Source organism: Mya arenaria, chromosome 9 (genome assembly GCF_026914265.1).
Source record: "Mya arenaria isolate MELC-2E11 chromosome 9, ASM2691426v1".
Lineage (NCBI taxonomy): Eukaryota > Metazoa > Mollusca > Bivalvia > Myida > Myidae > Mya > Mya arenaria.
Window position 1 is genome coordinate 11599114 of NC_069130.1, and position 72089 is coordinate 11671202.

Consider the following 72089-nt stretch of genomic DNA (forward strand, 5'->3'; position numbering starts at 1 on the left):
CAAATCGTATCATTAAAATTTATTAACTGAGTAAGTAGGACAGTCACACATGTATTTAACACCTTACTCGAGATATATATAATGTAAAAACAATAGTCATGGAATTATGCGTACAATTCTTACAACGGTTTTTGCAATTGATGATGTAAAAAGAACTTCTTGCAGCAGGCTTTAAACGCTTTTTCGTGTTCGATTTACGTATTCATTCTGGTAAAGAGTTCCAAACTGTCCCGCTGTAGCATGCAAACGAGTGTAATGAATGAAAACATATGCACATTACCGGCGATATCAGTTATGTTGTATCCCACTTCCGGAATGCAGTCTGCATAATCGGAAGTGTCGCCCACCACGCAGGTTTCGCCGGAAGTTTGCACAACTGCGTTTGAAATGATCACGTTCCCCTCGGGAGATATCCTGCAAGCAGCGGCTGCCTTGCCATTGACGTCCGTGTAAAATGTAAGATCCTTAAACATTGAAAGGGATTCATTCACAATTTTCTGTTGGTATTATTTATTTGATCATTATAATACAAAAAATAAGAATAATTTAATTTATTAAGTATTGGTAAATGTGGGGCTGAAGAAATGATCACAAAACTGAGACTGCCCATTTCTTTTCACAACACAACTTAAAATGATCATTGATGGAATCATTACATTTATAGCTTTTTGCTGGGATTAAAATATCGAAAGTAAACAAACTGCATGAGGCTGGCGTCGGGGGCGACTTTAGAAGACTGCTATCCATAATCCAATGATCCTTAAAGCTGACCATTGTAATTTTGCAAGCAGAATATGACACCTAAATACTGATGGTAATATTCTACCGTTACATACCTCGTGTAATAAGTGTTGTAGTGATAACGTTCCATCCTCGTGCTGAATATATGCGGGTGGGATCGACTGTTTTCTATTCTTTACCAAGTGCACGTGGGTTTGCTTTGAGCCATCTATGTTGATAACGTAATCAAGTTCACTTGGAACTGTGACGTCACCACTAACCGATCTTTTATGGCGGTCGGTTGGTTTGATGGAGAACGATCTTGGTGTGCCTAAAATGTTTGGTTAACAATAAGATTAAAAGTATTTGTTAATGATATTTTGCATCTTTGTCATATCTATTTGTATGCAAACATCGAAGATGTATTTTATGATGCGTTGACATCAATCAATGAGAGTTGATCCAAATGTCTTCATTGCAATTAAAAGTATATTTAAAAGAACCTTTTATTTTCAAAATCACAAATCCCCTGAGCGAAGTAATAGACATGAACTTCTCTTTTGTTTACGTCTTATAGACAGTCATGTAAAACGTAAAGAAGGATAGGATAGAAAGTCCACGCCTCGTATACGTGATTCCCACCTTCAGTACTTGCAGTGCTTTGATTTTTGAACACAAAGTTACCAGTTTTTTTATTCAGATCGAGGATAAAATATCTTATATTATAATAATAGTAATTTAAATAAAGTCAAGGATATGGTGTCCATTAAATCTTTAATTACGGGCCAATTGATCGAGTTTATGACGTTAACAGTATTGTTGTTAAATTTTAAAAGGGTAATATATTATTACTAAGTGCTGATAAATTTTAACAAAATAGCATAGCCGAAACAATCGTCGAAAAGGTGTACAAAATACCGCAAACGCAAGTGTGTCCAAAAAAAGTGTAGTACTGATGTGAAAGTTAACAGCAATGGCGTTAATATTGAACGTTGTTAGCCTTGATTTAAATTGATGAAGGCCAAAATGCCCGAAAAGATTAAATGTTTTAATGTTGAAGTCGGACTTCTGTAATAATTATTTATATACAGTTAAGGTATTCATAGGTACACATTCATATACAAACTCCCAAAAACATGGGTAGTTTAAGTGTTTTACTACAAATTACATCATGTATAAAACGTTCGGTATTCCTTAACTAAATTATTTCAGATTAAAACAAACTTACCAAAGAATCCATCGTTTGAACTACAGTTATCACAGATTGACAGAAAAAATAAAATAAACAAACGCGAAAAGCTACATCGAAAATTCATCGTGCATTTCTGAAGGTAGAATGTCCAGTTTTTTTTAGACAAATGGATATCTGTCAAGCCGAGTGGTCGTTTATGAAAGTAATGACAAATTGTGGACATTGTAAACTGACCTTGTCTGTTGTTTGTTATTTTGATATCATTTTTAACTAATTATGACAGTTCAACTATATACGTAGTACGTACATCGATTTAGAAATGCTGTTTTGGCTATATTAACAGTGACTTATCAATGACGTATCAAGGAATTGACGTCAGAGGGGGGCGTAACTTAGGGACACAACTTTTTGGCATTCGCCCCTTCCTCAGAATCGAAATTTAAATGGTTTATAGTGTTGGTAGTGGGGTTTGAGGATACTCCTCCAAAAATATTTTAACAATTATTAGTCCTAAATGGTGTATTTTGAGCGTTTTTTACCTCTTTTTGACATATTTTTTTTTGACGATTTAAAGGGGCACCCGCGCCCGCCCCTGAATCCGCTGGTAATTACTGATAAACGGGATAGATGACAACGTGCATATTTTAATAGAGACTATTTTTGCAACTTCGATGTGAACGGTCCGTATAAATAACAAACTTTGTAGTTTACCGACACTCTTCACAATCGTTGTTAAATAAATAACGTTTAAACTAAACTGAATTGTGAATAGGAGTATTTTTTATTTTCAAATTAAATCAGGTCCACGTGCATGAACCACTGAGGGCAGGATTGGACAAAAAGTGAGACCTTTGGGAGCGCAGCCCTGAACACCATAGGCTCCGTTATTAGCAAAACCCACAGTCTTTAACATTTTGGTTTTAATTCATTTTATAAGTTGTTTAATTCGTATGTCAGTCAAGTGACAGACTGTGGTTCTTCAGCCCAGGGCTTTAAAGCTGCACTCTCACAGATTTACCATTTTTACAACTTTTTTATTTTGTCTTGAAAAGGGCAAATTTTGAGCGAAAGACAACCTTCCGTTAGATCAAGAATTGGAGTTAAATATGAAGGGTCTTACAACAAGCAGATAAACTTTTGAGGGCACTGTTTAAGTCTCTGGCTAAACCACACATGGTCAATTTGGTCACATTTTAATAACTAAAAGGCCATAACAAATAACTGATCAGGCTGGTTATTAGAATGCCCTTGTATGTCCACATACACATACATTGTGACTAGGTTTGATTATCATTGGATAAAAAAGTGTAAAGAAAGAGACAGTACCAGGTCACTTTTGACAATGAAATGGACTCAACTGAATCTGAAGCCAACTTGTCCAATATATTTACCAATAATGATTTTGAGACCAAGTTTTATGCAGTTTGGATAAAAAATTATCAAGCTAGAAAGCGGGAAACTGGTCGATTCCCCAAGCCATGTGAAGATCCAATAATGTGTCCCGTTTTTCAAATGGATGGATAAATACCTTTTTTTAATGTAAAAATACAAATAACATCATGTTGGTAAATATTTATTTCATTCAAATCATCAACAAGCAGCAAATAACAAATCAATGCAAACACATATTTAAAGTCACTTTTTCAACAAAAAGCATCAAAGTTATATATAATTATCATTCTAATAAAAAAAAAATGTAATTTCAAGCTCCAGTATCACACAGCGATGCCAATGCTTGACTTGGCCTTTAACAGGTGGTAAAGAGACATTTCTTGACTATCATTTAAGTCAGAGTTGTGGGTCTTGATTTTGTTTTTATTTTGTCACTGGTAACTTGAGTACAAAGTTTAAAATGAATAAATTAGATAGTTTCTTAAATTATGGCAAGGCTATATTTTTTGCAAATGACTGCAAACGCTAATGACGACATCAAGGTTATGACACAACTTTATTTTTTTCTTAAAAATAAAACAAGTTAACAGCTGATAAGCCAACACAATGTTCTTTTATTTGTGTAAAAAAATAACTTAATGTGAAAGAGCTGTACAAAAAGTGTTTATCTAATTTTCGTTAGCATGTAACTAATAATACTAAATACACGTTGTCTGATTCTACAGACAGTGGATTGCAAATGTTAAGATTTTGTAAACATTTCTACAATTGGCATAGTTATGCCAATTTCACATTTCCCATATCATCACGATTGTTTTTGTGTGTGCAAATACTCAGTCTGCCTGTACCTTTTGAAAGAGAAAATAATGGAAATAAGTCCAACAGCTGGAACAAATAACATCATAATTTTTATGTGAATAAAAGATTTAACACATGTACATCTTTTATCCCATTTATCAACAATCTGTACATCACATGAATGTTGGGATTATAATATTACAAAATAATCATTTGAACAGTTACAGATAAAGCCTTCTTCATGTTGCTGCATCCTTGTCCTTTCATTTTTATGGGGGAAAATATTACCAATATCATAAATATTTAGAAAAAAATGGAGGCTTTTTTTCTTTGGGGAAGCAGCCTGGAAAAAGCAGTCTTTAATGCATATAATAGCTGTGTCCGTATATCCAACATTTCATAATTCATATTTTCAGTACTTGTCTAAATAGCCATAAACTCTCCTCAATTTTTCTTTCTTCCCACGATTGTTGTGTTTCTTCCATGGTTTCCCCTCTAGTGAACCCTGACTGCCCGTGGGAGTGGAACCGGTACTACCATCCCAGCGGGAGGACTTGTTATGGACTGTGGAAAAACCCTGAAATTTGAAATAACATGTTCATGTTTCCTGGCTTGCGGCCTCAAAATAACCTTGAAAGGGAAATAAAAATCTATTATAACTCTTTGCCAAGGCAGCTATTACAGGTGCAAATGTGGTTGAAATTGCTGTATCTGTTACAAATCATCTGTTCTACAAACATCCTTTGTCAAAATCAGTCATGTTATAGATATTTTGAAATGATTTCTGAGCCTGAATCTCAATCTCAGACTCCAGACGTAAGTGAATGCAGCCCCTCTACTTTTTCTCTTCAAAAAACAACAGACAAGTAAACTATGGACAGTTTTTCAAAGTTTTATATAAATGGCTGCAGTGATCATTTTAGTGGTGATGTGTAAGCTTATTTATACTCACACTCGGGCCTTGCTTGCTGTGCTCAAATAAGGTTGTTATTTTCATTTTAGGTTTTTGGAGCATAGTGCACAGACAGAATGTAACCTTTGTAAGAGCTACCTTGGTTCTTTAACTTGCACCAGTGCATATCACAGGACCTCCCACTAGACGTTAAGTATTTTTTAGTTGTGCTGCGGGGAATTAAACCTGCGACACATCCATCGAGGCAGAACTGACAGCTGAGTGTGTTTCCACTAGACCACGGATCTATAATTTTTCCCCATCTCTTACCTTCTTAAAGAACTCGGAGTCGATCTTGCTGGTTTGTACTGGCTTTTCAGTTTGGTTCCCATCTTCTCCTTCCTGGCAACTTGGCTTTAAGTGTTTTGGTGCCCTGCTTTCAAAGTCATTGAACTCTACAGGGTCCATGTCTGGTGGTGGGTGGCAGTAGAGTAACTTCCCCTGATTAAAAAGAGAATAAAATAAATATTCATATCTTTCGCGAGCTGCATATGGAGACTTCTGCTAAAGTGGACCGCAGAAGAACCCTAATAACTTAAATAACAATACTCTTCTCATAAGTGCTGCATATTTACTAGACCAATAAATAAAAAGAATCAGGATAAACAACACCTCCAGAAAGTCCTTGTGATTGGAACATTAGAGTACTTCATTTTAGATGAAGATTTTCTATAACTTATAATGTTTCTGAAAAGCACTCCCCGCTAGACAATGAAATATTAGCCACTGATTAGGGAAACTATGAAAAGCTGCCTGATATCATTCTTTGCATAGGTGTAATCTATATAGTGGTTGAGAGCATACAACTAAAGCAACCTGTTACACCAACATTTTGTATGGAAACATACCTTTGAATATTTCAGATTTAATGATCAATTGTGTGAGTCCATTTAGAAGTACCATTACTTCTAATGGATTAACTTATATGTGAAGTTCTTATAATGTAAGTAATGGAAGTTCTTACATTGACAAAGTCCTTCAGCAGGTATCTTGATGACCTGGGTGTGTCTGGGACCCCGTTTGATGTCATAAACCCTCGCATCGCTGAAAACAAGTCATCATATAAAAATGATATTTTTTTAATTTAATGATAATGGCATAATGCCAAAACGTAATGTTTAAACAAGAGGGTCATGATGGCCCTAAATCGCTCACCTGAGTAAAAGAGTTTAACCTTTGTTATTAATATAGCTTGTTTCTCAAAGAATATTGAACAAGAGCTGTCAAAGTATGTGACAAATGCCCCCCAATGTGACATTGATCTATGAACAAGTACATAAAAAGTTGATCTTGCCTTTATGTGTCAAATACATATTGCAAGTTATATTAAATTGCCTCTGAGCATAGAAAAAAACCCCAATCATACTAAATGACAGCCAACACTCTTTATGTCCTCATATTCAGCATTCCATTGTGAATAAACACTTAGTGTATCTTTCACCTTAGAGGTAGGGACATGGGTCTTGCACACGACACGTTGTCTTGGTATGTCGAAAACATATGGCAAGTCATTTTAAAATCTGTCCATATAAGAGTAAGTCACAGCGCGGACACGACAGCCTATATTTTCCTTCAGGTTGCCATGGCAACCAGAGTTCTGCATGGAATTAATTTTTTTGAACAATTTTGAAAAAGCACTAACCAAGGATCATTCCTATAAAGTTTCATCAAAATTGTCCAAGCGGTTTAGGAGAAGAAGATGATTGTAACCAATTGTTGACACTTTTCCTTTAGGTTGCCATGTCAACCAGAGTTCTACATGGAATTAATTTCTTTGAACAATTTTGAAAAAACACCAACCAAGGATCATTCCTATGATGTTTCATCAAAATTGTCAAAGCGGTTTAGGAGAAGAAGATGATTATAACCAATTGTTGACATTTTCCTTTAGGTTGCCATGGCAACCGGGCCAAACAAAATTATGTGAACAAATTTAAGAGAGGTCCATGTAAGGACACTTCAAACCAAATTTGCTGAAGATCTATCAAGGGGTTCATGCGAAGAAAATGTTAAGTTTTTTTCACTAATTTTAGCTCTGGTGGCCCTTAAAAGGGGCCAAACAAAATTATTTGAAAAGACCTGACAGAGGCCCATGCTAGGATGCTTCAGACTTGAAGATCCATCAAGCAGTTAATAAGATCAAGTTGTTTAAAGGTTTTTCTATTTTTTTGCTCTGGTGACCCCTAAAAGGGGCCAAACAAAACCATTTGTAAAAGTTGAGAGAGGACCATGTAAGGATGCTACATATCAAGTATGGAGTCATTCTGACCTTTACTTTCAGAGGAAAAGATGTTTAAGTGACAAGACAATGTAAAAACAAATGACCCCTGAGCAAGGCCAATTTGACCCCGGGACAATAATTTGAATACCTTTGGTGTAGGTCCACTAGGTAACACTATATACCAAATATGAAAGCTCTAGGTCTTATATTTTGGAGAAGAGGATTTTTAAAGTTTTATTATATAAGACTATATAAAAATATTGAAAACCTAAGCCTAGGGGCGTGGCCAATTTTGACCCCAGGGCTAAAGTTTGAACAATCTTAATAGTGGTCCGATAAACAATGCTTCATACCAAATATCTAAGACCTTCGCCTTTTGGTTTCGGAGAAGAAGATTTTATAAGTTTTCAACATATACATATATAAGGAAACCCATGACCGCCCGGGTTGGGCCATTTTTTGACCCCAGGGCCAAAGATTGAACAATATTGGTACAAGTCAACTAGATGATATATCATGCCAAATATCTAAGCTCTTGTCACTATTTGATTTTACGTGTGTATCTATATATGTATATTTGTTATTAATTGTTGTATGTGGCCCATATTGAAAATTGGTATGTGTACTAAATATGTTATCCAGTTTAAATTAAGACTTTACTTGTCTTTGTGAGTTCAGAGAAGATTTTTTAAGTTTTCACTATAACACATATAGAGAAAACCCAACAGCCCCAGGGTGTGGCCAATTTTGACCCCAGGGCCATAATTTGAACAAACTTTGTAGAGGTCCACTAGACGATGAATCATGCCAAATATCTAAGCTCTAAGCCACGTAAGTTCAGAGGAGATGATTTTTGAAGTTTTCATTATAAACATAAAGAGAAAACCCATGACACCCGAAGGGGGTGGAACCAATTTTGACCCCAAGGCCATAATTTGAACAATCTTTGTAGAGGTCCACTAGACGATGAATCATGCCAAATATCTAAGCTCTAGTCCAAGTAAGTTCAGAGGAGAAGATTTTTGAAGTTTTAACTATAAACCTATCTAGAGAATACCCTAACCCCCCTGGGCGGGGCCAATTTTGACCCCAAGGCCATAATTTGAACAATCTTTGTAGAGGTCCACTAGACGATGAATCAAGCCAAATATCTAAGCTCTAAGCAACGTAAGTTCAGAGGAGATTTTTGATTTTTTTTAATATAAACATATAGAGAAAACCCATGACCACCCAGGGGCGGGGCCAATTTTGACCACAGGGCCATAATTTGAACAATCTTTGTAGAGGTCCACCAGACGATGAATCATGCCAAATATCTAAGCTCTAATCCAAGTAAGTTAAGAGAAGATTTTTGAAGTTTTCACTATAAACATATAGAGAATACCCTAACCCCCCGGGGCTGGGCCAATTTTGACCCCAAGGCCATAATTTGAACATTCTTTGTAGAGGTCCACTAGACGATGAATCATGCCAAATATCTAAGCTCTAGTCCAAGTAAGTTAAGAGGAGAAGATTTTTGAAGTTTTAACTATAAACATATCAAGTATACCCATGACCCCCCGGGGCGGGGCCAATTTTGACCCCAAGGCCATAATTTGAACAATCTTTGTAGAGGTCCACTAGACGATGAATCATGCCAAATATCTAAGCTCTAGTCCAAGTAAGTTCAGAGGAGAAGATTTTTGAAGTTTTCACTACAAACATATAGAGAAAACCCATGACCCCCCGGGGCGGGGCCAATTTTGACCCCAAGGCCATAATTTGAACAATCTTTGTAAAGGCCCACTAGACGATGAATCATGCCAAATATCTAAGCTCTAGTCCAAGTAAGTTCAGAGGAGAAGATTTTTGAAGTTTTAACTATAAACATATAGAGCATACCCATAACCCCCCGGGGCGGGGCCAATTTTGACCACAGGGCCATTATTTGAACAAACTTTGTAGAGGTCCACTAGACGATGAATCATGACAAATATCTAAGCTCTAGGCCAAGTAAGTTCAGAGGAGAAGATTTTTGAAGTTTTCACTATAAACATATAGAGAAAACCCATGACCCCCCGGGGCGGGGCCAATTTTGACCCAAGGGCCATAATTTGAACAATCTTGGTAGAGGACCATTTGGTGATCCTACCTACCATATATCAACAGCCTAAGCCTTGTGGTTTGGGAGAAGAAGATTTTTAAAGTTTTTCCATTGCCATGGCAATCATGAGTTCTGCATGGAATTCAATTCTTTGAACAATTTTCAAAGGGGACCACCCAAGGAACATTCCTGTGAAGTTTGGATGAAATTGGCTAAGCGGTTTATGAGGAGATGTCGTTTAAAGTAAAAGTTTACGGACGGACGGACGGACGCCGGACAAATTGTGATCACAAAAGCTCACCTTGTCACTATGTGACAGGTGAGCTAAAAAAGTTTTGTTTGTACACTTTAACATATTTTTGATTTCTTGTAAAATACTGTTTTCTGTAAAAAGCTCAAATTACCAATTTTGTGTTGTTTTATTTCATATTTTGATATTTTGTTTTTACTTTTGTCATATTCGCATACTATTGCAGGACCAAAATTAAAAATAGCTTTCAATTGTCAACTTTCTTTAATATTAAAATTAGTTAATTGATTTAACATCATTTTTTCTGAAGATAAATATTTCATTTATTTTCCTTACATCCGTACACATTGAGCACTTCATACGCTGTTGGAGGCCTGTCTGGGTCATCTCCTTCAGGCGGTGTTGGCAAGATAATCCCGTACGTTGACGCAAACATCCATCGAGGCAGTCTCTCGCACAACTAGGAGAAGAAAGGTAAATACAAAAACCTCAATGAAATGCATGGCTGGAAATTTCTCTCTTGGGTGGGATTTGTAAAGATGGCGCGATGATCAAATAAACTTAGGTAGGCTGGCCTTAAACATCAGCAATAATCAATTTGCATCAAACTTTAATCATTGACTTCAAACCATAAAATACAAATGGAAAATATCATAGTTGCATCCAAATATCTTATATCAAATTTTGCGCTAGATGAATGTATATAAGAAAATTATTTTATTATCATTTATCTATTAACTTACATGTATATATAAAAAAAAAAAAAAAAATTGGGGGGGGGGGGCTGGGTGGTGGTGGGGGGAGGTATTTATTAACCAACTAACTTAAGTAAAAGAGTATATTCTGTGCATTTTGATTGGAACATAAAAAAATAACTTGCCAATAGTCTAAATTGAATCATTAAGGCATATCTAAGGATAAGGATAAGAATAATATTGAATACTGGACCAGATCTGATTTAATCTTACCAGTGAAGTGGGCGCAATGTGGTCTCTCATCTGATCAATGGGCAGAATCCCACTGACTACGAGATCTGCCTTAGTTGTGACAAACGAGGGGAAAACCAGGCCGGGACAATCGCATAACATCAGGCTGGAGTCAACAAACAGTGTCTGTAAAAAAAAAAATATTCAAATTGTGTACAGTAGTAAATTATCAGTAAAAGTAATCCCATCATAGGACAAAGCTTAGAACAGATTGTCCAGGTAAATTACAAAGGAGGAAAAACCAGGGCAAGGTCGTGTAGGGTAGGGTAGTCACATAACATCAAGCTTGGGCCAAATGGTTACATATGATATATACAAGTTTCCCAAATAAGAAAATAAAATTCTCCATTTGTTTATTTAAAAGAAATATTTGTTCATCAAAAATTGGCCCAATGGAAGAACTGGTGTTTTCTAACAGAAAGAAACTTTTATCAATTTTTTTCACCCTATTTTTGGAAGAATTCTTAATTTCTAGGCCAAATTGGAATTCCAAATTTGAATCAAAATGACACTTTTTCTAAGTCAGAAATAGAAGGCCAAGGCACAATCCCTAAAATGGTGAAAAAAGCACACTGTATATATGGTCAATACTAAGTAGATTGCAAATTTCTTTGGACCCTTTTGAATCACCAATAAAAATAACACAATCAGTCCGCTGTAAGAAACATGATTTGGCTGGTAACCTGAAACAATCTTCCCTTTTCTTCGACCTAGAAGATTTAAAATGTGATGCCATTAATTAACTACCTGAAAAACAACAGTAACTTGAATATTTTCTGGTTTAAAATTAACAGCAAGACTGAATCATGAAAAGTTTGTTAAAAAAAACAATGTACAGTTCCTTTCCAAATTTACCTGAAAGTGTTTGGTCCGGCCTGGCGTTGCGGATACTGGGACTTTCTTCATCTGCAGTATGGCATTGATCGTGGAACTTTTACCGACATTGGGGTATCCAACCTGACAGGAACAATATACACAATTAATTTTCATATTAACGTCACTCAGTTTTTCAAGCATTCTCTAAATTCCTTAAAAAATCACAAACATGATGGTAATTGTAGTTATTTTTCAGGGCTTTTTCTATAGTACCCACGGGTCCGACTATCAGAGCCATTACCAAAGCAAAATATATCATACTTTTCTTCAGAAAAAAAAACCTACCCGGTAATCAAACAAAAGCAAAAAGAACCCTTTTTTTATGAGTCTTTTTACCTGTTCATTCAACATACTAATTAATCATGTGATGTAAAGTTTTGTGAATAATTGAATTCAGAAATCATTGATTTCATCACATTCAGGGATCTATCAGTATGAAATATTATGTGTCATGATTTATTGCAATGGATATTTACACCCCAAGGATTGATATTTCAGCCATTTAAGGTCTTTTGAAAGGGAAAAGAAATATAATGATTTCCTCATTCGCAGGAGACTGAAAAGCTTGTTCTTTTAACTGAAAAACTTCAAAATTTAGAAATATTCGGGTCTCAAAATTTACCAAAATGTCGAGGGTCTTTTCCCCAAAATGGGCAGAAAAAGCCCTGTTATCATGAGATTGCATTTTCTGGAGTCATTGGAGCGTGATTTGTATTTCACAGAATGGCAAAATTTACAAGGCAGTTCATTTCTCCCTGCTACATAAGAATGAGGCATTAAAGGTGAGGGTATTATTTTTTGTTGTTTTCTAAAATTCTCTTTGTGTAGTGAAGTATGCAAAGTGAAAAATACTTGTGGTCCAAGTTTCATAACGATCCTTCCACCAATGTAAGAGATTGATCAGACACCAAATTCAAGGCTCAAATCCTTAATCTTGATTCTGTATGGTTCCAACATGGTTCAAATACACAGAGGGCTTAGGATGCATGTATTATAATAACTATGCATAAATAACTATATCTGTAAATTGTTACCATGCCAACAGTAGTCTGTCCTTTTGTGACCTTCTCTGCAGTGTGTAGTTCTTTAAACAGACACAACAACTCCGGGCCAGTGTACATATGGGCTGTATTACTGATCTGCAATGTCCGTAACTTGGAGCACACACCACACAGTGTATTCCCGACAGTTTTTTCAGTTTCAACATTCCCAACATCCGAGCACATGCACAATTTAGTATTTTCTGATCCTTTACTAATGTCAGTCTCTGCTTCATTTGTTGTCTTTTGTTTGTCTTGTGAACAAGTATTTGGATCAACCACATTTTTTCCTGAATTTATATCACTGTCAATGCTGCTCCCAACTTTCTGATGATCACTAATGTCAGTACCCTCTCTTTCATTATCCGCATCATCACCACTATCAACTTCATCATCCCCAACCTCATCATCACTGTCCTCATCCTCATCATCACCCTCATCATTGTCATGTATCATTTCCCCCGCCTCTTCCGCCTTTTGCTCCGCCTCTTGTCGAATTGTTTCCGCCACTGCTGACCAGAAGGCAATTCTGATCCCTCGTTCCGTGAAATACTCGGCCCATACCTGCCTAAAAAAAAGAATGATAAAGTTACATATACACATATTATGTTCATCTTTCCATATTTTCTGCTCCGCCTCATATCGGCTTGTCCCTGCCACAACTGGCTTGAAGGTGTTCTGGATTCTTCGCCCTGTGAAATACTCCTCACAAAGTCATCCCGATAAGAACCGGCTAACGGCCAAAATAGACAGTTTAAAGTTGGGCTGATTTCACTAGAATAAGAAAAAGCTGGTCATATACTTTACTATTTGAGTCAGTTCAACCAAAAACTTATTGAAAACCCTGCGCCCATACATTAGAAAAAAACATATAATTTAGAATTAAGCATGAAATGTACATATTTCCATATCAATTTTTAACTTTGCTTCACCTCTTGTCAGGTTGATGTCACCACTGCTGAACAGAAAAGAATGCTGACACCTTGCTCTATGAATAATTGGCAATTATCTCCCTAAAAGATAATTATAATATAAGAAAATGCATATAACCCTTGGCAATTACTTCCCTGAAATTGATTAAAAATTGAGAGAATTACTCACAAAATCTACATCTTCTCATATTTTTTGATCCACATCTTACCAAAAGACAATTCAGGTGCCTCGTTTTGAGAAATCCTCAACCCTCACGTTAACTCCCTAAAAAGTATATTTCCAATCTTAATTTTAACCCAAATGATGACAGACTTATTAAAAGAAAATATATATGTAACTGTTAACAAATAAACACATGCCAATGGTAAGAAAAGGAAAGTATGAATAATTGTTTGATCTATTCAGTCTCCTAATCCCCCCATACCATACCTTTGTTTATCAGTGAGATAGTCAGCCTTGTTGATCAGGAGTAAGCAGACTTTATTCTGGTCCACCTCGCTCACGTAGGACTCCAGGTCAGCGCAGTAGAACAAGAGAGGGTTCCGTGCATCTACGATCTGAACGAGGACATCACTGGAATAAAAATAAGAATGATTATATTATCATATGCCTATTTATTTAAGCTTGATTATAAAAACAGCTTAAATTATAAACAAACAAGAGCCAGGCAGAGGGACACCAACCCATGTTTCACTCTGTTGTTGTTTATTTTAGTCTAGAAAGGCTGGGGGAATAACTCGTTATCTATAAGCCAGAGTTATGGGCCATGCTACACATGTAAATTGTCTCTACATGTGTACCAACTTTAATTTCAATATCTTGAGCAGTTTTTAAAGCTGCACTCTCACAGATGGATTGTTTTGACATTTTTTATTTTTTTTTGTCTTAGAATGAGCCAATTTTTGCGTAAATGTCTGAGGACCAGTGATATAAGACTGCTGACAAAGGATAAGAATGCAGTTTTTCATATTAACATTAAAAAATCGATGTTTTATGTTTAATTTTCGAACGTAAATATTAAAAACTGTGATCTGATATTTTGTCACCAGTCTTAAATTACTGGTTTCCAGATATTTACGCAAAAATTTATTCATTCCATTACAAAACAAAAAAAGTTGTCAAAACGGTCAATCTGTGAGTATGTAGTTTTAAGATATGGCAAAGTTTGCAACATTTACAACACCCCTAAGGGTGTTCAGTTTGGGGTCGTTCAGTCTACGTTTGCATGATACCAGTACAATACCAGCATTAATATGTTACAGTATCACTGGGGAAAATAAGACATGTACTTGTATCAAAAACAAAAGCGCAACTTGTCTGGGGGGGGGGGGTCCCCAGTTGAGAAAGGGGCATAAATCTATTTTAAGCATGGAAAAGGGGCATTACTTAAAAAAAGCAAGTATTATGATAAAGGGTCATTACTTAAAAAAGTAATAATCAAGTATTATGAAAATGGGGCATTACTAAAAACATTTTAAGGAAGTGTTATGAAAAAGGGGCATTACTAAAAAACATTTTAAGGAAGTGTTATGAAAAAGGGGCATTACTAAAAACATTTTAAGGAAGTGTTATGAAAAAGGGGCATTACTGAAGAACATTAAGAGCTATTGTTCTTGTCGTGCTATATATGTACACATTGTCTAAACACTGTAAACTTAGTTTCATATGAATATTATCTTAAAGATAAATCTTGGTATAACAAGTTATTCCATGTATTATTATTTAATTGAATTGGCTTATATATTAAATTATATCAGCATTTAATTAAGGGCAAAATGGTACCTTCTTTCAATCACTCTCCACAGTTGTCTCCAGAAATCCAGATTCTTCTCATAAGGGGTCATCACAATACGGTCATCTTCTTGGAGCCTTAAAAAGAACAAATAAGGTGTCATCACAATATGATCATCTTCTTGGAGCTTTAAAAAGAACAAATAAGGTGTCATCACAATACGGTCATCTTCTTGGAGCCTTAAAAAGAACAAATAAGGTGTCATCACAATACGGTCATCTTCTTGGAGCCTTAAAAAGAACAAATAAGCGTCATCAAAATACAATACGATCATCTTCTTGGAACCTTAAAAAGAACAAATAAGCGTCATCAAAATACGATACAATCACAATTATGCAGGTGTGCTTTCCACGAATAGAAAATATTCATAAAGTTCTTACATGGCGAGTGATCGCCTCCAGTCCAGGAAAGCTTGCTTCTCATTCTGATCGAGTTCGGAGGCGGTCGTCTCACTTGTCCAAGATGGCCTGAAGTAGAGTTTACAAGACATAGTGTGGTCTCTGCTTAGCCTGATATTAACATGAATATAAGTTGCAAGACTTTTTTATAAGCCTTTATACTGATATAAAAATAAACAATCTTTAACAAATGAATTTTCTAACAAAACAGATTTCTACCACAAAGAATCGAGGGTCCATTTCATTATAACTCCTTATTGATACATGTATGTACCTAGGAAAGCAGTACAACTGTACGAAACCACTCCTAGGTGTTGGTTAAAACGATCCCGAGAATCACTCTCTTGTCAACTTATAAAGACTCATAACTTGTCAAGACTATTTCAAACAGTTCACACAAAACTTGAACCAATACAATTATAACCTAATGGTTTAAACAATGACACAAGATTTTTATATTTAAATTATCAATGTTTGAACAAGCAAGCAATTTAAGTATTTACCTGCGAGGGATTCTAAGAAGGGCCTCATGTTGCTTATGGAGGCCCTGAATGGTTTTAATTTCCTCAGCCCTAGGAAGGCCTCCTGATTCCTGTGATATGAACTTTACATTCAACTTCTCTGTAATGAAGTAAGGATTGAAAATATCAATTAAGTTTAATTGTTATTTTTATTTCCTGAATCCTTTGCGGAATTATCTCAGCAGAAATATATTTCCAACACGCACGCACGCACGCACGCACGCACGCACGCACACACACACACACACAAAAATATATATATGTACACAAATCTTCAATATTCATTATCTTAACAGGATTAATGATGATAGCATAGCATAGGTAAGGTGCAGGAAAACACATTGATTTTTTTTTTTGAAATACCGCAATGATTTTTTAAACCTTTGCATATCACAATACATTGGATTTAGTCAAAATGTCTTTCCGATCAACAATCAAGTGGGTATCGCCGCAAGGTTGTTATGAATTAAATTTCACAGAGTGAACTGGTGTATGCAGCTTTTATTTCCTTTGAAGTACAGCCCTCTTTTTCATATGACAGAGAGACCACAGCATAAAAGTTATTTAAGTAGGATATTGGCCAGGTTTTAAAAAGGTGTGCTGCAGATAAGGGACAAGGTGTTAAGGGTGAAGAGGGCACATTGAAGCGGGCCGTGAAGATCTCAAATACTATAAATTTGACATAAAATGTTAGAAAGTTTTAAATTGGTTAAGTAGTTTTAGATTTTATCTGCAATACAGGGCTCTCGCGAGGGGGCGACTTGGGCGAAGTGGTCGCCTAAAATTCCCAGACTTCGCCCATTTGTATCATCAAAGCGACATTGACTTCGCCGAAAATTTTAGCACATTGTAAATCTGTCAATCAGCGAGTATTTGGCCAATGTCCCATTAGTCAAAACATCACAATAAGCCATTCATACAAATTGGTAATCTCCTAATCCGATAATTGGGCCGTGTCATCCAATTACCAAAACATCGCCAGTAGGCGGAGCTATTGAAAGTTAACCAATCAGAATGTGCATTCAGAAGACTCTGATCAAATGATATAAGTTCGTTAAAATGAGATAGAATTGGAGACATAATTATGAAATATCGTGTCAAGCATTAATTTAAGTTAAAAAGTAATTAATATATGTATTGAATAAACAATGCAAGACATTTAAACATTGTTGCTTTTGAAGCAGACGGTCATAGCCATCTCCGGCCATCGGCAAGTAAGCGCTAAGAAAATCAATAACGTACATGACGTATCACCAAATATTTGATTGGTTTTAGTGAAATGTTCATGATGAAAAATGATTTGTAAACACAAAAAATATTATTTTTTTGCTTTATGTAGAGTTTACTTACAGTAATTTTCTCCTGTCACAGTTACGTTGTCAAAAAAAAATCGGCGAGATCGCCATTTTGTCAAAACAATTTTCCGAGTTAATTTTTCAACTTCCCATTATGTATTGGTAAAATTTTCATCAAGGACACTGATTTAAATGTCATTTGGTTCTTAAATGTCAGCATAATTAAAATTATTTAGCCAGAAACAAGTAAATAACAGCACAGCTGAATGTGACATTCGTACCCTATCCCGAACGTACCAAAACAAGATTCGTCCCCCTACTTTATTGACAGTTCATTTATGGGGTCATTATGATTATTTCAAATCCTTAGATGTATTTTTTTGGTTCATTTTAGATGCTATTTGGAGATAAACTATGTGACATTGACAAATACACTTTTGCTGAGCCAAAAATGACTAAGAATGTTTTAATACATGTATACAAACGTTAACATGTATGGAATACATGTTAACGTTTGTATACATGTATTAAAACATTCTTAGTTAAGACTTGTTAGTAACAAATGATATATTTTTATACCAGCTGTGAACTCGGTTCCTGCAAGTTCAGCAGTTGTAAGGAAGTCATCTAGGTTGTTCTGCTCAGTGACTGACTGAAGGTTCAATCTGCCCCATTCATAGCCATCTTGCAGTTCTGAGGTGTGGAGCTGAAACAAAATACCAATTTGACTTTGACTACATCCATAGGAGGCCGCCAGAAACTATTACAAGTGAGCAAGGGGCAGCTGTTGGGTTTCTGTAGAAACTAAATGGAAGTGAGAGGCATATTTGGTACTGACTGCATTAATTTACCCAAACTATGGACCGAATGATTATTTCGCCTCAAACTATAACATGTTTCTGATAGATTATGGACATAAAAACACAAGACAGTTTCATGCATCAAATAGGTCCAGGAGTATTAGATTCAGGAGTATTTAAGAGTGGAGTTTTTGACATGGAATAAGTCCTCTCATGAACACTGTCAAAGGTGTAAAAGTATAAATAAATTAAGTATATTGTTGTGTTGGGAATCGGATAGAAAAAATACTATCGATAATCGGTTTATAAAACCGATCAATGATCGATTATTAATCGATGTAATCATTATTTAATTATCTTTGGTCATAATGTATAAGGCATACAGATATAGTACATGCACCAGTTTTAAGCACCAATGTTCCCTTACAATATTGTTTGAACTTTTATTTGTATAAACTACATCATTTTTTTCAGAACGCAACTACATTGTATCTTTCAGTGTTTACAAGTTTCTATTACAGAACATGAGACCACAGGCTCTAATTTTTGTCTTACATTTTATTTTAGTATTGTATACATTGTGTAAAATAAACACAAAGAGATCAATTTCTTTTTAATAATCGGTCAGTAACAAGTACAACAAGCAGTTGAATATTCTATATGTTTTACATGAACATATCTTTTCAGAAACCTGAGAAAACTAAATTCTTACACGGTACGAAGTAAACGGAAACATGTTTTAAAAATCAATTTTAAACCACAAATGTGAGAAGTTGATAACCAATCCTTTAGCAGTTAAATTACAAAGAAAATTTAAGGTACTTTATTGACATACTGACTTGATAAGAATATGACAAGATAACTTAACATAGTAACACCTCAACATTCAACATTAAGTAGAAAAGAAAATTAGTTGGTAGCAGTTGCGTCCCTTATTTCTTTAATCAATTGTTCAAATTTCACTATCGATTGTCGCCGATGTAGGCCTTTCCAATCAATTGTGGATCATAATCGATCATCTGCATAACAGTAATATTGGTGTTGTTTTCAACTACTTTAGTCTTTACGAATGCCCCCACCCCTCCGAGTCCTTTCTGACCATCTTGAACGACTCCAGCTTTTAAAAATCTTGTAAATTCTGTCCAACAATTTCTTCAATGTACTTTCCAAAAAATCTCGAATAAAGATTAATAAAATAACGTTTTAAGGCCAGTAATTACAGACCAGTGTCCCTAACCTGCATATGCTGCAAACTTCTTGAGCACATAGTTGTAAGCAACGTTATGAAGCACTTCGACAGTCACGATATCCTCACAGATAGCCAACATGGCTTCAGACGTAAGCGTAGCTGTGAAACCCAACTTGTAACACTGGTTGATGAACTCATATCTTCTATGAGTAACGGAAAACAGTTTGACCTCGCCGTACTCGACTTCTCCAAAGCGTTCGACAAGGTGCCACACAGACGACTCTTGGCTAAACTAGACCACTACGGTATTCGAGGAACTACTCTGCCTTGGATTAGATCGTTTCTGTCAAACAGATCCCAGAGGGTAATTGTTGATGGCGCTACGTCCGAGCCAGCACCCGTAGTCAGCGGAGTCCCACAGGGAAGCGTACTCGGGCCCATATTATTTCTAGCGTTTATCAACGATCTGCCACTTCAGGTTTCATCCAGCACGAGACTGTTCGCCGATGACTGTGTGGTTTACAGACAGATAGACAACCAATCAGACTGCAACCAACTACAAACTGATCTACACAACCTAGCTAAATGGGAAGAAAAGTGGGGGATGTCCTTCCATCCGGAAAAATGCAGCATCTTGCGGGTTCACAGGAAGAGATCTCCAACTGTACACGATTATAAACTTAAGGGCCATACATTAGAAACAGAAGACTGTACAAAATAACTTGGTTTGAACATCTGTACCAACCTCTCCTGGGACACTCACATCAGTAAGATCGCTAAGAAGGGCAACTCAACCTTGGGATTTCTTCGACGCAATCTACGTATCTCAAGTGAAGAAACGAAAGCCCGCGCCTACAACGCTCTAGTGCGCCCACAACTTGAGTATTGCTCAACAGTCTGGAACCCCTACACCAAAACACACATTAGGAGGCTTGAAATGGTTCAGAGAAGAGCTGCAAGGTATGTGACAAAACGCTATCACAACACCAGTAGTGTAACATCCATGCTGGAAGATCTTGGATGGGAGACCTTAGAATCGCGTAGGACCAAGGCACAACTGACCATGATGTATAAGATCGTGAACAACCTGGTCGACATACAAGCTGATTCCTACCTTACTCCCTCCAACCGCTCCACAAGAACCTCTAACAACAGGAACTTTACTCAGATATCAACTTCTACCTCTTACTACAAGTTCTCCTTCTTTCCACGGACCATCACAGAGTGGAACAAGCTACCATCAAGCATTGTTGAAGCCCCAGACTTGGTATCCTTCAAGCAGAGGCTGTCCACCGTCTTCTCTTAAGGGTTAGGGGTCAGTTACAATTAGCTTTCGAGGATTCTTAAGGCTGTGCCGGCAGTGGCCACCATAACCGGATTGGCTTAGGTTAAGGAGGTGAAAACGTAACTGACAATAAGTACTTTAGACTTTTTCTTCTTTTATCTATCCGCTTACTCTAATCTTTCCTATCATTTCATTCTTTTTTTTTCTTGACCCTATACCACCCGTCACATAAAAGTCAAGCGTGACTGAGATGACGTAACATATAGATGTAGATGTAGAGAAAATTACGAAGTTGGAGATTGGAAAAACTTACAAACGTTTCACCACCAACTGTCCTTGGTTTCTTTCCAAATCTGTCCTTGATTATTGCTTTTCCCAATCCTGACTGCTGTTTTTTCTTACCCATGCTGTATCTATTAAAACAAATACGCAAAAAAGGACTTTAAGGGAATATTATTAGTTGTTTTACACGTGTTTCGTAATACTACGTTATTTACACATGGGCGCCGCCATATTGGATATAGCAAAAGTGATGGTGCTAAAACTCGGTACCCTGTATCTATATTGGGAAAATCCGGTACCACAGTTTATGATACGGATTATGTTGATACCGGGTTTTTCGTCACAGTCGGCACCGGGTAATATAATATTCTCTTAAGAAATCCCGGTATCGATAGGCCCGGTATCAATGTCCACAGTATTCTCCTATGACTTTGAATTTGTTAAAAACAGAATAGTGAGTTTGATTAAAATAAAAATAGTATAAAAAAAACATGTATTAATAGGTTGGCAGTTCCGTTAAAATTACACACTTTAAACAAACTGTAAATCAGTGGAGTAAGAATAAAAAATATCCATTTTATTACATATAATGTTTTAAATAATAAAATGAAATAGTCATTTGATCTTTAAAACGCTGCAAAATTGTTATTACTTTTGTGGTGATATTCACGAAAAACTTCAAAGGCAAAACAGAGTAAAGAGGATAGGTATATAGGTTTATTTCTTGATATTTTTTCTCTCAATATTCTCGTAGAATTTGCGTTTTGTGAATTGGAGTACTTTTTTGTTGAACTTTGCACAATTGCTATATACATGCAATAAATAATGTTGAGTTTAGAACTCGGTCACCAGTATACCGGTACTGCGGTGTCTAGGTTAATTAATGCCAATTGGAAGTTGTAATTCGAGGGCTTTACGTTCGACTGTTGTAGTGCCTTCTATTTTTATAATTTCTATTTTCTTACACTAAGCATGGGAATTGAGGAGTCCTATTTAAGCAGGCTAGAAGGTGATATTTTATTTTTTATGACTGAGTAATGACTGTTGTAACGTGCCGGGGTTAACTTTCAAATGGTTATATATAAGATTTTCCTATTGGCTACGTTGCCAAATAATTTGCACTAATGATTGTTTAAAATGATTGGATAGTGAAAACAATTATCGTTTAATCAATGAAAGATTGGAATATTATCAGTTTTCATAGGTGTAATTGTTAAATTATCTTCCCTTTTCAATATCCTAGCTTTCCATTTAAAATTATTCTAATGGTATTATTTTAATGTACAGTAAGGACATTTGGGCTTACTTTCATGGCTTCTTTGTTTAAGGAGGCGCTTATCTATTAAAACGCTTGGCTTCACAGTTCTTACCATACTTATATCTATATTATATATAGATAGTTCGGTATAAACCCCTAGGGAATTAACATGTATATTTAATTACCGCTTGGACAAATAGTGGTTCTCGATTAGAGATAATAAACATATTACACCTTGTTTTATCAAGTCGTTTCACTTTCAGAAGCCAACACAAGAATGTATGAAACCCGTTGGTTTGCTGTATTTATACTCACGATAACACGTGACCATATTGGACGGTTCTAACCTTTTGGAGTTGTCCATGTTTAATGTTAAGTCTTTAATGTTAAGTTATTTTCATAGATAATTTCATTATCTACACTAATTTCAAACCCCATATTAATCATAAGCATTGAGTGAATATCAAAGATAGTAGTAATCCAAATAATAATTGTTCATGCATACTTACTATTTCCTATATCTCCTTTTTCTTATTTGTTTATAAACGTATTTGTAAGTTTAATACGATTGAAAAACAGTGGTTTTCTAACTATTCAAAAGTAATGAATGTTTACAATAGCAAAAACTATGCCTTACTGTAAAAGCAGCAGACAACAGTTGCACGACATATCGCTCGGCATAAGGAGCTCCTCGGCCATTTTTATCGAAAACGTTTGTTTCGAGAAAAATGACCGAGGAGTTCTTTATGATCGCTCGGCACAGTTTCGCTAAACTAATATAAAATCACATATGGTACAATACACAAATACATGTTTGCCTTAACCCAGGCTTTGACTTAAATTTTACCTTTGAGCAGTAAAATTACTATTTAAGCCTAATATTTATAATTAGAAAAACTGGCTGTTCACGAAACAATATTGTGCATCTACAGAATAATACTACCTAACAGAAGAGTTATGTACATGTAGTATATGCTTCCCGTTGGTTTAAAGAAATTTATCAGTGAAATAAAAGCGATATTTCACTCTTTCAGGTATTGAAAATATCAATATTTTTCACTGCTTGTGAATTTTAACTTTTTAGGCATATAATTAAAAGAAAAAAAATATGAATGCTTCAGTGCATAAAATTTCACCTCGCGAACACCAAAAGTAAATACATGTTGTAGTTCGCTCTTGAAGTATAGCTTTTGGTGCTCATTCAGTGAAATATATTGCAATCTTATAGTGAAACAAACAATTATCCTCTTATAGACCTGCAGTTCGTTAGTTATTGTAGGGAACAAGCGTTGATCTACCGATCGACAATCGGGACATACCAATCGAATAATACGAATAAATAATAGTATAACTACCTGGGCTAGACACATTCCATTGATTAATATGTATGTAAGTTTATTCTTAAGAGGGTGCACACTTCTGTTGGGACAAAATATGTAACGTGTTTTCAAACGACGCCCATCGTAGGCAGCTCCATCACAAGCGGCTCGAGAACAATTATCGGATGGAAAATGTATAGCATTAGGCGAAAAAAATGTTTGCTTCCACTAACCCGAACGACCCTACTATTTCCTCCCGACTCTACACTTTTTTAGCCGAAGTGCGGATTTTTTTTCGGAAATTCCTAAAAAATGTTCATTTACGAGTGAACATGATAAAACATGACCATTTTATATCTTTAACTTTCTACAATAGTGATATACCAGGTTGGTACAGAAATCCGGGTTCTCAAAAAAAATTAATCTTTTTTTTTTGGCTAATATATATAATATTACTAAAAGCGAAGGTGTGCCGGTCCAGGAAAATAATGAATAAAAACAACATTACACGAGTATAATCTAATGAATTTGCCAAACGGTTTCGATGCAAATGTTCACCTGGACAAATAAAGAAAATACTAAAAAATGATGTGCTCCGATACGTTTGGAATTTGTCCTATGACTATCGAGAATAAAATTCACAAGTTTCGGTAAAAGTATGTGTTTTTGTGAATGTTGTGGTCTAACATCGGTAGATAATTTTAAAAACCAAACATGAAATTAGAATATATACCCATTGTCTAAGACAAAAAATAGAAACGAAAAAACTGTTGTGGACTAAATAACACTAGATTTTGTGCTTTTTGAAAGAGTCCTTTTTTCTTCATTTTCCATTCCCTGGTGATCTAAGTCACTCAAACGCCTCTACTTATCCAACACGGCCTCGGAATGTCTCTTCAAACTGACAGTGCCCTAGAACTCTAGGGCCCAGGTCTGTTCGTCTTCCCGGAAGAGAGGAAAAGAAAGGCGACGACCGCATAATTCATCACCAAGGCGTACAAGGCAATAAAAAACCATTTGTCCAGCGCCGAACTTCGCTAGAGAGGATCAACACTATGAAACAGCGCTGACAGTCAAAGGAATAGTAGTTGACATTGATATCACACCTGGTGTCCACTGTCCAAACGAAGCTCCAGGTCACATCACCTTTAAACTCCAACAGAGTATTTTCTTCTGAAAGTGAACAAAATACATGTACAAAGGTCAAGATTTACAAATATGCTACGTTCCGTTTATTTCTTTCATGTTATTGTGAAAGTTTTGGTTAATAAGCGTGAAATCTTGGAAGTCAATCGATTGTATGGTGTTCTTAGGGTGCACTCTCGAGGATGACCGTTTTGACAACTGTTTTTATTTTTTGTCTTGGAATGAGCCAATGTTTGCGTAAATGTCTGAAAACCAGTGATGTGATATAAGACGGCTAACAAAAGAGCAGATCGCAGTTTTCATATTTACGTTTGAAAATTGATGTTTATTGTTAATAGCGTTGATAACGCTTTAAAGATGCACTCTTACTCCCAAAATAGATTTACCACAATTAGTAATATTGTTTTAATATTCCCAAAAGGATGAATAAATGTTGAAAACATTGGTTCTTATGAAGAATACCGAGTTTAATTTGAAAGAAATGAACACAAAACACGGTATTTCTACCTTATGAGAATAAAGTAAATCACAGTAAATCTTTTAGCATTCACCAATCATTCATTTTTTTTGCGACTTCTGCTATTAAATACATGGTTACAATCTTGTTATCAGTAATAAATATTTTCCATAAATGCATTATTTAGTAGATATTAAAGGTATATCAGTCAAAATGTATGTTTGTTATACTTGTGTATGTATCGGTTTAAAATAAGAGTGTCATTTTAAGAAATATGAAATTTTCAGCAGTTTTGAAAACAACTGAAATCTGTTCTGTTGTGAGTTATCTTATATGACTGAATAAAATGCATTGATGGCAAAATCACCTGATTCTGAGACAAAAATAATTGAATGCCAAAACTGACAATTTTTGAGAGTGCAGCTTTAAATGGCATACCACCAGTGTGACAAAACGCGATTGACAATTCCCTTGGATCAATCCGAGGGAAGCGCCGATCTGACTTCGAATATGATTTTGATCAGATTGCACCTTGATTAAATGCAAGCATACGCCCAGTATCGAAATGTTTCGCCGGACTTTTATAATTATCATTTAGACTTTTACATCTTACATCTAAAACAGGCATTGTATTTGTCATCATTCCCCGGCCAGTGTGGGGATTTTCTATGTCAATGTGTGGCCTCCAGAGCATGCCAGCGTCAAGGATAACGAACTACACGTTCGTCATCATTTCAGCCAGATTAGATTTCTTTCATTCCATAAGAAAACTAAGAACGGCAGTCATCCGTTCTTCAACGTCGTCCAATTCGACTCGCAATTCTGGTTGCATGCGAATATTAAGAACAAAGTTTCTGTCTTCGCCACCACCTTTCTGAAGATAGAACGGCGGGGCGTAGTTACTGTAGTTAGACATTAGGCTTTTGAAGTAGGTCGGAAGTTGGTTTGTTTGACGCGTACCTCCTTGCAAACTTTTCTTTTGTGACGAGTGTTTATAATGAACGGAAAACTCGTCCATCATCATCATCATCATCATCATCATCATCATCATCATCATCATCATCAATAATAACAACAACAACACCTTCTTATGATAATCCTGATGATGACGCTGTTACTGTTGATGTTTCCACTTCTAAAACAGCCACTACTACTCCACTACACTACTACTCCTACTACGTATTGTATTCCAAATATAACTGCTGCTACTAATCTCGCGATAATCAACTATATGTAATTTGTCGCGTAACGTAGTTAACACTTTAAAGTGTCACGTAACATAAAAGTTACGTATGAAACACTTTAAAGTAATAACAAAAATCAATAGTAGAATTCAAAGTTTATTTGTAACAAAAAGCAAATACTTCATCATAATTATTAAATGTAGATGTACTTAGCTGGTGACAGTCGTGATAGCCGCTGGCTATTAGACCAATTAGCTTGACAGTTCATGACGGTAGAATACGTTCTTCTTGTATATAACAAGAAATTAAATATGCACACCTGTCACTAACCAGACGAAAAAAGTAGTATATATGAACGCATGTTTTATAGTTGAAGAGTGCGGTTAGGCAAGGCAAGGAACGAGGCCTTGGGTCCTTAATGGACGGCAGTTAGGATGCGAGATTACCTTAAATGTCATGCTGTATTATATACTGATTATTATACTTAGAAAGAACGTGGAACAATAAAGACTTAGAACACTTGAACAGTTGTTGGTTGGTTACTGAACGAACTATCACGAAAGTTAAGTGAGCGTTGGCATTACGTGACAAATTGTGAACGAAAGGACTATGATTTTATCAAAGAGATGACCCTTCATTTATTCATTTATTATCATGAATCCACGAAGTAAAATGAACCCTTACGAAGAATTTCTACCTACACAGAAAAATACTCCACGGTATCATTTTGCATCGTGTTTTGTATCGCAAATATTGGCTCGTTCCAAGACAAAAAATAAAAAAGTTGTCAAAACGTTCAATATGTGAGAGTGCAGCTTTAAGAATAATAACAAAATATCAAAATACATCCTTACACCGGCCAAATTACGGAGTAATATTGTTAAATCAATCGACACATTCTAAGCTGAAAAGGTTCAATTAATATATTTAGATGTTGAAGAGTTATAAAATATAGTTATTTACATTTGCACTTCATGTATTCAAACATCACTCAAGTTTTCGGCTTAGGGAGTTAAAGACTGTTTTCTTTATGAACAATGACTGTTTTTAAATAAATTCAAAGATTTCATTCTTAGCCTTAAAATCAAGAAATATTTTACTGTTGAAATATTTCTTTTATGTTCGACAGGTATCGAAATAAACAAAATTGAGATAAAGTGTTAATCCTATGAATCATGCACTGCAGAAAGGTTGAGCATGCCTTAGAAAAATAGCTCAAGCCACATGAATATGCTTCAAGCGCCAGCTTCTGGGTACATACCTGTTTTTTGGCATGAAACCATTATTATACCTGCAATTAGTTTACGCATTATTACAGCTGTAATGATAATGCTTGCACAAAATCTGCTGCGATTTTACTTGGTATTGGAATAACAATAATTATTGCCTCAACCACACCAAACAGAATGACGACTTTTCTTGTTTATATTATTTTATTCAATTCTTACTGTGTTTTGGTGCAAACATACGGATATAATCAATCGGAGAATAAACCGAAACAGGACAGCGAGAACAGGACTAGTTTTCCGTTCGTTAGAAACACTCGCCACAAAAGAAAAGTTTGCAAAGAGTTTCGCGCCATAGAAACCAACTTCCGGACCTACTTCAAAAGCCTTATGTCTAACTACAGCAACTACGTCCCGCCGTTCTATCTTAAGGAAGGGGCCGGAACAGACAGTAACTTTGCTCTGAATATTCGCATACAACCAGAATTGCTAGTCGAATTGGAGGACGTTGAAGAACGGATGACTACCGTTCTTAGTTTTCTTATGGAATGGAAGGAATCTAATCTGGCCTGGGCTGGAATGATGACGAACGTGTATTCCATTATCCTTGACGCTGGCATGCTCTGGAAGCCACACATTGACATCGGAAATCCCCACCCTGGTCTGCGAATGATGACGGATACAATGCCTGTTGTCGATGTAAGTTGTAAAAGTCTAAATGCTTTTTATATAAGTCCGGCGAAACATTCTGATACTGAGCATATCCGTGCATTTAATCAATGTGAAATCTGATCAAAATCATATATTACGCTTCCGTCTGATCAATCCAAGGGAATCGTCATGTTAAATCGAGTTTTGTAACACAAATGGTATACCCTTTACAGCTGCACCCTCAAGGATTTCAATTTTGGCTTTTTTTCTGAATCAGCTAATTTTAACATCAATGCATTATATTTAGTCATATTCGATAAATAAAAAAGATCAAATCTCAATTGTTTTGAAAAATGCGCCGATTTTTTTTGATTTTTCTCCAGGCGTAACCAACAATAAATATCAATTTTCGAACCTACATATGAAAATTGCTATCTGATCTTTCGTCAGCAGTATTATATCACTGGTTTTCAGTAGACATTTACGCAAACATTGGCTCATTCCGAGACAAAAATCATGAAAAATAAAACTTTTCAACATGGTCATTCTGTAAGAGTCAGAGTGCACCTTTAGAACACCATTTACACAAACGATTTACTTCAAAGTCTTCCACGTTTATTCACCAAAACTTTACAATTACGTGATATAACAAAAAGGACTACAATGTACATATGAATATATTCGTAAAAAATGACCTTTGTACATGTATTTTGTTCACTTCCAGAAAAAGATTCTGTTGGAGTTTAAAGGTGATGTGACCTGGAGCTTCGTTTGGACAGTGGACACCAGGTGTGATATCGATGTCACCTACTATCCCTTTGACCGTCAGCGCTGTTTCATTGTCTTGATTCTTTCTAGCGACCTTGAACGTTACATTCGTTTTAACCACAGCGTTCCAAGCGGAGCGCTCGACAATGGAAACTGGAAACATGTATCAACGTCCATATACAATTACACAAATTTCAAAACCCAGAAGACGCATATAATCCTTGATTATATGTTTGACAGAAATTCCATAAAACCAATTCTAGTTTTCATAGCTCCAGTGACCGTTCTTATTTCCCTATTGCCTTTGGTGTTTGTACTTCCGAATGAGGGATCTGAGAGACTTAGCATCGCGATGACCGTGCTCTTGGCCGTTTCCGTATACATGACGATGGTCGTCGACAAGCTTCCTGAATCTTCAGACCCGCTACCGTTTATAACTACCGTCTTCTTTACTTTGTACGTTTACAACGCATTCGTCATTCTTCTTATCATCTTCAACGACAAAATGTACCGTAAAAGCAACAGGAAAGCGGTCCCGTTTTTTCTTCAAGGTCTGGTTGAAATAACCCGGCGCTGCTTTTGTTTGGATCTCAACGCCAATGGCAATGATGACGAAATCGTTTCATGTACTGATGTGTTAGAAAAACATATTGAGAAATGCCGAGAAAACGACCGTACACAGAGAAGAATAACATGGAGAAATGTAAGCTCGGCGCTGGACAAATGTTTTTTAATCACCTTGTACGCCTTGGAGGTGAGCTATGCGGTCGTCGCCATTGTTGTGCTCTCTTCCGGGAAGACGCACACACCTGGACCCTACAGAGCTCTAGGAGACTTTCAGTTTGAGACTCCCCAAGTCATCACTGGAGACGGAAAGAAGTTTGAGTGCATTAAATGGGAATGAGAAAAGGAAAAGAACTCTGTCAAAAGAAAACAACACAAAAACTATTGTTATTGATACAATAGTTTTTCAAATATGATACTGTATTTTGTGTATTTATTCTAATTTAATGTTCCGTTTGTCAAATCTTCTAGCTGTGTTAGACCACCACATTCACAAAAAAACATGTTTTACCGAAAGTTGTGAATTTTGTTCTTGATAGTCATTGAACAATTTCCAAACGTATCGGAGCACATCATTTGTATTATTTTTGCTTTTTTGCCCAGGTGAACATATGCAGCGAAACCGTTTGGCAAATGAAATAAGATAAACTCATGTAATGCTGTTGTTTTTATTTATAATTTTCCTGGACTTGCCCACCTTCACCTTTTGTGAAATATATATTTGGTTAATTATTACATTTTGACAGTTTTGTTTGTTGTTGTTATAATGATGAAGCCACGAAGCAAATGAACCTATTTTATGAGTCTAAACACCCCAGCCGTCAAAACGAATCATAAATCTATCTTAATTTTCTTGAGTCAAAGGGCCGATTGTTAAGAACTTAATTTGTTAGAGTAAATACTTTTATTTAAAGAGCATAGTTTTTAACCGTATAAAAAGTGAAATAATTCACAATGTCCTCATATATTTGCTTAAAACAGTTGTCTCAAATCTTGTTAAAATACTGCAGATCACATGTGAACCCATTTACCTCTCAGTGCTGTTACGGTTTTAACGTTAACAGCGATAACCTTAACAATGTTTCTAACTTTTACAAAGTTCTAAATAATTGGCCCAATGAATGGCTATTTTCTATAATTATCCTTCTATGTTAAATATACTTTTTACGCTTATCAATGAATAATCAAGTATAAATCTGACTCCTAAAAGTCAAGCGAAAAAGCACAAGCTCAAGTATCCAGTGAAGGCTCTTGGGCCCATTTTAGGAAATGATTTTAGGTGAACGATTGTTACTTCCTTCAAATGTCAAAAATGTCTTGTCGTAAATAGCAATACATTGATTTTTTTCCCTTAATAATCATTTTTTAACTTACACAAATACTTTGGAAATAAATAAAATATTTGCACTCGGATAATTTCAATTTATGACTTAAATTAATTAAGATCTTTATCGAAACGTATCCCTGGCCAAAACTTCTAGAATCTTCATAAGCTTTACAGAAGTTTCTTTCAGTAAGCTAAAATTCATACTTATTTTTTTTTTTGGATAAATTAAAAATATTTTTTTTTGTGATTGTTTAATGATAATTTGTATTTAAAGTCATATAACGCGTAAATAATCAAAATTATAAAATAGTGTGCTTATATCACCCTGTTATAAGGGACTTAAGTAGTTTAGAGAAATTGGGGCCAGACTCTAATTTTGTATCGTGATAAGGATTTAATCGTAACTAAATAATCTTAAATCTGAATTAACGTCACATAAAGCTACACTACTTTGTGTTCATTTTTATAATGCTATTGTTAAGTTTTGTTATGTTATGTTTGTTTGTTACTCATGTCGAAAATAACTCATTGTTTCTTGTGATCATATACTCAACAATAACGATTTTTGTATCTTGTATCTTTCTTAAGTTAATTCACTCAAATATGACGCAAAAATTCATCTCTATAGAACTAAGATAATTTCAATTTACGACTAAGATCGACAAAGATGCTTATTGAAACGCATCCCCCCATACACACCACAGAAAGTGTTCTGCCGAACTTCAGTTTAAACTAGCCTATGTTAGATATCTGTTGATAATCCACGACTGTGATATGAAGAGAATACTTTCTGGTGATGTGACAAGAATTTACAGGTATATATTAAAAAGAATTTACCGCATTGACAATGTTCATTTTATGACGTTAGTTTCATACAGATTATTTTTAATCGTATGGCATCCGTTTTGGGCTTGTTTCTGTAGTTTTTCGCATAAATATTGGGTAAGGATTTTGATTTAGGACGAAATGACATAAATATAAAGCTATATTGCACGGTAAGGAAATATGTCATTGTTTTTTTTTACACTTGTGATAAACATGCACGAAAATAGCTCTCCTTTAAAGGGACGCGTTCACATATTGTATATTCGCAACTTTTTTCAGAATTGATATGATTTCATTTTAAATACAACTATTTACAAACACCCGACAGCTAATGGCAAAAACTCATTTAAACAGATTTGTTTTTATTTTTAACCTAAAATAATTCAATTTTCATTGGCGCTGTTTGGCAAAATAAAGCATTTTAATTTGCTTTTCTAATATCTGTTTACAATAGAGCTCATATCTGAACTTGTGATGTTGTTCTGTCATTGTTGAAATAATGTAGGTCAAGTTCTAAACACTTTTTTAATGTCTGACCCGATGAAACGAGAACAAGTCATTTAAAGAATACATGATTAAATATTATTTCATGAAATTACCATTATTGTATACTACCAAAAAGTACAAGATTGTACGAGGTTATTTAACTGTTATGAAATTATACATATGTTGATTTATGTAATAATTTATAAGAATTTGCGCAATATTGTGAATTGATTATTATGTAATGAAATAAGTATTTGAACATTTTGATTTTAAGTTCACAGTTATATTTAATATCTAGGTTGTCCGAATATCAAAGAAAAAATACCGTAATGTCATGATAGCATTGTTGGTAAAAGCAACATCTAGATGGTTGATGTAGTGTAAAATCGTTGTGATTTACTTAAAAACATTGAAATTATAAGTACACGTGTTCACTATAGCAAAAGGCACATGTTTACCAAGTCCCATAATTCTTGATAAAATATTTTAGTTAAGCCGCTGAATAAAAATAATGAAGATGGATAAACTTTGGCATCAGCTTCGTTTATATTCATTGCCGTAACATGCCATGTTATTTATAGAGGTAGGGTTTATTGTTACTCTTTAAGATATGTCTTTCGTTTTTGCACATTGTGTATTTGCGTGTAAATGTCTGTCATAAAATATAGATTTTGTAACAAAGTATATTTTCTCCCCCACCCCATCCCCGTCACCCATCAATCAATTACATGTCTATCACATTTTCATAAGAATTTGTAAACTGTAGGATTGTTAATTGAATTGGACAACCAACATACATGTGTGCCTAAACCATTTCTCCTCCTCTTTTTTGACCCCTCCCTTTTTTATCGTCATAATGAATTGTTGTTTTTCCCATGAACTGTCTAGTAACTCGATGTGTTGCTTTAATATAGACAAGACGAATGTTGATGTCAGGCATCAAAGACGCGGCTGATGGGTTTTATTGAATATTAATATACATCTATTGCTGTTCATGAAACATTTTCCTCATTCAGTATACAGTCTTCATCGACAGCCGTTAATGAGGACATGTGGTTGTAATCGTAACTAAAAAAAGCCAATAATGCAACCAGAGCCATAGCGGTACATTGCATGCCATTGTATTGAGAAAAAAAGTTTGCCCTTGGTGAAAATGTCCTAAAACACCTCTTACCATAGTGAGTTTTCGCGTTTTCTTTCCCCGCAAAAAGATGGAGCAGGATGCTGAATCGTTGTGTCACGTGAAAAATATCGATACCCTATGTCGATACCCTGTGACAATATATACAATTGTTAACATTCCGAATAAACACGGACATAGCCGAACTTTGACGGTTTAATCAACTTTCCAGATCGTAGATACTAGGTCGTCTCCGGCATGGGTAAATTCGGGTCGATTCGGCCGAGATATCATTTCGGCCTGATCCTTTTCGGCCTACTTTTATTCATTAATGTTTGTTTTAAATCGTGTGAATTACGCTTTGAACTTTCATTTTATATCAGTTGAATTTAAATTGTGTTAATTTCGTTATTGCGACTTATATTTGTTAGTAAAATCGTGTGAATTAAGCTTTGTACTTCCATTTTATATCACTTAAATTTGAAATAGTCAATTACTTTCGTGTTAGGCACTTATATTTGTTATCAAATGCATAATTTAAACTATTATTCACAATATGCCCGTATATTCTCACATGCTTATTTACTACCTAAGCGTGTATATAAATCGTTTTCACAGAAAGTAAATTTCTAAAATAACGAACTCGTATGACCGGCGACCAGTCAATACAAAAACACAGAGAATATTTTTTTAATTTCCTGCTTTAAACGTTAGGCTTATTCGTTGTATATGACGTTTTGGAAGTTTTACACGCATCTAAACGGTTATTGCCGACAAATTTTAAGTAAAGTTGAATAAGAGTTGATATCATTAACAAATCTTTTTTTCATAACTTAAATTTATCCGTATACACTTCCCCATTGACAATTGCAAACATGTATCCCTATAGCCTCGAGGCCGCGTCTAATTAAGTTTTTTTGTATATCAACATTGTATTCTTCTAATAAACTGTTTCAAGTTTTCATTTGGTTCGGATGTTATGCTCCCATCCGTCCATTCATCCGTCTATCTTTATGACATTTACATTTGTCAAAACTCTGAAACATGACGTATTTTATGCGTATTTTCTGAAATTCTAAAGAAAGTTACAACCATAAAGTTTTTGTTTACATCGTATCTGTTTTAGTTTTTGAATGAAAATACTAGGGATTTGGACATTCTACCGCTTTTGGACCCAATCTACCGGCTTGTAGACCAAATTTCACCCCTCTGACATTGCCAGAGGATCACTTGTCTGACTAAAGGCTATATGTCTGTATAGGCCTAACTACATTTTTTGTAGTAATGGCAACTGTCCAGCCAACCTTTCAGTGGCATTTGTCAAGTTCACATGACAGCGCTTGCTTTTTAACAATTCGATATTCCTTGAAACATGTGAATGATGGTATAGATATATTGATAATGCAGTGGAAACTACAGGGAGAAACCTACAAGCATAATATCACTCTACGATTAAAATCACAATGTACTTATGCTTGGAAATATACTTAGCGAAACATGCTTTTGAATAAGTTGAAAAAGTATAATTGCATGAAGAGATTGTCCGATTCAGCCTCTTCTAAAGTTAGTTCCATGATATACGTAACAGAATACACCAAATAGCAGATTGCTGCAGTCTGTTTCTTGGATTTTTGAAGTCGATTAAACTGAACTTTACAAATCCAAGAAACAGACTGCAGCAGTCTGCTATCTGGTGTACCCTGTTACGTATATCATGGAACTAACTTGAGAAGAGGCAGGTACATACCTTGCAGGGTTACATGTTTCAGGGTTTAGACAAATGTCAGTGTTTTTGATTGAGAAAACAGAAGAAATATTGCATCTTGCTTTGAAAACTTAAGCTTATTTTAAGTACAGCGGCTGATAAATCAATTAGACTACCCAAACAGGTCTAGTGCGAAGTGCAAATACAGACGACTGCATACTTGTGTAGGATGCCAATTAACAAAGAATGTTCACCCAACATTCTCGAAACTTCTGAAGCTTAACAACCTTAATTAGCTTATTTTAATGGGCCAAAATACATACATAAATTCAATTTTGATGAATGAAAAATGATTTATCTTGTTATCATAAAGATATTTTTAACTAATGTATGGAAAAAAACTCTTAAGGAAGTCAATATAACGCAAATTATTGATAAACAAAATTAATGAGTTTAGCTTAATCTTGTTATAAGGGACTTAAGACGTTTTGAGAATTTGTGGTCTGATTAGTTAGATGCCAGTCTTTTGTGTCGTAACTAATAGCAACGATCTCGGACGAGGTGTCAAGTAATTTGACAAGTTGTTACCATTGTTACCTTTGTTATTGCGCTTCCTAGTCAAATAGCCCCCAAGTCAAATAGCCCCCATTTTGGTCAAATAGCCCCCACTCACATTTTAAAATTGGTCAAATAGCCCCCCAAAACGCCCCCACTTTTTTATTTTTTTTATATGTATGTATGCATACTTATTTTATTCCAAAACATTTTAAAACCTTTATTTTACATAATGAAGTGCAATTAACATTATTTGAATATTAATAAATCTGACAATTTTACCAAGTAAGAATATCAAACGTTTTAAAATATTGATTATAAATAATATATTAATACATCAAATCTACATTTTAACTGCCATAAGTTGTTTGTGTTTTTCTTTATTTTAATATTGATTACGCATCGAAATTAAGTAACAAGAAGAAATTATACTTTTTTTTAAATTTTGAAATGATTTACATTTTATTCACCACTATGAATCAAAGTTTCCTCTTCAGACAAACAGAATGTACATAATCTATCATTAACAATATTCATTTTAAACAGAAGTGAGTTTAGCTAAAATCCTATGTATAATTCTTGTTTGAAACCATTGAATATACTGGGTGAGTACTTGAATCGGAACAGTACCTAATTATGGAACGCTCATTATAAAAGTGTTTTTTCCGATCAAGATCATTTTATTTACGAGTTTAATTAATACAGACGCTTGCCTTAGATACAAGTTCCAAAGAAAACAATTATCCGGTAAGTATTTCAAATACTGCTATCATGTTCAAATGTCAAAACATGGCACGTGCTTGAAAGACTTCATGCTTGCCACAATCACAGCATAATGGTACAGCCTGTATTTTACTGCAATCATCAAATTTTACTCACAAATATGACAAAAAACAACAACAAACTTTTGTAGTTGTGGTGCAAGTCTAACTAAAAATATTTCAAAAGTAGTGCCGAAAGTGTTCCGATTTAGGTACTCACCCAGTATGTATCTCTTGTAATACTCAATACTTATCCATAGATCTTTTTCCAATTTACATCCTGGAAAACAATGTTCCATTCGGCCTAACAGGTTGGAGTATCCTTATTTTTTATCAATTCATTATAAACATTTAACTTCCTTTGGTTTCAAGCATAATATCCTAATTTAAACATTTGAATTGTATCAATATGTGACTATTTACATTGTATTATGGTACAGGCTAAGTGAGGTGTACAACAACTAACAATTACATACTGATCGCCATGAAACACAGTATATATTGTAACTTTGGTGCCATCTCCCGCACTACTCGCATTCCACTCCATGCTGCCTAGGCCGCACCTCCGTCTCACAATCTACACAAGGATTATCCATTTTGCAACCAAACACTCACAATTAATAAATATGACTTAATAATATAAAAAATATTATAACTTACCTTCAAATATACATTCATTATGATTCAAATATCTTAAAAAGATTACAACTTACATTCAAATATCTTAAAAAGATTACAACTTACCTTTAAATATAATTTCAAATAAAAAAAGGAGTGGGGGCTATTTGACCAAAATGGGGGCGTTTTGACCAAATTGGGGGCGTTTTGACCATTTTTTTCCAAGTGGGGGCTATTTGACCGAAAGTGTGGGGGCTATTTGACCAAAATGGGGGCTATTTGACTTGGGGGCTATTTGACCAGGTTCCGTTATTGCACCATTTTCTTTAAAGTGACAGGTTATGGGCTTATTTAGCATGGTTTATACTAGAATGTTGACGGTTTTAAGGCCAAAACTGTTTCGATTTATTTTGCAATAGCGTTAGATTTCGTCGGGAATCCTTATGTTTAGTATACATGACATTTTCATTATGACCTTCGGATGCAGTTAGATTATACTGACCAGTGCCATTTTTAAAGAGCAAATTATGAACATGGAGATGTTAAGTCACTGCAAGATGGAGTGGATGTCAATTCTTGTCTTGAAAAATGGCGGTTGGGGTGAGGGTGGCGATTTAAATGAGTTATGGACTTTTTTGAACATGTTTGTACGTGAACACCATATATTTTTTGCCAGGATTCAAGATTCTGAAGCAAACCTACAAAGGGCAACGTGGTTAACATAGAAATTTACTTTTTTCAAACAAAATTACTTGCACTGGGTAACTTCAAGTGACTAATGCAGGTAAATGATTTAATATCATGTCTACTAAATTTAAATCATTGTATTCATTCTCAATAGGGCAATCCACTTCGAACTGACTACCAGGTTCATAGGCCCAAGTGTTCATAAGTTATTGACTTTAACCTTTGACCAACTAGCCCTAGGATCAAAAGGGATCATGTGCTGGTTATGACCAATCTGCCTACAAAGTTTGAGGTCCCTTGGCCCAAGTGTTGTTAATTTCTTTATCAGAAATATTTTTCAGCTAAAGGTCACCACAAACTTGACCTTGGACCACTTGACCTCAAAATAAATAAGGTTCATCTACTGACCATGACTGACATGCCAACTAAGCTTGTGGTTCCTAGGCCCTGTCGTTTTTCAGTTATTGATCCTCACGACCTTCACCTTTGACCAAACTGACCTTAAAATCAACAGGTTTAATCTGTTGGTCATATTCAGACTGGAAGAAATGCCATTTCTAGTGTTTCATGTTAAATGCCAACGAAACATTATTTTGAAATTCAATACAAATCCAATTAATTTAATCAACAAAAAGGCATGACATGTTTCTGCAAAGAAAACTAACTCACTTTGCAGTCGAGCACCGTCAATCTTTCATGTTATATACATTTGCATTAAGCGGGAAGTTAAGAAAATTCTAGTCCAGCAGAATTGGTTTTACCCAATCAGGCTGCCGCAATCACCTATTTGGTGTCTACTGTCAAAAATCACATGAAACTAGCTACAGAAGAGGTATTCTCATACCTTGCATCCATAAACGTACTGCTTGCATTGGTTTCACATTAATCAATCAATTCAGAATAAAAGTGTGACAATGTTCTGACTGTGTGCTTACAGTGACTATTCGGGATGTACCTATTGACAATCTCTTCATGCAATTATACCTTATTCAAATGATTCACAAGCATGTTTCGCTAAGTTTATTTCCAAGCATAAGTACATTGTGCCTTTAATTGTAAAGTAGGTCAAATTTTAGGCTGATAAGCTTATTCATGTAGTTTTCACGGCATAATCAATATATTTATATCGGTCCTTCACATATTTCATGAAAAATCAAATTGTTAAAAAGCAAGCGCGGTCATGTGAACTTGACAAATGCCACTGAAAGGCTGTTTGGCCAGTAGCCATTACCACATGTAGTTGGGCCTAAACATTCGGAACACCTCTGCCATTTTTCTTGAAAACAACCTCGGATGTATATGGACGGTTTACATACTCAGAAATCGGTATGTTTAGGTCCGCTACAAGTAGATGGCGTAGTACTTTAATTTAGCACATACACTTAATGACTTAACTCTTGGGAATCTTATTTATGTTTGCAATAAAATCCTTCACTAGACAATCAATTTTAAACTTAGATCAATAAATACAAGCTAAAACTCTACATTTTATTAATGATATAATTCAAAAATTTACGAACTACTTCTACTGATGTAGCGGCATACAACCGAAGTTGTTTTCGAGAAAAATGGCCGAGGAGTTACTTTTTTTGAACATGTATGTATGTGAACACTTTACATTATCTGAGAGATATTTATATAGGATACCTAGAAAATGATTTTTATTTTACTTTTTTCAAACAAAATAACTTGCACTGGATAACTTTAATTTAATAATGCAGGTATGTCTTCCATATTTAAATCATGGTATTCAATCTCAATAGGGTCATCCACTTGGTAGAGTTCGAACTGCCTACCAAGTTTAACTTTCCTAGGCCCAACTGTTCATCAGTTATTGACTTTAACCTTTAATCCATTAACCCCAAAATGAAAAGGGATCATGTGCTGGTCATGACCAGTCTGTCTACCAAGTTTGAAGTCTCTGGGTGCCAGTGTGATTCATTTCATAATCAGAAACATATTTTCAGCTAAAGGCCACCACAAACTAGACCCAACATTCTAAAAATCAATGGGGACATGTGCTGGTCCTGACCAACCTGCCTACCAAGTGTACGTCTCTGGGCCCCAGCGCTCTACAGTGCTTGACTGGAAACAAACTTCCAGCCGAAGGTCACCACGACTGGGACCTAAAAACCAACTGACCTCAAAAGAGATAGGGGTCATCTACTGGTAATGGCGAGCCTGTCTACCAAGTTTCAAGTACCTGTTCCGCAGCACTTTTTAGTTATTGATCACCACGACGTTCCCCTTTGACCTACAGACCTCAAAATCAAAAGGGTTCATCTGCTGGCCTGCATACATGTTTGGGGTCTCTAGGTTTACGGATTCGCAAGTAATTGATCATTATCCATGAAGACAGACAGACGGTCCCATTTGTATATGCCACGCTTTGGAGGAATTAAAAACTAAATCCAAAATAAAACTTGAAACGGTTTATTAGAAGAATAGAATACTGGTATACAAAAGGCCTAATCTATATTAAAGCAGCACATCGAGTTACTAGACAGTGCATGGAAAAAAACAACAATTCATTTTGACGATAAAAAGTGGAGGGTAGGGGAGAAATGGTTTAGGCACATATGTATGTTGGTTGTCCATTTCAAATTATATCCTACAATTGACAAAAATTCTTTGAAGATGTGATACACATTTTATTGTTAAGTGGAAAAGGATGGGGTGGGGGTTTGATGTTCGGGTGGGGGGATATACTTTGTTACAAATCCTTTTATTTAGTAATAGACATTAAACAATGAAATACAAATGAGCAAAAAGAAAAAAAACATACCTAAATGAATAACAAAAAATCAACATCTTTAGATAAAATGACATAAGCATTATAGCATGAAAAGCAAAGAAGCAGATGCTGAAAAATATCTTTTCCAGGGACTTATATAAACATAAGCCTAATGCTATAGTGAACATTTGTACCAAGTTTCATAATAACAACTTAATGTTTTTAAAGTTATTTTATAATATTAAGTTTTCGCACAACATCTACTTTGAGGATTTTGCAGACAAAGCTTTTTTAACACTAAATACTTTTTCCTTTCATAACTAGACAAGCTTAAGTATTACAAGACGATATAAACTTGAAATCAAAGTACAAAATTCATCATTTCATTAAATATAATAATGAACAATTTACAATTCTGTGCAAATTCTTATAAGTTATAAGCATTACATAAAGCAGCATATATAATTCCATATGAGTTAAATAACCTTGATGTAATTGTTACAAATTTGTACATTTACGTAGTCTACATTGTAATGTTGTTTTACATGGTAATATCTTGAAATAATAATTCTACCATATATTCTTTAAGATCCACAATTTTACATTTACGTAGTCTACATTGTAATGTTGTTATACATGGTAATATCTTGAAATAATAATTCTACCATATATTCTTTAAGATCCACAATTTTACATTTACGTAGTCTACATTGTAATGTTGTTATACATGGTAATATCTTGAAATAATAATTCTACCATATATTCTTTAAGGTCCACAATTGTACATTTACGTAGACTATATTGTAATGTTGTTATACATGGTAATATTGTGAAATAATAATTCTACCATATATTCTTTAAGGTCCACAATTGTACATTTACGTAGACTATATTGTAATGTTGTTATACATGGTAATATTGTGAAATAATAATTCTACCATATATTCTTTAAGATCCACAATTGTACATTTACGTAGACTACATTGTAAAGTTGTTATACATGGTAATATTGTGAAATAATAATTCTACCATATATTCTTTAAGGTCCACAATTGTACATTTACGTAGACTATATTGTAATGTTGTTATACATGGTAATATTGTGAAATAATAATTCTACCATATATTCTTTAAGGTCCACAATTGTACATTTACGTAGACTATATTGTAATGTTGTTATACATGGTAATATTGTGAAATAATAATTCTACCATATATTCTTTAAGGTCCACAATTGTACATTTACGTAGACTATATTGTAATGTTGTTATACATGGTAATATTGTGAAATAATAATTCTACCATATATTCTTTAAGATCCACAATTGTACATTTACGTAGACTACATTGTAATGTTGTTATACATGGTAATATTGTGAAATAATAATTCTTCCATATATTCTTTAAGATCCACAATTGCACATTTACGTAGACTACATTGTAATGGTAATATCGTGAATGATAATTCTACCATATATCCTTAAAGGGACCCACTGACGTTTCAGACATGTTGAAAAATAATTCCATGATAAAATATGAACAAAATGCTTGTTACAAAGATAAAACACGTCAAATAAAGTCGCCAATATAAAATATGTGAACATATCCCTTTGAGCTGTGCTCTCACAGACCATTTTGACAACTTTTTTTATTATTTGTCTTGCAACAAGCAAACTCTTGTGAAAATGCATGGAAACCGGTGATATATGCCAATAAACTCATTTTTCTTAAATGCTAATAACCGGTGATATATGCCAATAAACTCATTTTTCTTAAATGCTAATAACCGGTGATATATGCCAATAAACTCATTTTTCTTAAATGCTAATAACCGGTGATATATGCCAATTGACTCATTTTTCTTAAATGCTAATAACGCTTTTCGCCATAAAACATCAATAATTATTTTTGACCAAAAATATGATATTTTTTCAGCCCCTTACATCATTGGTTTCAAGACATTAACACAAAAAAATGGTTCTTTCCAAGACAAAAAAATAAAATGAAAGTTGTCAAAATGGTCAATCTGTGAGAGTGCAGCTTTAAAGAACAGCTATTTTTATGCAAAACAAGTGTTATACAACTATGACAATACACTCTTACGCACAGGGTACAGAAGGTAGAAAATTCAGCTCTCTATGAGCTTAACAAATAATGCTCACACTGAGCCAATTTCTGACCACTGTGCGCAAGAGTGAGTATAATGTAATATAACTTGACATTGATGTCATTATGACCTACATCAATTGTTTAATCACTTGAGCTTGTGTTTAACCAAGAAAAGATTGTTTCATAAGACTAAAAATAATCTGAGTGATTCAAAGTTCATGAAACGAAAACTGTGGTACATAATTAATTCAAAATACCGGTAATAAATATACATTCTCATTACCAGAAAGTCTTATCTTCATATCACAGTCATAGACTATCAACATTAAACTAACATACATGTAGTCTAGTCTAGTTAAAAGGCAGAACACTTTTTCTTGGGGCTGTTTCAATAATGATCTTAATCGGTTTTAGTCGTAAATTAAAATGCTCATTGGTGTTATTCGTAAATTGAAATGCTCAATCGGTGTTATTTGTAAATTGAAATGCTCAATCGGTGTTATTTGTAAATTGAAACGCTCAATCGGTGTTATTCGTAATTGAAACGCTCAATCTGTGTTATTCTTAAATTGAAACGCTCAATCGGTATTATTTGTAAATTGAAATGCTCAATCGGTGTTATTCGTAAATTGAAATGCTCAATCGGTGTTATCCGTAAATTGAAATGCTCAATCGGTGTTATTCGTAAATTGAAATGCTCAATCGGTGTTATTCGTAAATTGAAACGCTCAATCGGTGTTATTCGTAAATTGAAATGCTCAATCGGTATTATTCGTAAATTGAAACGCTCAATCGGTGTTATTCTTAAATTGAAACGCTCAATCGGTGTTATTCGTAAATTGAAATGCTCAATCGGTGTTATTCGTAAATTGAAATGCTCAATCTGTTTAAGTCGTGAATTGAAATGCTCAACCGTCATAGTTTCATTATTTTGCTACATATTTGAGGGAATTGAACTTTAGCCAGCATTAGAAATGAACAAGAGAATTAAAACATACAATTGTTGCCTTTTGTGACATTTACCGTATAAGGAATTAAGTTATTGAAGTTATGACTAAATTGTTTTATTGAAACGGCCCAAGCTTCTAATATTAATACTTAATCTCTTATTATATCACTCATTGTTTTCATTGTGCACAAAACACACTTCACCTTCCGAACAATTCAATTTGTTATTATCAGGTAATATCAACACTAAGAAATAGCATGAGATTATAGAGACCCTTCAAATACTTAAAGGGACTATATACACCAGATTGGCACGAAAAAAAGTTGTTTTTTTGGTAACAAATCTCAGGACAAATATTTAATAAAATGTTTTACTCTTTCATATCATAATTGTAAAAAAATACCAAAATGTAAAATCAAAATCAAGTCGGAGACCGGGATCGAATCGGTGTTGCCAAAATTGCAATCCAGTGTTGTATCCACTGTGCTATGAAAGCTTACCTAAACCGTTGGAATATTTAAACTATATACCTAACTTGGTAATATCACATGATAACATCCACTTGCCAATCACGCATAAGAATGAATTCTACTAGGTATACATACCTAGTAATCTTTTTTTAATGGAAAAATACGAAAAAACTGCGAAAAATAAATTAATTGTAAACCATGTGGTACTTCAGTTTAAGTTTCAATGCATTGTACACATCAATAACAAGTTTATGTCAGTTTTCAACAAATTTCTTCTATTTTTTTTCCGCTATTTCATCATACAGTATATAGCCCCTTTAATAATAGGCTTTAATCAAGGTAAAAAATCCATGAGTCAGAGCTTCAAAAACATCATCAACAATGAAGTAACACAATATTAGTATACACCAAAGATGCCACAAATAAACATAATAAAAATCAGGGGAATATTTCAATAAAGCTCTCAGTCATTTTGACACTTTCAGATATGAAAGACCTGCACCAATTGTGACAAAGGATAATTGCTTGTTTCAGTGAAATATCACAATACATTTCGTTGAATGAACACCAAAAGTTATATTTCATAGGTAACTTCTGAAATTTTGAAATATTTACTTTTGGTGTTCACGTAACAAACAACTTTTCAATAATTATTCGTTATTGATTTGTAAAACCACGCAATGTTATAGCAAAATGACATCATACAGGAAATGACATAATTGATTTCTTCTTCCTAGCATGGTGTGCAATTTCATTTTTTTTATTGAAGTGAAACAGAGTAAAATTAGTGAAACAGTGACATACTATTTCACTAAACAGTGAGCTTATCAGGATAAAATCCACCATTATTTTGCATGAAAATAAAAAGCATGAAACAAAATATTCTAAATGTATCGTAATAACTCCATAAGATCAAGCAACAGGTTTTAAAAAGGCAGCAGGAAGAATTTACATGGTTCAAGTCTACCAATAGTATGCCAACATTTCCTCGATTATATTTCAATAAGTTCATGATAAATTTCTTCAAAAGGAAATTATATGCAGAGATACATAAACATATACCGGTATTACTAAACACAACATCAAAACAACTATTAAATAAAAGAATGATTTTATCTTGAAGTAATTTCAAAATGAATTTTGCTTTATTTTCGAAAGTAGAAGATTTTGAAATAATAAGACTCAAGACAAGGCATTTTTTTTTCACCTGTTTTGGGCCAAAAATTAGTAGCATTCTACCTCTCAAAAATTATTTATTTTTCAAGGGTGATAATGGCCAAAAACCAATTTCCCTGAACTTTATTCTGGGTTCCAGGGGGCTGAGTTAGACCCCCTGGTGGGTACAGGGCAGCTCCTGATGGGGGCAACATGTGAGAAAGCCCAATCCTGGGTTTGAAGCATTTAAAAAGCCAAAGATTGCATTAAAACATATCTGTTTTAGTGATGAAGGGTTTTAACAGCCAAAAATTCAACTAGGCTGTGTTTGTGTTTGAAAACTAGTGAAAACATTATTTTGTAAACGTGTTTTGTGGTGTACAATAAAATTGTCGAATTCACCTGAAAGCAGGAAGCTGCAGAAATTTTCCATTTAATAGGCTTAAGCACCTGCACCCAAGACTAAAATAATGCCCAGGGTTGGTAATCATTAAACTTCTTAAGTCATTTTCTTACTCAAGTCACTTTCCTAATTTAAGTACCTCTAAAGTCATATGAAATAAAAATTTTTAAAGAATCCCAAGATAAATCATTTTCATGACATTATTGAAAAAAGCATATTTTAATGTTAAAGTTAATGTATACATTTCTTTTAATTTAAGTGTGAAAATTTTAAGAAATGGTCTCAAGTTAGGAAATGACTTGAGACGCTTTATGAATATGGCCCCTTGTACAAGAACTTTTAACATTTTACAATACCAAATTTCTATCAAATATATTGCTGTGAAGCAAAACACAACCAAGTAATGCCAAATGTTTGAGTGTTATATTCCTACAAGCTATGGCTAATATGCATTACTCTTGCAGTAGCTGAGTAGCACACAATGACATTTTGCTAGCCCAAACATGAACTGCACTCATAATTTCTGGCTTGCCCAAGCATGTACAACAGATGTCTAGCCAGCCCTACCCATGGACTGCACTCAACAATTTATGGCAAGCCCAAGCATGGACTACACTCAACAATTTCTGACCTGTCCTAGCCATGGACTGGACTCAACAGTTTCTGGCCTGTCCTTGCCATGGACTGCACTCAACAATTTCTGGCAAGCCCAAGCATGCACTGCACTCGACAATTTCTGGCCAGCCAAAGCATGGACTGCACTCAACAATTTCTGGCCCCGCCCAAGGATGGACTGCACTCAACAATTTCTGACCTAACCAAGCATGGACTGCACTCAACAATTTCTGGCCAGCCCAAACATGGCCTGCATTTTACAATTTCTAACCAGCCCAAGCAAGACCTGCACTCAACAACTTCGGGCCAGCCCAAGCATGGACTGACACTTTTGATCTTAAACATGGGTAAATCAGATCCTTCGTATATTGCCAAATTATTTGTTCAAAATAGTTTTTTTAGCCACAATTATGACTTTATATCATAAAGTACATATCTGTATGAAATAAAGCCATTTCTTAAAGCAGTATCTCAAAAGTATATCTTTTGAGTCATTCAAGATTTAAACATTCCTGAGTAAATTGTAGCTCATTTTTGTGTTAAAAAAATGGAAAATACTCATGCATTGGATAAAATACAAAAGTTAGGCATTTTGGCAGAAATCTGTTCAAGGGTAAAAAAATCCCATTAAGTTAGACACCAAATTATCTCCCATTTACAATTTCAACCACTTTTTACATGTAGCTGAAAAATTGCAAAGGGAGACAATGGCCAAAAACATCAAACACATTTTGATGGTTTTCAATCACAATGTCAAGACATGAGTTGTGGCCCTTGAGGGCTATCTGTGTTGGTCGAATCCTGCTGTTCCATTTGGGCCTCGAGGCTCACGTACAACCATCACACGCGGCTGATTCATCTCATCTGTTGGCTTGATCAGTTTAATAGGTCTGTAAAACATGTACATGAATTAGTAATAAATACAGTAAAACACATATTAAGTGGCCACTTTTGGGAAAAGGTCAAAGTGGCTGCTTAAGACAGGTGGCCACTTAACTGAGGTGGGAACTTTCTGCCTACTTATGTTTGTGAAAAAAAGGGCCTTAACTCAGCATCTGTCATTTTGTTCCCTTGACTTTTAATGGTTTAACAAAAAGATGTACATGTTTGAATATAATATGAAGTATAAACCCTGAGGCTATTAAAGGCCTATATCAGCATTTGTCTCTCTTGCTAGCTTGATCCATAATACACTCATGACAAAAAAAATCAGAATGTAAATTTGTGATAATTCCTCAAACGTTGTAATAAACACTGGTTACATATCTAATAAAGATTTCTTTAATTGACAAATTATTCCAAGACCTACCTTATATCAGGCTGAGCTGCAACGGGGGTATTAGAGTTATCTTCTTACCTACCTTATATCGGGCTGAGCTGCAACGGTGGTATTAGAGTTATCTTCTTACCTACCTTATATCGGGCTGAGCTGCAACGGGGGTATAAGAGCTATCTTCTTTCCTACCTTATCTCAGCTTAAGCTGCAACAGGGGTATAAGAGTTATCTTCTTACCTACTATATATCATGCTGAGCTGCAACGAGGGTATAAGAGTTATCTTTTTACCTACTATACATCAGGCTGAGCTGCAACGGGGGTATTAGAGTTATCTACTTACCTACCTTATCTCAGCTTAAGCTGCAATGGGGGTATTAGAGTTATCTTCTTACCTACCTTATCTCAGCTTAAGCTGCAACGGGGGTATTAGAGTTATCTTCTTTCCTACCTTATCTCAGCTTAAGCTGCAATGGGGGTATTAGAGTTATCTTCTTACCTACCTTATCTCAGCTTAAGCTGCAATGGGGGTATTAGAGTTATCTTCTTTCCTACCTTATCTCAGCTTAAGCTGCAACGGGGGTATTAGAGTTATCTTCTTACCTACTTTATATCAGGCTGAGCTGCAACGGGGGTATAAGAGTTATCTTCTTACGTACCTTATCTCAGCTTAAGCTGCAACAGGGGTATAAGAGTTATCTTCTTACCTACAATATATCAGGCTGAGTTGCAACGGGGGTATTAGAGTTATCTTCTTACCTACTATACATCAGACTGAGCTGCAATGGGGGTATTAGAGTTATCTACTTACCTACCTTATCTCAGCTTAAGCTGCAACGGGGGTATTAGAGTTATCTTCTTACCTACCTTATCTCAGCTTAAGCTGCAAAGGGGGTATAAGAGTTATCTTCTTTCCTACCTTATCTCAGCTTAAGCTGCAACGGGGGTATTAGAGTTATCTTCTTTCCTACCTTATCTCAGCTTAAGCTGCAACGGGGGTATTAGAGTTATCTTCTTACCTACTATATATCAGGCTGAGCTGCAATGGGGGTCTTAGAGTTATCTTTTTACCTACCTTATATTAGGCTGAGTTGCAAAGAGGTATAAGAGTTATGTTCAAACCTACCTAACATCAGGTTGTGCTGTAACGGAGGTATTAGAGTTATGTTCAAACCTACCTAACATCAGGTTGTGCTGTAACGGAGGTATTAGAGTTATGTTCAAACCTACCTAACATCAGGTTGTGCTGTAACGGGGGTATTAGAGTTATCCCCAGCTCCAGAATACCCCTCCCCTAGAATACGGAGCCTTGCTTCCTTGTACTCTGCCTCCCGCTGCTGTATACTCTTCTGGGGGCCCTTCAGGTTCCTATAAAAGTTACGACAGTCATAAAAACAATTGTGTTTGACAAGGATTTACCAGGGTGTGATGTTATGAAACATAGTTGTTTATTTCTTTTATTGACGTAACGTGGGATTTGGAATTGATATTTCATAACGTAACTTTTTATGCTTTGTACAAACAGTAAACCAACCTGGACACAACTCTACAAATTTGTGTATTGAGCCAACAATATTAAAGAACCACATGTACCATGTTATCAATTATATTACAGTAATTCCCTTTCCAAATACCCCAGCCACACATCGGGAGACAATGCGCCCTAGCTTCCTGAGACAGAATTATATCAAAATTAGCACAAGCTAGGCTTAGTATTCATTAAAATCTTCAGTTTGTGTTTGAAACTCAGAAAATTGAATTTTTCAATTTCGAATTATTTTTTTTTAGTGATTTTTGACCCAACACATGTTAATAATTGTTAAACATTGTGCTTCCAGAATATAGTTGCAGTAATGTATTACCAGTAAACTTCATCAATTATGTGCATACGCTGTTCTATTAAATAACCTTTTGCTTTTTTACAATTCAATAAAATTTGTCAAAACAAATATGGCAGGTGCCGGTTTTGATTTTTTTTCACTGCGTCCTTCATAAGCTATAATTGATATCAAGTTTCTTTCTCTTTATTTGCCTGTGTCATACACCTATGATAGCGTCCTATACACTATGACCTATGGTTACATTATTGCTCTTCTTATAAAAAGTGTTCATTAAAATCAAGATTAGTAATTTTGAGTCTTGATTCTCAAACTAAGACATAAGCAAACACAGACACTGGGATTTTGGTGTATCAGCTAGATCTTCCACCACCAATATCCAACAAATCAAAGAAGAACTCACTTTGCTCTATCTTCTGGAGACATTGTTGCGCTGGTGTCCCGCTTCAGTATTCGCACCTGAGGCGCATACTGCGTTCTCCCACCCTCCTCCCTCAGCTCGGAAACTTTCTCATTAGATCTGAAAGTTAACAACAAACATTTTATATAAGTTATCATGGATTTCCCTCATGCCAAAAAGAGAGAACTTCCCGATTTGGCAACCAAAAGGGGTCCCAGGGCTCACACATCCAAGGAAAAACCCCGCAAGTTATCTAGTAAATTTGAAAACACCACCTGATCACGTATGGAACTTAAATTCAAGATAAATTTATTTTAAATATGAGACAAGAGCGACGAATATTCCCTGATTTTTTAAGATAATAACTCACCAAAATTTAACAATTATTAAAGACAGAGTTATGGGCCTTGCTGCACATTGTGCATATTGTAGCTGATAACATCCAAGTTGAATGTTTTTCAGTCAATTCCCAAGAATAAAGTTTTTGCAAGCCGTCAACATTAACACCAAGGCTATCTCACTTTGTTGAACGCCTTTATTAATTCTTAAAAAAAACAAAAACTGAGAAGCTAATAAATATATTATTTTGAAACTTATAATATTAAGTTTGTATGGTAAAACTGGTATTTTTGTGGGATTATTTAAAAAAACAAAAAAACCCAGATTTGTTATAAAAAATGAATGCATACCAGGGTTGAACATATAAAAAAGTAATAACAACTCCCTTACCCAGTCATTTGATGAACAAGTCCCAATTTCTTACACTAATGCCTGGCATTAATTTCTTGAACAAGCCCTGCTATATATATATAAAATAAACAGTTTGAGCAAGCCTGAAAGCACTTGAGTGCTTGTGCTTATTTCGACCATAGCTTACCTGTCATTTCCGTTCGAAATCTTGATTCCTTTCAACTTCTTGTCCAAAACCTACAGGATAAAAACATTTTAACGATAAACTGATTACATCTCAAAAATTGAATATGAGATTAATTATACCATATTCTTGTTAGCTCGATTGTGATGAAAGCTGACAGCTTAAGGAAACAAGTTTGTGTCTGTGTCCGCAAAGGTTTTTACGGACAACTTTAATTTTAAACAGACAGCAAGTAGCAAAATAGATTTTCAACAGACAGCAAGTAGCAAAATAGATGTGTTAAATAGATAAACAACAATTTAGGAAACTACTTGGGCCTTATTCCACAATATAACAGTGTAAAGCTGTCTAATCCATTGACAGTACTGTGCAGTTGATATTCTAAACACAGCTAGAAATAATTGTATGTTAAAACATTAATTACTGATTTACTGATTACTGATTTTTATATGGCAGAGCTTTTACCAATGGGATAGTAGAACTCATAAAAAAAGAGAGTCTGATTGAGTCCAGAATTTGAGCAAGCCCGGAAAGCATTTTACCAGTGCAGGGCTTGCGGGCTAAAAATGTGCTATTTCGACCACTGTCCAACTATATTTTATCAACTTATATCCAACCCTTATTATATTAGTAATCTAGTGATTATCTACATTCCATGATTATGTAATTATATATAATTTTGAACAAAACACAAAATCAAACTCAAAATGAAAGGATTTTTTAAATTGAAGATATAAGTCTATTTTCGGTTTTGAATTTTGAAAATATTTGAACTTTTATGAATGAACATTGATGTTCAAAGCTAAACGTTACGAAAAGCATTATTTTAGTAATATTCATACCATTTAAAACTGCTGAAAAAGATCATTATTACCTCGTTATTTTCTAATTCTTCCCAGCTCTCCAAAATTTCAGTTTCGTCGGCCATTTTCAAACACTTACGATACATTGTCGTAAAATAAAAAATAATAAAAAAAGAAATTTGAAAGAAAATCTCAATAGCTCTGGAATTCAACCTAATTCGAAGATTGTGGAAAACATTATTTATAATATCAATAAATTTATTTAACAGTTTTTACCGTATTTTTGTTTACAAACATTTTTGCGACAGTGACCTTGAAATTCAACAATGGAAAATCAACACATTTCCAACCACGATAAAGCCGTATTGACGCGGATATTCAATCCCAATTTACCCTACGGCGACACATATGATGAAGATGAACAATTGGAAGAGGCCTTTGGTAACTGTCAATCCGTCAAATCTTACTAATGATCATAGGTGTCCGAAATGTATAAATATCCGAATTTTATCTGAATTATTTGAAAAAAACACAAACAATGCAATTAACCACTATTATCCACAGTAACTTGGTATTTGGACTGCATTTTTTGGGCAGTCGAGCGATTGGTCCTTAGGGTGATCTCTAGGACTGAGAATCATAAAAAATGTGTTTTAGTACTCTATGATACACAATAAACAAATAGTCAACTTTTGGTCGTTTATTTTTATATATTAAATAATCTGAAATTTCATACATTCTTTATCAGTCACAAGTTATGAAGGTTAGCAGATTTCGGGTTGAGACATATGAATGGAAACGAGGTCAGATCTACAAGAATTTTTCATTAAAACAACTGTATTCGTCGCATGCATGTGCAGAAGGAAGTTATCTCCAAGGTGCAATTGCTCAACAAGCACAAACTAGACGCGTGTTCTCTATTTTCTTTAATAACTCTGCCAAGAATACTGTTCATATACCGACTCACAGATCTTCGCCAGTACTTTTGAGTATGCACAAGATCCGAACCCGGCATGCGCTTTTGGCTATACGCGCGGACAGGTACCAGTCATGAGGTAAACATTACCCCGGTTCCCGTTCGTGCTTAAAGTTGAAAAGCGCATGCTGGGTCCGGCCGGTGTGCATGGTCAAAATTACTGGCGAATATTTGTGAGTCTGTAAAAAAACAGTGTTCTTGGGCAGAGTTGTCAAAGAAAATTGCAAAAAAAACGTTACTAGTTTGTGCTTGTTGAGCGATTGCACCTTGGAGATAACTTCCTTCTGAACATGCATGCAACATATACAACAATTATGAAAAATCACATGTTTTTTATATATGTATACAAATGTATATATATATATATATATATATATACAAAATGTATTTATGTAATGTATTTTACCAAATTTTACCTACAGAGGAGGAAATAGAGACTGCTGAAGTACTGGAGGCAAAACGTCTAGAAGTGGAGGGAGTCAAAGGTAAAACTGTTTATTGTATAGTGATTTAATTTTTACCATTTCTTGTGAATCATTCAGACCTAGCAATTTTTTTTTGTCTGTATTCCACATTGTCTGTGTTAATTAAACTGGTTAAAAACTGTTGAGTCTTTTCCATGCACCCGTGTCCTCTTGCATGTCCAATATGTTCTCTCGAAAATCATGCAGTGAGCGATTTAAGCACACGGGGACATATTAAACGACAAGTTTGACCATAACCGTGGCCTTGATTTTAAAACTGTTAAAGATTTTCAAATGAAACTTATATTTATGAATATCATGTTGCCATAGACAATTAGCAGATGTTTAGCAAGGATCAAAACTCTGGTTTGATTAATTTTTGAGTTATGCTCCTTGCTTGACTCAAAAAAAGAACAGACGAATGAGGATCTATAGGTGTTTGCCCTGCAGCGCTCTTGTACGCCAAATCACAGAAAACCAGAATTTTTTTGTGTACATACCACATAACTACATGTAGATCAGTAGCCATTTATTACTCTAAATAGGTTTCATGTTAGTACATGTACAGTCGAACCTCGTTGGCCTAAACTACCAGGGACTGGTGAAAGTACCTCCAGCCTCAAAAAATTCGAGCCAAGCGGGAATGTTTACTTACAGTAAAAAGAAATTGGTCCTCTACATCCAGTTCGAGCCAACGATGAATTCGAGCCAAGCAAATTTGAGCCAACGGGGTTTGACTGTACATGATTTTTTTTCTTCCTTAGTTAATGTGCTGTAACACCTTATTAAATTAACATGCTATAACATTTTTTTCCTACACAGCTGCTGAGAGTGGCAATGTTGACAGCGCCCTTGACCTTTTCTCCCAGGCCATTACCATGGCGCCCAACCACGCATCAAGCTACAACAACAGAGCACAGGCTCTTAGGCTGAAGGGGGATAACACTGGTAACTGATTTGTGTGTAGTAACGAGGTTTTAGATTATAAATTATGGGAGGGTCCTGCGCCCTGTCCTTTTTGATAGCACCTTTAGTCTGACTTAATGGAGAGCAGCCTTCTGCCTTTTTAGAATTGGATGCTTTAGATAATAAAATATTTCCTTTGTTTTTGTTTAAAAGGCTATCATTTAAGAAATTGAAATATAACCCACCACTGAGTGTCATATGGCATTAAAAGGACTGGCTAGTCAACCATCAAAAGTAGAGGATCGAGGCATTAGCAGCCAGAAGTGGTGTGTAAATATTTTTTATATTATACCGAACATTTTATACATGTATTAACATTTAATATTTTTAAAGCGTTTTAGATGTGTTTGAACAAAGCTAATAACGTTTACTTGCGACAAATTTTCGCTGTTGTGCACTTACCTGTATGACGTCAGCGGTCCATATTACATTTTTGATGAGGTCCGACCGGCCAAAAATATGACCGGTGACATCATCAAACTTGATTTTTTATCAAAATACAATGATATACAGACCAATCAACTTTATCATATTAATAATATTAATCAATCAAATTTAATCATATTATACAAAGAAGGGACACATTTATGTAAGGTATAATATATGATTACAAATACATACAAACTTAACATTTCTGGCAGATGAAAACTAAAACTACCTCAATTAAACACTAATGTAACTTTTTTGTCAAATTTATTGTAACTGAGTTCTTCTCAGCCCAAAACAATGTGTCCTTAACACCCTAAGTACCCAGTGACTTTTTTGCCGCACCCTGCTTATTTTAAATTCTGGCTAAAACCTTAGGAACAAAAAATATTTATAGGGCCATGGTTAAGAATGTGAAGCAAGGCATAACTATATTTTAAGTTGCCTGCGTAGCACAGAAATGTGTTTTGTTGTTGTTAGAGGATTAATTTATTCTTCGTCAACAGGAGCCCTAGCTGACCTTGACAAGGCCATACAACTATGTGAAGGTCACGGCAAGGTCGCTTGTCAAGCCTACACCCAGAGGGGGCTTATAAAGAGACTACAAGGTAAAAACCATTGCGTGCATATTAAATTAGTTAATTTATTTATTAATTGTTACTTAATGGTTTAGCATTTTCAATCTGTCAGTCTAAAATCCTTATTGCTTATCGGAAAAAGATGATCAAGCCATTTCAATTAATTTTCAATTGTGGAATCGAAAGTTAAAGTTTTAAAAAAAATGTTCAAAAAACTGGAGTATTACAAAAAAACAACAATTCATAATTTAATGTTACTTTAGAGAATACAGCCACAAAGCAATGATCTTTTTCAAGGTTATGCTCTGGATCATCGTTGATCTCAATGGAAAATGATGGATTATCAATTATGTCATCATTGACATCAGCCTTGACCTTGGCCATAATTTTATAAAAAAAACAACATTCAAGACATTTGCATGAAACTTGGTGACAAAGATTACAATGACAATATGTATGTTTCCAGGTGGTCTATTGGACCAATAACTTAAGCTGTGCTTAAATATTTGCTAAAAACAGACAAGGTTTGATATCTCTTTAGAATTTTCTTATTGGGTTTCTTTTATATTTCAGTAAGAATTTTAAAGCACCTATAATAGCATTCACAGCAACATGTAAAGCCACACATAAACTTTGAAATAATAACTAGTAGAATGTTTCTTTTACCTAACAGAGGATGACTGTGGTGCAAAAGAGGACCTTACCCACGCTGCCCATCTTGGCGGCCAATTTGCCAAGCACCTGCTGGTTGCGATGAACCCTTACGCTGCTCTGTGTAACCAGATGCTTGCTGACGTGATGGGCCGCCTGCGGGCAGGGGAGGAACAGATGGACTAGATCATCTGAATCACTGAGACACCTGGGTTGATTACTGTAAAATTAAATTGTGAGGTCAGACCTTTTGCATCTATTGGTTTTACCCCATTATGCGAGGTTTACCATTTCTGATATTGTTTCGATAGGTTTTGCGTTTGAAACTTTATCGTTCTATTGTTTTTGAGATTATTTTTGAGTTAATTATTGATCTTAAAACAGTTAATCGTTGCATTAATTAAAATCCTGAATGTATAAATGTGTATATTTGGGTCAAATAAAACAAAGTTTAAAACATTTGCCAAATTTGAATGATTATTGTTGAAACAAGAAGGGGAAGGAAATGTTACCACACCTGTCGTAGAAAACTTTTGATTACCTCCCTTCTCTGGCAAAAGATTTCCTAACCAATTTCTTTTTTTATTCCAAACTAAAAATTAGGATGCCAATAATGTGAAACAATTTAGTTTTTTTGTTCATGAATATGCACATTGTTTATGAATATGCACATTGTTCTGTTATATATTCTCTCAGAGAACTTCAGTTGCTTCCCTTGTATCTTTAGAAATATTTAAGTGCACCCCTAATGAAAATCTTCATTTGAAACTCTTCAATTTTAATGCTTTAAAGCCTTTTAGCACAGGGCAACAAATCAAATTGTTATTTGGCGGTATATTTCAATTATATTTTGTTTTAAATCCAGAAAATAATACACATTAAGCAAATTATCAAGCTGTTTGAAATGATGCCGACCTTAATCGAAGAAAATTAATATTATTATGAGATTTCATTTCTGAATTGTCGAAATATTGAACCATTATGTTTAAATTGATATACACTGTGTAGCATGTATAAACCTAAATTATTATGTTGGTGACAGTATTAAAGCTGCACTCTCACAGGTTCACAGTTTCGACATTTGTTTTATTTTTTGACTCAGAAACAGCTGATTGACTTGCATTAATTCCTTCGATGAAGTCATATAATATAACACACAATAGAACAGATCTCAATTGTCTAGAAAACATCCTAACCAGCCCAAAATTTCATTTTTCCTAAATTTGATTAAACATAAATTTCAATCAGAAATATGAAAAGCTGGGATCTGATATTTTACGCAGTAATGTATATCACTGGTTTCCAGGCAATTTCACAGAAGTTGGCTCATTCCAGGACAAAATATAAGAAAAAGGTCAAATCTGTCAATCTGCGGCTTTAACATACAGTTAGAAGCTAAATCATCTCCATTTTAGTTTTTGCTGGTAAATATATCGGTGCTTAGATAATGCCAGATTTAATTGTGAACCTTTTAAAAGACTCAAATAAAATGTTATCTTTGAAAATTGTATTTTATTGGGTGTCTTTTAAAAAATGATGAACATTTTTGTGATATTTAAAAAAGAGTGATTTAATAATATTCATTTAAAGTATTGTTTACCTTACTTTGTTACATTCAAGTTGTTTTCTGGTTGTGACTCATTATATCTGAGCTGCATCGCGTGAATTTGGCCTTCAGAATGATTATTACAAATGAAATAATCAAAGGTAATGATTTTTTTCGCTGTCTTAATTTTTTCCAAACTTCTTTCCTTAATGTTTTAAATGATTTGTGCATGATTTTCTTGATGATTTATGACCAGTACTTAACTTGTGTTTCTATAGCAACCATGGCTTTGGACTCATTTTGAAAAAAAAGAAATACTAAAATGAATAATCAAACTTAATCCTGTTTTAGAATAAAAACTAAAAATTAAAATAATAAGCTAGTTGGAATATTGATACATTAATTATGGGAGAGTTTCAGTATTGCTGAACTATCCTGTAACTTGAATATTAAATGTATGCACAAAGGCCCAAAATCTCACGATGTGGTGAATATCTATATCTATATACAGGGGCGCAGCCAGGGTTACGCACTTACGTATGTGCATTACATCAATTTGAAAAATGAAAAAATAAATATGGTCAAAAATGGCATCAAAGTCGAGCGCTAAGCTAAATATTGATGTCAGAATAAAGGGGAAGATCAGCTATAGTAAGCATTGTTTCTCTGTGCTGGATAGCTTACTGAGACTAAATCAATCACTTGGTGACTACAAAGTCGGCGGCCTCAACATGTTAGTTCCATTTTCCATATGTTTTTTCTGGGGAGCCCCCCTTCGGCTACAGGGATATTCCCCTTCCCACACCCTTCCCCTTTCGTGCGTAACATTCAGTAAAGCCTGGCTACTCCCCTGTTATATATATAGGATAATTTTTTGTTTTAGGGTTATGTATTTCATCCAGTGAGCACAAGAGCTATATTTTATGAGTGGGGTAGCACAGTGTAATATATTGCAACCTTACACTGAGTCAAAAACACTTATTTTATGGCTAAAAAGGTTATAAAATGACATTTTTTAATCATATTTTTTCAGAAAAATTGCTAAATTGTTTGTGAACAAAACATAATTTTGTGAATGGTGTTGTTGAAATTGTGTCCCAGTCCTGAAGTTTGATTTTGAACTGAGAGCTGGCTCAAATTTTAATTCAGTGATATTTTCACTGTTTAAAAGGGTGAAGTATAATTTTTATTTCACTGATAAATCTCTATTAACCACTGGAAAGCATATGTACATGTAATTAAATTGTGTGTTGTGGGTCAAGTCATGGACATTTGTCTGTGGTCTAGTCTAGCTAAAAGTATTGAATGATGTTTTTCAGTCTAGTTATAATTATTTACATATTTGAATCTCTGTTGCTCAACTGAAACTCAAAATGTGATATTTTTCGTAATATATTTCACTGAATTAAAATTGTTTATTCGATATTTTTACATATAATATTGATTGTCAGTGTTACGATGTACATACTGTTTCTAGTTTATTGCTTTGAATACATTTAGTATTGGGACCATTCATTTTGCTCAATAATTTAGGAAGTAGGAAGTCAATGAACTAAATATAAATTAAATTTGAAAAAATAATCAAAAGAGGTCTAAGCCGCTTAACCCTGCTTTGGTCATGAACTGCCCCTGGGGAACTTCTCAGGGTTGACAACTATCATCGGTTAGAACCCATGTTAATTCAAAAACTCATTGTTTAAAGATGCACTCTTACTCCCAAATAGGGTTTACCACAATAAATGATATTGTTTTAATATTCCAAAATGAATGTTAAAATGTCCAAAAACAGTGGTTCTTATGAAGGATACCGAGTTCATTTGAAAGAAATGAGCATAAAACACGGTACCGGTATTTATACCCTATGTTTCTATAGTAGACCACAGTAAATCTTTTAGCATTTACCAATAATTTAATATATTTGTGCTTTCTGCTATCAAAATTAATCCAAGTTTACTATCTTGTTGTCAGTAATAAATATTTTCCATAAATGCATTATTTAGTAAGTAGTTCAAGGTTAGTCAGGCAAATTGATGTTTGTTATGCATGTGCATGCACAGGCGCAAGTCAATGCAATAAAAACTCGGCCTATATATGTTTATTAAGATATCTTATTATAGTATATAGCCCATATAGAACATTAAAAAAAGTTTGTGTCAAGTACCTGTGTGTGCATGTATTGATTTTGAATTTAACAATGTCACTTTAATGATGTCTTTATTATAAATACACCTGTTATGTTATTTCAATGTTTTGCCAATGAGGCATTTATCAACATAAGGGACTTATAAAATGTTGTTTCTGATGAAAATACTGATAATACTATTCCATGAACAAATATACCATTATTATAATTTTTATGGACAAAATCTCACCCATTTGAAATTATTATAATTTGATATGTACTTGATATTTTGTATATATTTTTTTATTTTTTCTTACTTTTTACAACATTTTTACTAACGAACTAAGTAAAAGATACTTAAAATGCATTTACAATTGGGGAGGTATTTTTTCGTTTTTCTAGTATGAAAAGTTTTGTCATTGGGGGCGATTCTTAAACATGTATATATCTTCACATGTTTTTGCATGTTACTCATAAGTAAGGTTAACCATTGTTTACATGAATGTACATGTTTGTATATAAACAATATGATTGTTCGATAAGTCACTGATCTGCACAGTCACTGATCTGCACGCAGTTCATGATGTTTTGAATATTATTCAAGGTTTTTTGCATGCTACTTTAATAGACGAACTGAAACACTCCAACAGTTTCCAAGTAAGTGAGAAATACGTCATTGATGTATTATCACTTATATTCAAAGGATTGATTTGTCAAGCTTGTTTTTCATTTACCTCTGAATCATTCCTTGAAAAAAAACGTATAATATATTACTCACTTTTCAGGTATATGACCTTTATACATTATATTTTAATACAAATATTATATATTATGTAAATAGATGTTATATGTTATGCATGCTTTCATTTGCTCAATAAACTGTATTCTTGGTCATGTTTTAAGTTTTCGGTTGTTTGAATCCCCATCCCTTTTTACTACAAAGAACGGTTAGAAATTGTCGTCTGCTTCCAACTAAATCATGCTTTATTTGGTCAATTAAGTGAATTATTGATCATGTTGACGTTTCTTGTTGTTGTTTATTCCATTATCCATCCTTTAACTCTACAAGGAACGCTCGGAAAATTCTGCTTGCTAACTTTTTATTCATGTTCATTTGCTCACGGACCTATACATGTATATGGTTTATAGGTTCGTTATTTGCTTAACAAGGTGCGAAACTCCCTTCTTTATTTGTAAAATTACTCCTGCTTACCACTTTATTATGATTTTGCTGAAATAGTTCAGCTTTAACACTATGTACCCACAAATTGTGAAATCTTTGTTTAAAACCATATCAAGATACTTTCGTTTTTCTGCTATCATCATTTCTTTACAGTCAGTATCTTTAATGTGACACAGTCTGGCCACACCTCTGAGATCATCTCAGAATCCATCTTTCCAAGTCTTGCAAAAATATCACTCAAAACCACATTTATGTCTTCAAATATGATATTAAGAATGGCCAAACTTCGAAATACATACAAGAATGTAATGTACACATCATTAAATGCTACCTAAATGAGGAGAAACATTTTTCAAGATCTACTTCAAGGGATGAAACGACTAGGACGCATTTCGTTGTGTACCTACCATAAAATTGTCTTTGTCATGTTTTTACGCTTCCTGTTGTTGTTTTTATTCCAAAATCCATCCCTTGACACAAGGAACGGTCAGAAAATGTTGTCTGCTGCAAAATAAACATACGGGCTGAGTGGAAAATAAGGACTGGCCTGGAAACCGGATACAAGCATGTTTTTGTTAGTCTGAAGTGCAAACCATAGATAGGATTGTGTATTCAGGGGCGGTCCAGCAATTGACGTTAGATTGGGCGTAATTTAGGAGCGCAATCTTTTGACCTACGCCATTACCTCAGAACCGAAAGTATATAGCCTGAACTATTTGCATGGGAGTTAAGATTACTCCCTCAAGAATATTTTAACAATTTTTAGTCGGAAATGGTGCATTTCTATCGTATTTTATTACATTTTTTCCCATATTGAAATAAAAAGTAAACTTGGACGATTTTAGAGGGGGCGCGCGCCGAGTGCCCCCCCCCCCCCTATAAGGCCGCTAGTGCTTTGTACAACCTTACATAAGCATATGCTTACATCCACCGCTTAAAGATGCACTCTTACTCCCAAATAAGATGTACCACAGTTTATGAATACGATTGTTTTAATTTACCGAAAAGGATGAATAAATATCGAAAACTGGTTCTTATGAAGGATACCGTGTTTACTTGTTACAGCCACCGCTTAAAGATGCACTCTTACTACCAAATAAGATGTACCACAGTTAATACAATTGTTTTAATTTACCGAAAAGGATGAATAAATATCGAAAACAATGGTTCTTATGAAGGATACCGTGTTTACTTGTTACAGCCACCGCTGTTACCAGTAATTAATGTGTGGAAAAGATGCACTCTTACTACCAAATAAGATGTACCACAGTTAATACAATTGTTTTAATTTACCGAATAGGATGAATAAATATCGAAAACAATGGTTCTTATGAAAGATAAAGTGTTTAATTTAAAAGAAAGGTGTAGCACACACGGCGTTTCTACTTATTAAACGATAGTTAATAATAGTAAATCTTCACCCATCAGTCACTTTAAGTGACATCCTTATTCAAAATCAGTACATACACATGTAAAACAAACCTCAGTTGTAAATGATAAACCTTCAACTACTTACTAAATAATGCATTTATGGAAAATATTAATTACTGATTACAAGATAGGATCCCTATATTTAATAGCAGAAAGCGCAAAAAATATTAAATGATTGGTGAATGCTAAAAGAATTACTGTGGCCTTCTATAGTCTCATAAGGTAGAAATGTCGCGTTTTATGCTCATTTCTTTCAAATTAAACTTGGTATCCTTCATAAGAACCATTATTTTCGACATTTATTAATCATTTTTCGAATATTAAAACAATATTATCAATTGTGGAAAATCTTATTTGGGAGTAATAGTGCATCTTTAATAGTTCAGCTATTGAATACACGGTTACAATCTTGTTACCAGTAATTAATGTTTTCCATAAATGTATTATTTAGAACGAAGTTAAAGATTTATCACTCAATATATATCTTTAATTCATGCGTATGTATTGATTTTAAAGACGAATCTCACCTCAAAGCTGCACTCTCACAGATATACCGTTTTTACAACTTATTTTATTTTATTTTTTTGTCTTGGAAAGAGATTTTTTTGCGTAAATATCTGCAAACCAATGATAAAAGATGGCTGACAAAATATCAGATTTTCATATTTCCGTTCGAAAATTAATGTTTTATGGCTTAAACCGTTACCAACGATTTGAGAACAATGCATACATAACCAATTTTTGAACTTGAATATAAAAACCTGCGATCTTATTTTTTATCAGCCGTCTTATATAACTGGTTTCCATGCAATTTCGCAAAAATTGGCTCGGTCCAAGGCAAAAAAAACGTTGACAAAACGTTTAATCTGTGAGAGTGCAGCTTTAAAATATTTAACCATTTTGTACATTCAAACATTGGGGTCAGAAAGGCCTTCTTCGGAACTGAATCTTGCCGATGAGTGATGTTTCTGACCACATTTATAATTAAACAGAAAGCTAGCCAATGGCAACCGTCTCGTTCTTGTCAGCTGAAATCTTCATCCAAGTTTGTACAAATTAGTATTTATCTTCATTCCTGACAACTCAACTACATTAAAATAAAAGCCTGGACGGGTCCTGCTAAGATTTTTCCCTAGATAAACACCATTACACCCCTGTATCTAGTCTATTTACCCGCGATAAACCAGCGAATGGTCGCTATCTGATAGCAAGGGTGCCCGAGGATAGGGATGGCTGAACGGTCTGTTGGGTAGGAGGGGCGTTGGCCACCCGGTCAATTTTGTAGTTTTAAAGTGTCAGTTTTGTTATTCCATTTATGTACATGTAATTGTGATCGTTTTCACAAGGCTATTCGGACAGAGCCAGTCATATATAATAGTTTCTTCGTGACATAATGTTCGACAAGGATTTTTTTAAACAGATGGGAATATAATTTCATATGTTTTAAAGGTCATAAATACATGTATGTTGTAACAGTCTAATTCACTGGTAGATTATCTTGAATAACAGTATATTCTGTCAACTAACGTGGTGCTTGGCAAGACAGGGTGGAAACGATGGGCAGACTGTTGCTGCTGCTGCTGGTAATATGTGGGACATCCGTCTCCGCATTCCAGGTAATTATTACAGGGTTTCTTAAAGCTGCCCTCCCACAGATTGACGGATTTGACAACTTTTTCATTTCTTTTTATCTCAGAATCAGCCGACTTTTGCATCAGTGTTATCAAATCATTCATATAGGATAACACAATTTAGATCAGATTTCAAATGTTTGGAAAACTGCCGAAATTTTCATCTTTCGTCAAGCGTTAGAAACGCTTTTAGCTATAAAACATCAATTTTCCAGCGTAAATATTAAAACCTGCGATCTGATCTTTTAAAAAATATTTTATATCACCGGTTTTCAAAAAATTTACTCAAAATTTGGCTAAACTAATCATAAATATTAGATCCAATATACAAGACATAACTCGATTACCTCGTTGGCTCGAACTGTATATGAAGGACCGATTTTTTTCTATAAAATGTTAAAAAGCATTACCGCTTGGCTTGAATTTCCTGAGACTCAAAGTATTTTAGCCGGCCCCCGGGAGTTCAGGCCAACGGAGTACGACTGCAGCACATTTTGAACTAAGTTTTAAATGTGAACTCTGACAGAAAAGAGAGTTCCAGTAATTTTGAACAATGCATTTTTTTTTAAACTGAGCTTATAAATTTTAATTTATACTTACTATATTTCAAAAAGCTCTTTTATTTTAAATGTTACGTCCACATTTGTGTTGTGCATGGCTAATTGAAACAGGAAACTTAATTTCGAGTTAAATAAGGTATATGGTATTGGGTATACTAATAATTTGTAAACCGATTACATGGCGTTTGCATGTACGTTATTTAAAAAAACACACCTTTTTGGGGAAAATTGTGAAATTATGACCTCGAAGTTATCATAAAGTTTTACTCATGATTTGTGTATTTGGGACTGGCAATGGTGCTCGAGGCCTCGACTTATTTAGGTTTCGATCCATCGTCAGTATATTTTATATGAAAATAGAAGAAAAAATAGTAAAAACTAAGTCTCGATCTCGACCTATCGCCAGTTCTCGAACGACCGCATATTCGAACGATCGCAGTTTTACTGTGTATGTATTTTCATATAACATTAACATCTATCCTGTTGACGTTTTATATTCTCAGTTTGCGCATTTATTGACAATTCTGTTTGAAAGAAATGATCCTTAAAAATACAATTACCAAAAAGAAATAGCTTGTTTCTGCAAACTGTTGTCCTGTAAACTATATCAGTAGCAGCAAACTGTTATTTCTATATAAAAAGTATGTTTGATACTGAGAGTTTCCCTGGTTTCTAAAGGTTCAAGTTTTGAAGCGATGGAAACAACACGGCAAAAAGAACGTTCAGAACAGCAGTGCTAATTGTGTAAGAGTACAAGAGCTTTTTATGATGGACGATTTTTGCTTTTTCGCATGTTTTGCGGCGCCACTCGGTGCATCTTTTTCGACAGCGGTACATGTTCTCATTTTCGTCCCGCCACTTGTAGCTTCGCATTTTCTTCCCGCCACTTTGGGCTTCGCATTTTCGTCCCGCCACTAGGGGCTTCGCATTTTCGTCCCGCCACAAGGGGCTTCGCATTTTCGCCCCGTCACAAGGGGCTTCGCATTTTCCTCCCGACAATTAAGTCTTCGCATTTTCGCCCTGCCATTGGGGACTTTTGAATTTTGTCCCGTCACTTGGGGCTTCGCATTTCAGTCCCGCCACTTGGAGCTTCCCATTTCCGTCACGCCACTTGGGGTTCCCATTTCCGTCCTGCCACTTGGGGCTTCCCATTTTTGTCCCGCCACCAAGGGCTTCGCATTTCCGTCCCGCAACTTGGGGCTTCCCATTTACGTCCCACCACTTGGAGTTTCGCATTTTCGCCCCGCCATTTGAGGCTTCGCATTTTCGTCCCGCCACGTGGGGCTTCACATTTTCGTCCGCCACTTGGAGCTTCACATTTTCGTCCGGCCACTTGGAGCTTCACATTTTCGTCTCGCCACTTTGAGCTTCGCATTTTCCTCCCGCGACTAGCGGCTTCGCATTTCCCACGTGACGGGTTTCGCAGGTTCATCGCGAAGATGTTAAAACACGAAACGGCAGATATCAGCCATCATAGTTCCATATCAAACAATAGGCAATACAAATAGCTGTACTTTAAATCTTCCATCAAAGACAAAATAAAACAAAATGTCTCCGTCTTAACCTAATTCAATTGTTCGATGGTTTCCTTGACTAATCTTAGAAGCCCATAATATTTATGTATTGTCATCCTGAACCAGCTTGGCTAATATTTAAGCTTTCATTCACCATGCTATGCACTTAAAGCTGCACTCTCAAGGATTTAACGTTTAGACAACTTTTTTTTATATTTTGTCTTGGAACAAGCAAATTTATGCAAAAAATCATGGAAACCAGTGACAAAAGACTGCTGACAGAAGTCTGATCGCAGATTTTCATATTTATGGTCAAACATTTATGTTGTATGCATTTTTCTTAAACCGTTAGTAACGCTTTTAGCCATAAAACAAATTATCGAACGGAAATATGTTAATCTGCGATCTGATCTTTTGTCAACAGTCTTAAATCACTGGTCTGCAGATATTTAAGCAAAAATTGGCTCATTCCAAGACAAAATAAATAAAAAAGTTGTCACAACGGTAAATCTGTGAGAGTGTAGCTTTAAGATAGTTCTGGCTGCCATAACTTTAATGTATTTATTTTTTTGATGTTTACAACACATCCAAAAAGGTAATATATAACGTGTTCGCTGAAGTTCTTTAGCTAGCTTTAAGATACCTTTCCATCAAGATTTGTTAGCTTATTTTCAACTTAATGGTTAATTGACGGAACTGTCTCTAATTCTGCAGTCATACATGGTTGTGTTGCTTTTATTGAATTTGGATGCAATGCGCGTGTTTTGTTCCTTAAGGGCAAAGTACTCGGATGCTAACACAAAACGTTACACTGCTGTATTTTAGAAAAAAAACAGCAACACCCCAACATGTGTTGATTGCTGCGAAATGGTTCCAAAATGGCCAGGGCAGATATTATACTAACGAAATGTAGTTTATGAATCTCTGAAAAAAGAAAGAAGTAGTGGGAAAGTCTTTGGCCTGCTAACACTTAGATATATATATTTAGATTGGGGGACATCAGTGGAGCCGGTTTGCATGCGCATGAATACAAGAACTTCTTTTTGTATTAAAAGGTGTATTTTGTCAGTTTTTATTTCTTTTTCGATAAATTTTAAAGTGTAAAATACCAATTTTTGTTCATAGTATGTAGATGTTTTCGATGTTTTCATCATTTCTTTTACCGTCTTTTCGAAGGTGTTTACCTGGCGACGGGACTGGGGTTCGGATACGGTAACCAGGGAGACCGTTGCCAGGGACGCTGACCGGAAGCTTCTCCATAGCAACACGGATGACTTTGTCAAGAATCATTCACCGGCCGTCAGTCTTTACGATTTCGACTATAGTTCGGACGGATTTGAAAATGTAAGTAGTTTCACAGTGGTGTGAATGGAATGAACTCCTGCCCTTTTATTTAGTGTCATGTGACCTGTAAAATCTAGTGACATGTGACCTAACGTCTGTATGTTTTCTTCAGATTCAGTTGGGATGTTACTCCTAACAACGATTTCCATTGAACTATCGTTAAAGTATAACATTTTATGAATGTAAGAAAATCTCCTTTCGCCTAATTTCTTAGCGACATCTTACGTGAAGAAAAAATGCATACATGTCACTAAATGTTACAGGCCATTTGACACTTAAAGAAATGGCAGGAGTGAATAGGATTTATAGGCAACTAAAGATTTTCCACAACAACAGTCTGCATGTAACAACTAAATAAACTAAAGATAATACAAAACTGGTAGTTCATGGCTGTATGTAATACGGACTTAACAGTATGCAACATACATGTAATTCCATCAAATCTTGACAATTTAAATACCGTTTGTGTTTATAAGTATCGTAATGTTCTTGAGCGTTTGATATTTCATAGAAAATGTCAGAATATGATTTCAATTAAACTAAACCTTCCCCCACCCCACCCCTCTCTCCCCATCCAGGGTATTGTCGCTATCCGTCCGCTGCTTTCCGACGCCACCCAAGCCTGTTTCATCACCCAGACGGGCGATTGGCGTTGGTGGAACGCTTGGAAGACAGTCAGGAACCGACAGGGGGTGTGTACTTGTTTTATAAGCATTATTTGATAATAATTTGTTATCTCAAAGTTCTGTTTATGTTGATTTTTTTTTCGAATGTGTTGGGTTAAGTAAAACATGTTTTGTATTTCAGTTATATTGAATTTTCGTTATCTCGAAGTTTTTGCCGAGGTCACAACGACTTCGACATAGCGAGTTTTTACTGTTACAGTAATACATGACTAAAATTAGGGAGTTATATATGATGTCCATTGAAAAATAACATAATTGACATTAGACAGCAATTATAATTGACACTTTTATTTCCCTATAATATAAAACTATTTCATTTGAAAATTGTTGACAATTTTTTTCCAGACATCATTGTCACGTGACACAGCCGAGATTTACGTTCTGCAGCGAGACTTTCCGAGTGACCTTGACCCGACGACAATAACAACAGTCAACAGTTTCTGCGGAGTGGAAAGAGACTTCATGTTGTACATGATGCCAACGGCAGACGGTATTTCCAGGCGTGATTTTTAGCACTTAGCCTGTAGTTCAAACGACTTATATATGACATTGGGTCGCTGAATATATGCATACCCCCAACGGCCTTATAAGGTTGCGTTGACAGTTCCATCCGTTTTACAATTTGCGATTTTCGAGGACGCTCGTTCCTTTTCGTCTGATATTTCGTCTTTCATTGTAATGAATAACGAAGTTACCAATTACATCGTCGGCAATTAAATCGTCATCAGTTACATACGAATCAATTACATTAACATCAATTTTAAATCGTCGTCAATTAGAATGTGATCAGTAACATTGGAACAAATTACATTGTCTAGCTAATATCATGCAATACATTTGTATTTCGATCAAACTAACAATGTTTGTTTTTTGAATGCACCAGTCAATTGTAACTGTTATGTTTGGAGTTATATAGAGAGAGAGAGTCCACACGATACGTGTTGTACTATGCTTTATTCTATTACAACTACCAGGATGTTACTGTAGTGGCGGGATTATCTGTAAGGTTCTGGGCATGCGCACTGCATGCAATATGATCATGTATGTACATGTATAACAGTAACCACGCGCCCCCTTCCCACCCCCAGGTCCGGGGTTACCGGGGATAGCGGGGGAAATGGGTCGTGTTTTTACCTTTCATGTGCCCTGCAGTGCCGAGTAAATGCGGTGGTTTTATTTTCGCTCCGAAAATAGTGGGGAAGGGGTCTTACCTGGGTATCCCGGGGTGCGGGGGCATTTTACCAGCAGTTTGTTCCCGCAGGGCAGGGATTTTACCCGGGATTTGCTTGACCGAAAGTCAAAGTCCCCGCTTTTCATCGGACCTGGGGAGGGGGGGGGGCGGGCGTGGTTACAACAAACTGGTGCATAACTGCTGCATAAGAGTATTAATGATGTAAATACATTATTTATGCTTCTATTTTCAGTGTCGGACTACAGGAAAGTTCGGATCCAGGGTCTCTTCACTCGTCACGTGATCGGAGTACCGGACTCACTGGAATCCGCCGTGTTTGGTAATTAACAATGGCCTGCGCTTCCAGTTCTATTTTAAAATGTTAAATGTATCAGAGTTAATTAACCTGGTCTTACTCTTTGCAGAAAATAATAATAATAATAATAATAATAATAATAATAATAATAATAATAATAATAATAATAATAATAATAATAATAATAATAAATATATAAGTGGTCAAAAATCCATGCCAATGAAATAAAAAAACCTACATCTGGTTTATTACACTTTTTGTGGTTTATAATTTAAAAAAAATGAATTAAAAATTTAAAAACATGTTATCTATTCGCGTTCACACACCAGTATAACGCATATGTTCTTAGACTAGTTTTCAATCACACGAATGGTATATTGATAATTGCTGTATACATGAAAACACTTCTCTTATTGCAGCTCCATGTGCGCGTAACCACGTGATTTTTGTTTGAATTTATACATTTTCAGCATAAATTATATGCAACTAAATCAAAGCTTATTTGCAGGACGGCGAGCTTACCTATTCTGTACTATTACAGTCGAAACTCGCTATGTCAAAATCTGTTATCTCGATTTTCTGAGGATGTCGAACTGTTTTCGAATTCGTTGGGTTTATAATACACTTATATGTATTTCTGTTTTATCGAATCTCGGAGTGTTTTCCGAGGTCCAAATGGCTTTGACATGGCGAGTTTTGCCTGTAAGACGTTATGTTAATTTTCGACGTTTTACTTGCTTTTCAGATATAAGCGTATTCTAAGAGCTTTTTATATATGCATTTTGTTAAGGCTCGTCCTCAATGCTAATTCTTTATTTATTGTACACCATTGCTCTCACACCTTTCATTGTCATATGTTGTGTTTTAGCTGCACTCTCACAGAATGATTTTTATTTGTGTCAGAATAAGCTGATTTTGGTATCAATGCCTTCAATTTAGTCATTTAAGATAACTCACAATAAAACAGATCTCAATTAATAAGAAAACTGCCGATTTTTTTCATTTTTCTTAAAGCATTAGTAACGCTTTTAGACATATAACATAAATTTCCGAACGTAAACATGGAAAACCTGCGATCTGATCTTTTGTCAGTAATCTTGTATCACTGGTTTTCAGACAATTATGCAAAATTGGCTCATTCAAAAAACCCAAAAAAACCCGGTCAATCTGTCAGAGTGCAGCTTTAAGGTATCCGATGTTTAATATGCTTGTTATTTCATTAAGCCATTGGTTATAATGTTATTGTTTATGTCTGGTGACCCATATACGTTTGGTATCATTTGAAACGGTACTGCTATGTTAAATGTCATAATATGTTGATTGATGTTATACATCAAATACTGCTATGTTGAAATTCGTGTTATGTTGATTGATGTTATACATCAAACACTACTATGTTAAATTTCATATTAAGTTAATTGATGTTAAACTATGTTATACATCAAGTACCACTATGTTAAATGTCATATCATGTCCATTGATGTTAAACATCAACCTTTGTTGAAATTAAATTGACTTAAAACATTTTATTACGGCCCGCCTTGTTGTGATTGGTATCCTATACGGGTTTACAGTTCAATGCTTCAAGAGGCAAGTATTTCGTGCACTCTATTTTGTTTAGTGGTGTACGTGATTCTCAATCAGTTTACATATATATAGTTCATCGCTACAAACAAGCCAATCAGAGGAAAGTATCTGCGTTTAAACAATAAAATATAATTAGGTTTACATGTATATAGATTATCGCTACAAACAGGCCAATAAGAGACAGGATTTTCGCGCACTCCTTTTCCCCAAGTAGTATACGTGATTCCTAAACAGGGCCTCATCGTCATTTTAATGATAAACTATTAATTACATGTACATGTATATAGTGCATCGATAAAAAAACAGGGTAATAAGAGAAAAGTATTTTGTTTACTCTTTTTTCGCTTATTGGTAAACTTGACTGGGTCAATTCATATATTTAGCCGTGACGTCATACTTAATACCCTAAGTATATGCATTTAAACGATTAACTATAAGCCGGTTATAGATGAAACAAATTGACCCGGTCACTATCGCTCCAATTGAATGAATTCCTTCCGTGCCTAAGTGCAAAGATCATACCAATACATGATAGTTACTTCGTTGTTCTGTCCAAATTGTCGTGGATATATAAAAGGGGCATAATTAATTTAATATGACGCCTACATATTATTTAATGAGTATTTTGTTCAGTATTGAACACCATTAATTATTGTTCGATGTATGCCCCTTCAAAACGTGGTAAAAGCCCCGTAGTACAGGTTATATTACAGTAGAAACTCGCTATGTCGAGATCTTTATCTCGATGTTTTGGTTATGTCGAACTTTTAATCTATTTATTTTCGGTTTCAGTTCTACATATTATGTTTTTCGGTTATATCGATTATTCGCTATGTCAAAGTATTTCCCCAAGTCCCAACGACAGAAAACACCTAAACACACCATGCTACATGGAAAAAGAAAACACAGACAAAACGCTCCGTCTTTCATACAATTATTCTTTAAAACAAATAAAATATAACAGCTACAATAAAAATCTTCGCACATGAGTTCTGAGTGAGTATATCAATAGGACACAATATCAAAAATCATAACAAAATAATTAAAGTATTTATCTTAACAATGTTTCGGCCATCTTGACCTTCACCAGGTTGTTTGCATTACAGGAAATGACGTAAAGGTTGTATGCAACACAGGAAATGACGTCATATGAATTTATAGGACACAAGTTGTAGACAAACATTGTTTAATCATGATACAAACAATAACATTCTTTAAACCCAATCCATTCATTGACAATTGCAAACAAATTCAAGAGACTGTGAAAAAAAGACAAGAATGCCATATTTAGTTGAACATTGTTGCCCGTAAATTACGAGATTGAACGATTGCAACATAAAACAAATAGACTACGCATAAAAGAGTTCACATTCTGGGTTAAATAAGAGGAATAAAACATGAAACAATGGTATATGAATGACAAAGTGACTCTCTTTAAACTGGTTTTAAGTTGGAAACAATGGTTTCAATCTTACGCACCAGTCAATTGTAGATCCGGGGGTATACCGGGGATAGCCGGGGAAAAGGGCCGTGTTTTTACTTTCCATGTTCCCCCGCAGGGCCGGGTGACCACGGTGGTTTTGTCATAGCGCCAAATTTAGCGGAGATTGGGCCTTATATAGAGCCTCTGGGGTGCGGGGGCATTTGGCTG

At 34.9% G+C, this 72089-nt stretch overlaps 4 protein-coding genes and 1 pseudogene across 4 annotated transcripts; 2 read left to right on the forward strand and 3 right to left on the reverse strand.

Moving 5' to 3' along the window:
* Positions 1 to 3472: 3472 nt before the first annotated feature.
* Positions 3473 to 21241, reverse strand: LOC128203367 (large subunit GTPase 1 homolog). Its single transcript, XM_052904767.1, has 13 exons — positions 21037 to 21241; positions 18029 to 18155; positions 16137 to 16254; positions 15616 to 15702; positions 15226 to 15312; positions 13873 to 14016; positions 12505 to 13078; positions 11450 to 11551; positions 10577 to 10720; positions 9945 to 10068; positions 6019 to 6098; positions 5325 to 5495; positions 3473 to 4679 (listed from the first exon to the last, which is right to left on the reverse strand). The coding sequence occupies exons 1-13, from the start codon at positions 21127 to 21129 to the stop codon at positions 4515 to 4517; spliced, it is 2016 nt and encodes a 671-aa protein (XP_052760727.1). The 5' UTR covers positions 21130 to 21241; the 3' UTR covers positions 3473 to 4514.
* Positions 21242 to 27671: 6430 nt separating this feature from the next.
* LOC128245644 (acetylcholine receptor subunit alpha-1-B-like) lies at positions 27672 to 31480 on the forward strand. The gene is made up of 2 exons (XM_052963856.1): positions 27672 to 28294; positions 28971 to 31480. The coding sequence occupies exons 1-2, from the start codon at positions 27776 to 27778 to the stop codon at positions 29916 to 29918; spliced, it is 1467 nt and encodes a 488-aa protein (XP_052819816.1). The 5' UTR covers positions 27672 to 27775; the 3' UTR covers positions 29919 to 31480.
* Positions 31481 to 40079: 8599 nt separating this feature from the next.
* On the reverse strand, positions 40080 to 51569 carry LOC128246546 (SUZ domain-containing protein 1-like). Its single transcript, XM_052964806.1, has 5 exons — positions 51358 to 51569; positions 50487 to 50536; positions 49613 to 49729; positions 48602 to 48739; positions 40080 to 46987 (listed from the first exon to the last, which is right to left on the reverse strand). Exons 1-5 carry the CDS (start codon positions 51430 to 51432, stop codon positions 46879 to 46881), a joined length of 489 nt encoding a protein of 162 aa, XP_052820766.1. The 5' UTR covers positions 51433 to 51569; the 3' UTR covers positions 40080 to 46878.
* Positions 51570 to 51587: 18 nt separating this feature from the next.
* Positions 51588 to 59906, forward strand: LOC128246545 (tetratricopeptide repeat protein 36-like). The gene is made up of 5 exons (XM_052964805.1): positions 51588 to 51727; positions 52685 to 52747; positions 53549 to 53674; positions 54625 to 54726; positions 55370 to 59906. The coding sequence occupies exons 1-5, from the start codon at positions 51613 to 51615 to the stop codon at positions 55531 to 55533; spliced, it is 570 nt and encodes a 189-aa protein (XP_052820765.1). The 5' UTR covers positions 51588 to 51612; the 3' UTR covers positions 55534 to 59906.
* An 11449-nt stretch (positions 59907 to 71355) lies between these two features.
* The window catches only part of LOC128245447 (uncharacterized), an 8440-nt pseudogene continuing 7706 nt past the window's right edge, over positions 71356 to 72089 (reverse strand).

Excerpts from the sequence above, each read along its gene's own strand:
- LOC128203367 (XM_052904767.1), bottom strand. The coding sequence starts at position 21,129 with ATGGGTAAGAAAAAACAGCAGTCAGGATTGGGAAAAGCAATAATCAAG. Across the intron at positions 15,703-16,136 it reads CTTCTTAGAATCCCTCGCAG|GCCATCTTGGACAAGTGAGA; the intron begins GTAAATACTTAA and ends ACTCTACTTCAG. Across the intron at positions 13,079-13,872 it reads TATCTCACTGATAAACAAAG|GCAGGTATGGGCCGAGTATT; the intron begins GTATGGTATGGG and ends TCTTTTTTTTAG.
- LOC128245644 (XM_052963856.1), top strand. The coding sequence starts at position 27,776 with ATGACGACTTTTCTTGTTTATATTATTTTATTCAATTCTTACTGTGTT. Across the intron at positions 28,295-28,970 it reads ATACAATGCCTGTTGTCGAT|AAAAAGATTCTGTTGGAGTT; the intron begins GTAAGTTGTAAA and ends GTTCACTTCCAG.
- LOC128246545 (XM_052964805.1), top strand. The coding sequence starts at position 51,613 with ATGGAAAATCAACACATTTCCAACCACGATAAAGCCGTATTGACGCGG. Across the intron at positions 51,728-52,684 it reads ACAATTGGAAGAGGCCTTTG|AGGAGGAAATAGAGACTGCT; the intron begins GTAACTGTCAAT and ends TTTTACCTACAG. Across the intron at positions 52,748-53,548 it reads AGAAGTGGAGGGAGTCAAAG|CTGCTGAGAGTGGCAATGTT; the intron begins GTAAAACTGTTT and ends TTTCCTACACAG.
- LOC128246546 (XM_052964806.1), bottom strand. The coding sequence starts at position 51,432 with ATGTATCGTAAGTGTTTGAAAATGGCCGACGAAACTGAAATTTTGGAG. Across the intron at positions 50,537-51,357 it reads AAGAATTAGAAAATAACGAG|GTTTTGGACAAGAAGTTGAA; the intron begins GTAATAATGATC and ends TTTATCCTGTAG. Across the intron at positions 48,740-49,612 it reads TCTCCAGAAGATAGAGCAAA|GAACCTGAAGGGCCCCCAGA; the intron begins GTGAGTTCTTCT and ends TAACTTTTATAG.